Source organism: Bos taurus, chromosome 6 (assembly GCF_002263795.3).
Source record: "Bos taurus isolate L1 Dominette 01449 registration number 42190680 breed Hereford chromosome 6, ARS-UCD2.0, whole genome shotgun sequence".
Classification (NCBI taxonomy): domain Eukaryota; kingdom Metazoa; phylum Chordata; class Mammalia; order Artiodactyla; family Bovidae; genus Bos; species Bos taurus.
In genome coordinates, this window is record NC_037333.1 from 85,185,734 (window position 1) to 85,255,497 (window position 69,764).

The 69,764-nt window shown below is 36.7% G+C and overlaps 1 protein-coding gene across 5 annotated transcripts; it reads right to left on the bottom strand.

Moving 5' to 3' along the window:
* Positions 1-4,274: 4,274 nt before the first annotated feature.
* On the bottom strand, positions 4,275-47,592 carry SULT1B1 (sulfotransferase family 1B member 1). Of its 5 annotated transcripts, none has more exons than XM_010806164.4 (9): positions 47,520-47,592; positions 47,295-47,420; positions 30,040-30,211; positions 29,635-29,763; positions 23,187-23,284; positions 14,297-14,423; positions 13,574-13,668; positions 9,373-9,553; positions 4,275-5,539 (listed from the first exon to the last, which is right to left on the bottom strand). In XM_010806164.4, exons 3-9 carry the CDS (start codon positions 30,185-30,187, stop codon positions 5,427-5,429), a joined length of 891 nt encoding a protein of 296 aa, XP_010804466.1. In that variant the 5' UTR covers positions 30,188-30,211; positions 47,295-47,420; positions 47,520-47,592; the 3' UTR covers positions 4,275-5,426. The 5 variants fall into 5 exon arrangements, with proteins under 5 accessions (XP_010804466.1, XP_059743501.1, XP_005208096.1 ...); XM_059887518.1 differs by lacking the exon at positions 47,520-47,592 and adding an exon at positions 44,960-45,119 and having other exon boundaries at positions 47,295-47,505; XM_005208039.4 differs by lacking the exon at positions 47,520-47,592 and having other exon boundaries at positions 47,295-47,505.
* Positions 47,593-69,764: the final 22,172 nt, after the last annotated feature.

The window sequence follows — 69,764 nt, forward strand, 5'->3', positions numbered from 1 at the left end:
CATTCACAAATCTAACCTTATAGGTTTGCAGTCAGTGTCCCTTCAACAGCTGGATTCTGAGACTGGGTGAAGCGTGGAGCCTTTATATTGTCAGCTTGGGCATCATTATCTAATTATATTTATGAGAATATTTTGAGAGATAGTGAAGTATGTAATATCTGAAGATTATTTTTAAATTTTATGTAGTATCATATAGTGATTAAGAATGACATTTAAGAGTCAAGCAAACATAGCTTTGAATTTTAGTGCAAAGTTTCAGTTTCTTCACCTCAAAATGAGTACATTAATACTTCTGCAAGATTGTCTGACACTTAATAAGTGTACACGCTGCTAAACTTAAAATAGATAACGAACAAGGATCTACTGTATAGTATAAGGAATTCTACTCAGTTTTCTATAATAACCTAAATGGAATAAGAATTTTTAAAAGGAAACATATATATGTATAACTGATTCAATTTGCTGCACACCTGAAACTAATACAACTTTGTGAATCAACTATGTTATTGCTGCTGTTTAGTCACTCAGTCATGTCCAACTCTTTTGTGACTCCCATGGACTGTAGCCTGCTAGATTGCTCTGTTAATGAGATTTCCCAGGCAAGAATACTGGAGTGGGTTGCCATTTCCTTCTCCATAATCAACTATACTTCAATATAAATTTTTTAAAATAAATGATCAATAAAAATTGGAATAAAATATAATTTATGATCCCTAAAAGATTACTAAAGGATTACTGTTGGAGACATCAGTGTGAACTCTGTTTTACTTAATAATGGTACAGATAGCCACCTATAGAAATTTTTATAAATATATGCACATACACAGTATACACACATCAAACTCTTTGTTCTGTTAGCTGAGAGGGCTTAGGATCAATGACAACAGAGAAATGATAAACACATCTAGAACCAAAATCTTGATTTTTATTAATTCTCCAAAAAAGGGAACTAGAATTTCTTAGAGAAATGGCTGATTCTACAACTAAGACACAGAATATACAAGATGAGCCTGGAGCATTTCTCAGTGCCAGACAGTAATAAAAATGCTCAAAATAAGTAAGTAAATAAAAACAACTCTGCAATAATGGGAATATATCAAAAGTATTCAGAAGCCAACTAAAAGAGCTCCCAACAGACAAACTGGAACAATTTGAGCAAGGAAATATAGTATTAGCAACATAACCTAAAGTATAATAGGAGCTCATAATGATTTGAATAAATCATTAAGTAAATAAGTGGTTGAGAATTTAAAAACCCTTCACATAGATTGACTTTAATTTCTGTAGATACTTCACTTTTTAGTAGATAAAGTGTTACTTCCTGCTTATTAAGTGTGAGCTACAGACTGTGATTTATTCCAAAGTGTACAATATAGAAAGGGAGGAAAAAAAAAAAAAAGAGTAACTTTGCAGTGGAAAGTACTGATAAACATTACTTCAGTCAGGTGACCAACATTGATAAGTTGTATAGTTACTATACATTCTTGATGTGATGTGGTATGAATGGTAACATTAATAAATCTATGGTCTTTTCCCCAAAAATATTATCTCAGTATAATCATGGGGAAAATATTATATAAATCCCAATAGAGGAACATTCTACAAAATAGCTAATCAGTATTTCTCAAAACTATTAAGGTCATCAAATACAGAGAAACTCTAAGAAGCTTTTCATATCTAAGAGGAATCTAAGAAGACACAACAATTAAATGCAATGTGATGCCCTGAATAGTAGCCTGATAAAGAAAACTAATATTAGAGAATAATCAAGTAAATCTAAGCAATATTTGGATTTTAGTTAATAATATCAATATGTGTTCATTTATTGTGATAAGTATGTCATATTAATGTAAGATATTAATTATAGAGGAAACAATGTGAGGTGTCCAGGTGTGAGGCTGTCTGTACTATTTTAGCAGAAATTCTGTAAATCGAAAAGTGTTTTAAATGAAAAGTTTAAAAAAAGCACAGTTGTTATATTCGGAAAAAAAGAAGAGAGATATAGCTTGTGTTCTTGGATTGGAAGAATTAATATTACAAAGTCCATACTACCGAAAGCAATCTAGAGTTTTAATGCAATCCCTAACAAAATACTCAAAACATTTTTCATAGAAATAGAAGAAATAATCCTAAAATATGTATGGACCCACAAAAAACTGTGAATTGCCAAAGTAACCTTGAGAGAAAAAAAGAACAAACTGAAAATATCATGCTCCCTGATTTCAGGCTACCCTACAAAGTTACAGTGAAAGTCGCTCAGTTGTGTCCCACTCTTCGTGACCCCATGGACTAGTCCATGGAATTCTCCAGGCCAGAATACTGGAATGGGTAGCCTTTCCCTCCTCCAGGGGATCTTCCCAACCCAGGGATGGAACCCAGATCTCCTGCATTGCAGGCAGATTCTTTACCAGTTGAGCCACAAGGAAAGCCCAAGTGTACTGGAGTGAGTAGCCTATTCTTTCTCCAGGGGATCTTCCCGTAGACTCCAGTTCAATCCCTGGGTCAGGAAGATCGCCTGGAGAAGGAACTAGCAACCCACTCCAGTATCCTTGCCTGAAAAATTCCGTGGACAGAGGAGCCTGGTGGGCTGCAGTCCATGGGGTAGCGAAGAGTCTGACATGACTGAGTGACTAACACTTAACTTCACAAAGTTACGTAATTTAAACAGCATGGTACTCACACGGAATCAGGCACATGGTCCAATGAAACAGAATAAAGAGCTCATGAATAAATCCAGGCACTTATGGTCAATTAATATGTGTCAAAGGAAGCAAGAATATACAAGAGAAAAAGTAGTGTCTTCAATAACATATTCTGGGGAAACTGGACAATTATATGTAAAAGAGAAAAAATAGAACATTTTGCAACACCTTATACAAAAATAAAATTAAAATGGATTAAAGACTTAAATGTAAGATCTGAAACCATAAAACTCCTAGAAGAAAATACAGGCAGAACCCTGTTTGACAGAACCCATAGAAGTTTTATATATATACTGATATGTTTGGTTCTGTCTCCTAAGGCAAAAGAAAAAAAAAAAAAAAAAAAGTAAATGGGACCTAATTAAACTTAAAAAAATTTTGTACAGCAAAGGAAAGCATAGATAAAATGAAAAGACAACCTACTAGGAGGGTGGGAGAAAACATTTCCAAATTATATGACCAATAAGTGATTAATATCCAAAATATACACACAGATACAATTCAATATAAAAAAAAAAAAAACTGAATCAAAAATGGCAGAAGACCTGAATAGACATTTTTCCAAAAAAGATATATTTATTTCCAAAAGGAAAAAAAAAAATCTCAACAGGTATGTCCTTGGTAATCCAGGGGCAAAGAATCTGCTTTCTAGTACAAGTTACTCAGGTTTGATCCTTGGTCAGAGAACTAATACCCCACGTGCTGGGAGGAAACAAAGCCCATGTACCACAACATGCACAAACAGACTTTCTAGTCTGCATGCTGTCTGTATGCTGTCACAAAAAGCACAGCCAAGCACAGCAATCAAGATTTAAAACCCAGAGCAGCCAAAATTTAAAAAAATAATGAATAAATAAATAATAAAAAGTTTGTTTTTTAAAGTTCAACATTGCTAATCATCAGAGAGAAACAAAAAACACAAGAAGATATTATCTCACACTTGTCAGAAGGCTATCATTTAAAAGACTAGAAATAATGAGTTTTGATGAGTATGAGGAGAAAAGGGAACCTTAGTACACATTGTTGGTCGGAAAATAATCTGGCACAGACTCTACGGAAAACAGTATAGAGGTTCCTTAAAAAACTAAAGATAGAAGGCCCATGTGATCCAGCAATCCCACTGTTGGGTATAAATCCAAAGAAAACGAAAACGCTAATTTGAAAGATATATGCACCCCAATGGTCGTAGCAGCATTTATAATACATGAGATGTGGATACAACCTGTGTCCTTCCACTGATGAATGTGTAAATAAGATGATGAATGGATAAATATGCACATGGAATAGTACTGAGTCATAGAAAGAATGAAATTCTGACATTTGCAATAATGTAAATACACTTAGAGAGCATTATGCTTAGTGAAATGAGTTAGAGAAAGACACATACTCTATGTTAACCTTCCTGAGTGGAATCTATAAAGTAGAACAAATGACTATAACATAACAGAAACAGATTCAGAGATATACAGAACAAACTAGTGGTTACCAGGAGAGGGAGGTACGGACAGACAAAATAGTGGTATGTGTTTAAGCTATACAAACTACGATGTGTAAAATAAATAGACAACAAGGTTGTATTGTACAGCGCAGAGAGACATAGTCTTTATTTTGTAATAGCTTTAAACAGGGTACAGTCTATTAAAAAATTGACTCACAATGCTATACATCCGAAACTAACATAATATTGTAAATCAACTATGTTCAATTAAAAATAAAAGAATGCTAATATATCTCTTAGATATAAGAGATCTCTTGTAATGAGACATCTCTTATAAAAGTTTACCTTAAAACTTATACATATTTGCTAGAAGATTTATATTCCAAGGGAAAATCCATCAAAGAGACCAACAGATAGACCTAAGAGTAGAAAAATGAGTAGAAAAGACATTGGATTGGAAAGGTGTAGCAGAGATTCAGCCTAGAGAATCTCTTGTAGGCACCAGATTGTATATGAAATATTGAAACTATTATTAAGGGATCCACATCTATTCAGATACAAGATGAAGAATCTAAGATGCTCCCAAACGTAACCATATCATGGCAATAGGAAATTCTCAGGAATCACAGGAAGCTGTTGAATTCTGCAAGGACTCACCATAGGAAGTAAGTTCCTGCCCTCAGCTTAGGTGCTCAGAGCAGAGCTCCTATTCCCAGGGAATAGCCATAGGGAGGTTAATGGTGATCTTTCATCTTTGGAGACTTGAAAATTACATACTCAGAATTTAGGAATTTGGATAAACAGAAATTAGGGTAGAAACAACATTTCCAAAACCTGAACCATACTATCTGAGGCATGAACCGTATAATTCCAAGAGAGGCAAGGCCGGATGAGCTATGACTCAGGGAACAACTTGAAATCCTGAAGACAGACAGTAATGGCACAAAGTGTTCTGGGTCAAATTTTAAGGAAAGGGAAATTGGAGCAGAGGTAGGAAACACAGTATCAGTGTTAAAGCAGCATTTCTTGAGTCATGTTAGTAGGAAGTAGAACTTAATTTTAAACCACAAGGAAAATGCAGGAATAGTCTATTAAAAGGTGACAGTTTGTCCTAGTTTTAGGGACTCTCAGAGTGAGTGATTAACCACATTGAAAAATCAAAGCTTAGAAGCACATTTTTTTTTTCCTTTTTAAAACCATTCAATTGCCTAAATTAAATCCTAACTGTCCTTATTTCACCAAACTGCAGATCAGACTTCTTTCTTCAGATTTTCAGTTTAGGTTCCTCAAATCTCTGTACGGAACTGAAGTTCAGTCTCAGACATTTCCTTCTTATAAATGGCATCAAATTTCTCATTTTGGGCCACTGTGAAATAATTCTTCCAGTCACCTGCAATCCCTAAAAATTACAAATAAGAAAACATATGAAAGAATAAAATATTTTCTTTATGAAGGAAAAGCCATCATATACCAAAAGAAAAGACTGAAAGAGTTTAAAGGAAGCCTTTCTTTGTATTTGGATACTTTAAAATTCATCTCTTTTTTTATTGGTAATTACTGCCATCTGTATATAAATAAACAGCAGGCTTCTCTGGTGACTCAGATGGTAAAGAATCTGCTTGCAATGCAGGAGACCCAGGCTTGATTCCTGGGTCAGGAAGACCCCCTGGAGAAGGGAATGGCTACCCATTCCAGTATTCTTGCCTGGAGAATTCCATGGACAGAGGTGGATTACAGTCCATGGGGTCACAAAGAGTTGGACACAATTGAACAACTAACTCTTTGACATGTTCATAATTAAATAGACCCTGGTTTTAAAGAAACATTATACAAAGGGTTAGTTTTGTTGTCTAAATTTGCAGCTGTACAATAATTTCCTGAAAGAAATTATTTTAGTGTTTCTAATTGTCCCAGATCATGGGGTTACCACTGGTCACTGAATCGATGATCAGGGAATATTTTACAGTCTTTCATGAGTTGCTTTTGGAAACTGTACAAAGAACTGGTCATGAGTATAGTCACACTGTGAAACAGAAAGTTGATAAATATCATTTCCGAGAAATAATAAATGAGGATGTTAGGATATTTGGATGATTCTTGTGTTCCCTGAACTCACTAGATACATCTTATTTTAATTTTAGAAAAGAATAGCATTAAAATCAAACATATAAAATCACTGAACAATTTTTATAGAAGTGAAACTGTTGGGATATAAATTTACATTTAATCTTTTATTCTTGGATGCTTAAAAATATTTATTTGAAAATAAATGTTTAATGTACTGCTGGTGTGTTTGGAGGAAAACATTAATTGTGCAATTTATTTAACATTAAATTGAACTTCCCTGGTGGTCCAGTGGTTAAGAATCTGCCTGCCAATCAAGGGGCCATGGGTTCTGTCCCTGACCCAGGAAGATCCCACACGCCATGGGGCAACTAAGCCCACGCACCACAACTACTGAGCTCATGCTCTAGAGCCCGTGAGCTGCAGCTACTGAGCTTGGATGCCACCACTGCTGAGCCTACATGCCCTAGAGCCTCTCGTCTGCAACAAGAAGCCACCACAAAGAGAAGCCTGTTCTGTGCAACCAGAGAGTAGCCCCCAGTTGCCAAAACTGGAGAAAGCCCATGTGCAGCAATGAGGACTCAGAGCAACCAAAAATAAGTAAAATTTAAAAATAAATAAATACATCATATTGAACTGCAAGTCTTATTAAACCATGATGGTTTCATGAAGATTTTAAATCATTTTAACAAGAGATGTCCCCATAGACAAAATTGTTTCCCTGGTTATTATACTTTATTCTATTTTCACCAGAAGTTGATAGTTCTTTGGAATGTATGTGAGGATAGTTCATAGTTGGGATAGTACACCTCTAAAGATGTCATTGAAAAGAGGAAGTGTAGATTTAAACAATAAAGAGATATATAAAGCATTCTAATAATAAATTCTATTTTGAGTATAAATATTCTATACACAAAAACGTTTGCTTCACAAGAGTGAGGAAGTATAAAAATTTTTTGATAAAATAAATTCTGGCCAAATCCCAGGATTTTCTGTTTTGTTGCAGTTTGGGACATAAGCATTAACATTGGACTTTATCATCTCCCTATCGTCATTAATATTGTGTGACTAAACTATGACCTTGATTATCCAGGGTGGAATCCTTCAAAACTGTTCTTAGCCCTTTGTTCATACTTCACTTTTCAGAATTTTCCAATATCCATTCTCTTGTGTTACAATATGAGCTTCTTGAGCATATATGTGTTATTTACATTCTAGAAAATATGATCTGCATATAGTTATTCATGAAGACCTTTTCTTAAATATTAACTAACAAATAAAAGGTATCTTTTAAGTATTATTGAACGCATGAATAAATAAACAAATAGATGTTATATTAGATAAGAACATACTAAACTGCAAGATAATAGGACTTGCTACTTTTGTGTATATAATTTTTGGTCAGAAAAAAATACAGTGTAAGCTTACATATCTTCTATGAAAGTCCTCCCCCAAAGCTTGTGCTTCAGATGTTATTCTTTTCTCCATTTTATCAGTGATGGAACCAGAACTTTGGCAGATTTATTAGTGTATGCAGTGTCAAAGGTTCAGGGAATGGCACAACCTGGATAAATCCCAGAGCAAACTGACCACAAAAGTTGTGTCCTTCACTACTCCCAGAGGGGTGGAAAGAGTGTCTTTCTTGTGTACTCTCTTCCTTTGAAGTTGTAGAAACCGTGGAATCCAGATACTGAGGTTATTTCTATACCCTAATGAGATATCATCCAATAGCATAAATTTTCATGACTGGGGGAAAGCTCTCTTGGAAGTTACATTCAATGATCTGGTATAATGAAAATTTGCCTTATTTAATTAATAAGGGTTTGGGTGGTTTTATTTTTTATTTTTTTGGTCTCTGTTTCTTCCACGTGTGTGTTGTTGTGTGTTGTGTTGTATCAGTCTTCTTTGTTCAAACTTGTAATGCACCATTTACAACGAAAAATTAGCCTTGACCTCTTATACTAGAGCTTACTTTTTAAGTAGTGTTTTGAAAATTAAAAAAAAACATAATTTGAAAACACTAGGTGTATACTAAGGTACAGAGAAATATGTGTTAGAAAATTCTGTAATCATATAATACTTTCAGAGAAGGAAATGGCAACCCACTCCAGTATTCTTGCCTGGAGAATCCCAGGGACGAGGGAGCCTGGTGGGCTGCCGTCTATGGGGTCTCATAGAGTCGGGCACGACTGAGCGACTTCACTTTCACTTTTCACTTTCATGCATTGGAGAAGGAAATGGCAACCCACTCCAGTGTTCTTGCCTGGAGAATCCCAGGGACTGGGGAGCCTGGTGGGCTGCCATCTATGGGGTCACACAGAGTCGGACACGACTGAAGTGACTTAGCATCGAGGGTCTTAATCCACATGTTCATACATACAATATATTTCCAGGTTATGTTTACTTTCAGGCACACCAACTGAAATTTTATCTTTCTCTCCAGTTCAGTAAAGAATATTGAAAAGATAGGGTGACATGACTAGGTGGATAAATTCTCACATTTAAGATAATAACACATTTTTGACCCAAAACACATATGATAACCCACAATTTATAGTACTTGACAATTGAAATAGAGCTGTATTTTGACAGTGAATGTCGTATTTCTCTATTGTTATCTTAAGTTAAATTTAGATTCCATGTTTACCATTAACATAATTCAGATAGTATTTTTAGGGAACAAAAACTTCCCACATTCCCTTTCTTTTTGTGAATCCTTCTTAACAAAATGACTGCTGCTTTCTAATGATAATGAGTCTATAGAGAAGATGCTACTGCACTGACTGACATTAATTTATTACTGGGAGGAAGGAGGAGGCCTGTGCCAATTTAAATAAAGATTTAAGTTTTAGGAATAAAAAAATACAGAATGACTCACATCAGAAGTGACAAAACCACCCCCTTTTTGCAGGGTTGTAAAGAAAGGGAGAAAGATTATTAGGTACTCAAGGTGTTCAATAACAGGTCTACATGCATTAGTCCCTTTAATAATTTCCAATCTAACTCAGCGACTTTTATGGTAGGTATTTTTAGTGTCCTTATTTTACAGATGAAAAAATTGAGCCCCAAACTGGCTAAATAACTGGGTAGAGATTACAAAGCTCACCCTCATTTCAGAGCAATTCATAAGAAAGCAGAAAGGAAAAATAAACTGAAGAAAATAATTACCTTTGCGCATAAATGAGGACTTGCTGTGGTCCATCACTTCACTTGGTAGATGTGTATAATTCACTAGAGGGTTGTCCTTCATCATTTCAAATGATGTGTGATAGATTATCTTATCCAAGATCTCATCATCCAGGTTTTTCTCTAGAAATCGAACAACCTTCTTGATCTCTTGCTTTGGATTCTATCAATAGGGTAGAGATACACCCAAGAAAATGGTAAACAATAAATCATTAAAATAGTATGAAAAAAATCATGAAAATGAAAAAAGATCAATAATTTATGTTTAGTAAAGGTAGAGTGGAAATATTTTGTTTATTCTGTCTTATTTTTCATTCAAAGTACAATAATAATAAACTTTAACAATTATTAATAGCATTTAGTAAAACAGATTGTAGCAAAAATTTTCAGCTCAGTTTGCAGTTAAATTTGAAAACTGAATGTTTTAGGGACCCAGTATCTTTATTCCTTCTATCTTTATTTTTCTGTTACTCCTCCAAATTGGTTTCTTGTTTATAATAATAATATTTAATAAAAATAATGTAATAAATTCAGGCAAAACTGAAGATATTTTTAAAATTTATTAACACTGATGAAATCTTACTTGGATGTACATTATTAAAAACAAACCAGTGAAGTTGCAAAGATAGCAAATTATTCATTAGTCATTGAGAATAAGAAGAAAAAAATCTCAGAAATGAATAATTTTTTCAAATTCTAATGGCATTAACTTAATATCTGGAACCTTTTAGGAAGCTAAGCAAATATATATATAGATATGTCTAGAAAGATTTTGAAGGGATTAACATCTAAGCTTAATTTAGAAAGATGTGTCAGAGTTTACCAAGATGCAGTCTCCTGAGCAGTTGGAGAGTAAATTTCCAGTAAAGAAAATATCTCTTGGAAGCATCAACTCACTGTGTTCAAGTGAAAAAAAAGAAAAGTGGTTGGAGTTGGGGTTGAGTTGTTCACAGGAGTGAGAGAGGCTACGAGGCAGTAAAGATGAATTGAGATAAAATTTAGAGCATCACTGGATGTCCTGCTGAAGGATTTGGATTGTATCTGTTATGTAGTAGGGACACAACTCTTTAATAATGTGTCTTATTCACTCTGTGTGTGTTGAGTGTGTGTGTGTGTGTGTGTGTGTGTATTGAATGTTTTTGCATGTTTATGTTTTGGTAAAGAGTTTCCTATAATGGAAGTTCTGACAATATTTTATGTATCAGGCCTTGACAAGAGAACACTGAGATGGCTACTAATGTGGTGCCAGGGGTTAGCATGACTTAAATGTCAGAAATGATGATAGTGGAGAAAAGACTAAGAGAAAAGTCAGTAGTGAAAACACAGAAAAAACATATGGACAGGCAAACAAATATAGAGCAATTTCTGTTACATATTTATAGTGTTTGAAGAATAATTTGGCCACGGCCAAAGTATCAATGATGATGCTAATTTACAGACAAGTAGAAGTTAAAGCAGAGAGTGCTAGCTTCTACTTCTTTTTCACCTCATTGATTGAGAGTTTGAGAATTGATGCAGACATTCATAAACCTGATGTAAATTACTAGACTTCTCTCTGAATTTTATTCTTGATCTATAGTTATAATTTTGTCATATTATTGTTTTTATATGAAAACCATTTCTGTAACATTGTCTAAAATATAACCATGATAGGAAAAAATGTTGTCTAAAAAGTTTAATGTATAGTAAGTTTGAGTGGGATTCAAAATATCAGGATATTCTTATAGAACTGACTAGGCCAGACTGTAAATTAATATGCATAAATTGACCTGAAAAAGGCATCTTCAGTGAATAAGGAGAGAAATATTTGACACAAGAGTGTAATGTGGGGAGCAGCATGATGTCTGACTCAGAATTTGGATACCAGCTCAGCCTAGGAAATGTATTACTTTGTTTATCCTATGGAGAAAAAGAACTACATCCAGAAGTTAAATTTGCTCTCTTCATAAAGTGAATAAGTTTCACTTTGGTCTCCAGAAAGTAAAAATAAAATACTTGGCACAGAAAGACAATTTTCTGTCTTATGAAGAACTTATAACTTAATTCTGATTAGTCAAGCACCCAAGGGAGAGCACCACTTTTTAAAAGTGGTTTCATAAAACCACTCTAGTTTTACAGCTGTGTATTGTGTTGCCAGCAAATTGTCATAAAGGGGCAATGGTAATGTTTAGATCACAGATTCTCTATGAGCTACAAGTAAGTGTGATAGAGAGTGGGAGTCTGAGCAGAGTAGAAAAGGACTCTTATTGATAAGATATGAGAAATGCCCTGAGAGTTTCTCAGAAATACATGCAACAAGAGAGATTTTACATAAGGTAAGGTTTCTGTGCTGAGTAGGATAAAAAAATTTAAAAAAAAAGTGAAAGTGTTTCTCACTCAGTCCTGTCCAACTCTTTGCGACCCCATGGACTGTAGCCCACCAGTCTCCTCTGTCCATGAAATTTTCTAGGCAAAAATACTGGGATGGGTTGCCATTCCCTTCTCCAGGAGATCTTCCCAATCCAAGGACTGAACCAGAGTCTCCCGTATTGCAGGCAGGTTCTTTATTGATGTCACTCAAATGTTTGTAAGGAGAAGGAAATGGCAACCCTGTCCAGTACTCTTGCCTGGAAAATTCCATGGATGGAGGAGCCTGGTAGGTTACAGCCATGGTAGGTTACAGTCCACGAAGTGTCAGACACGACTGAGCAACTTCACTTTCTTTCTTTCTATAGATCTTTTTGGAGAAGGAAATGGCAACCTACTCCAGTGTTCTCGCCTGGAGAATCCCATGGACAGAGGGACCTGGTGGCCTACAGGCTATAAGGTTGCAGAGAGCCGGACACAACTAAGCAACTAACACACATACACACACACACACAAATGTTTGCAACCACTACTCATTCATTCATTCAAGCAATCACTTATGCATACAATAAGTGGCCATGAGCACCTATATATATGGTAGGTGTTGTAAGTACTGTGGATGCTGTTACAAGAAAGGTAGATATGCCTTCCATCAAGAATCTGAAATTCCACAAGATATCCTTATTTGCATGTTCAGGCTTTTACAACTAGATAAGCTTGGTTTCCGTGTGTGTGTGTGTGTGTGTGTGTGTGTGTGTGTGTGTGTGTATTACCTAATAAAATAGCCTGAGGATAGGCCTGGAACTTTGCAATAGTATTTAGGTTAATACTAGTTCATATGGGAGACTAGAAAAATCTTTATGAATCCCTGAACTAACAGTTAAGAAGAATGTAAAAGAGAGGAGCACACTTAAGATATAATATGTAGGGCATGTGAACCAATGGGATGTTCAGGAGAAAATGAAACCATATTCACTACATGAAAGTCAGTGAGGACAATTTACTTTCAAACTTTCAATACTGAATGAACAACCAAACATCATTAACCAAAAGACAGAATAAAAGAAAAGGATTACTTTTTGGAGAGAGAGAGAAGCAAGATGAGTTTAATTTTCAACATGTTAAATTTGAGGGTCATTTAAATGGCAACCCACTCCAGTACTCTTGCCTGGAAAAATCCCATGGACGGAGGAGCCTGGAAGGCTGCAGTCCATGGGGTCGCTGAGGATTGGACACGACTGAGCAACTTCACTTTCACTTTCATGCATTGGAGAAGGAAATGGCAACCCACTCCAGTGTTCTTGCCTGGAGAACCCCAGGGATGGGGGAGCCTGGTGGGCTGCCATCTATGGGGTCGCACAGAGTAGGACACGACTGAAGTGACTTAGCAGTAGCAGTTAAGAAAAACAAGGATCTGAAGTCAGGTTAGAAGTTAAAATGGAGTTTTTGGTGGGTAATTAGCACATAGTTTTGGCAACAGTGGGAATAGATATGATCATCAATCTGTAACAAAGAGTTTAAAAAAAATGAGGACCAAATGATAGAGATTCACAGGAAACCCATGACAGAATGATAACCCATTAAACGAAGGAGACAAATTTGAAAAGAAAGGTGCTCAAGAGAAACACAATGATTGAAAAGGATAAGAGGATTAAAACATCACTGATTTCACAATTAGATTCATTAAAGATCTTAGCAAGATCTGGGTAAACAGACATGGAAAATAGGCAAAGCAATTATATCATTTGAACTCCATAGATTAATTGAAAAAACTATTAATCCTTTTGCTCCAGGATGTAGTTGAGGAATTTTCTATAATGTATTTCTACTACTTTACCTCTTTCATATCTTCATAGAATAAGAAAAGTATCGGGTGTCCTTCCTTTTTCTTCCACCAACTTTTAACATGATTAAACCAGGAACCATAGGCCACTAAAACCAGAGAAATAACTTATTTCCATAAACATTTATCAAATTGAAGATTTGTTTGTGAAAAATAAGTCAAATTATACAAATATTTTGTCGAATTTAGTAATCAAGGACCTGAAACTATAAAGTCTATGTAAACAAGTATATATAATCAGCTACTTATGGATGCACAAATTTCAGATTTTTAAATATATTAATTGCAAAAGAAACATTTCAAATGGAAATACATTGTCCTCCAATAGGTTACACTTGGCCACATGCAGAAGAAAACTATTCTTTTATGAAATACTCATATCACTTATGTATCTAACTACTGTAAATGTATGTATAAAAGATTTAACTAATGATTTGGGCAAATAAATTTTTGTTGTGAGTAGGAACTGAGAATGGGTTTTTATCAACTGAAAAGAGATTTGAGAATATTTTCATTAAGCTGATGTTTAATAGCAGGATTATATATTGAATGTCAGCAAATATTAAATGTATTTGATTTAATTTGAAATGATTTTTGAATGTACTTGTTACTGATTTGGAAAAAGAAGTGTTTTGAAAGGGAAATTCATACTTGTAATGGTTAATATTATTAAAAATAATTTTTAGTGACATTAATTTTTAGCTAAGACCATCCTACCATTTCCAGTCAAGAATTTCTCTAGATATTCTCCCCAGGTTCCAGGAAGAGGCTGCAAATTATTCATTAAGTCAAAGTGGTAAAATGAGACAGCAACATCCTTGGCATTTCGAGCCAGATAAATGATCTATAGGGGGAAGATGAAGAAAATCAAATGCATGATATTTTATTTAAGAAAAAAAGTAACATACAGTAGGCATGTAAAACAACAGATCTGAAATCCATGAAATTAAAAACAGTGAAATATTAAGAAAATTAATAGAAATGAAAAAGTTGGTTCTTTTTTTAAAAAACCAACAAAATTGATAAATATCTAACAAGTGTGACAAAATAGAGAGGACATAAGTTACTGATAATGAAAAGTCTTTGGATGTGCAGGCACAAGAGATATGTGAAAAATCTCTAACTTCCTTTCAATTTTGCTATCAATCTAAAATTCTTTAAAAATAAAATCACTGTAGAAAATAAAATTTGTTAAAGAATAAGAAGGGAGTATTTTTAACAACTTTTCTTTTTTTTTAATTTACTTTTTATTGAAGGATAATTTCTTTACAGAATTTTGCTGTTTTCTGTCAAACCTTAACATGAGATAGCCATAGGTAAGTGTTAGTCGCTCAGTCATACCCAACTCTTTGAAACCCCATGGACTGCAGCCCACCAGGCTCATCTATCCATGAGATTTTCCAGGCAAGGATACTGGACTGGGTTGCCATTTCCTTGTCCAGAATCAGCCATCAGTTCAGTTCAGTTCAGTCGCTCAGTTGTGTCTGACTCTTTGCGATCCCATGAATTGCAGCACCCCAGGCCTCCCTGTCTGTCACCAGTTCCTAGAGTTCACTCAAACTCACATCCATCGAGTTGGTGATGCCATCCAGCCATCTCATCCTCTGTTGTCCGCTTCTCCTTCTGCCCCCAATCTCTCCCAGCATCAGTCTTTTCCAATGAGTCAACTCTTCACATGAGGTGGCCAAAGTACTGGAGTTTGAGCTTTAGCATCATTCCTTCCAAAGAACACCCAGGATTGATCTCCTTTAGAATGGACTGGTTGGATCTCCTTGCAGTCCAAGGGACTCTCAAGAGTCTTCTCCAACACCACAGTTCAAAAGCATCAATTCTTTGGCGCTCAGCTTTCTTCACAGTCCAACTCTCACATCCATACAGGACTACTGGAAAAACCATAGCCTTGACTAGACAGACCTTTGTGGCAAAGTAATGTCTCTGCTTTTCAATATGCTATCTAGGTTGGTCATAACTTTCCTTCAAAGGAGTAAGCATCTTTTAATTTCATGGCTGCAGTCACCATCTGCAGTGATTTTGGAGCCCCCCAAAGTAAAGCATGACACTGTTTCGACTGTTTCCCCATCTATTTCCCATGAAGTGATGGGACCAGATGCCATGATCTTAGTTTTTTGAATGCTGAGCTTGAAGTCAACTTTTTCACTCTTCTCTTTCACTTTCTTCAAGAGGCTCTTTAGTTCCTCTTCACTTTCTGCCATAAGGGTGGTGTCATCTGCATATCTGAGGTTATTGATATTTCTCCTGGCAATCTTGATTGCAGCTTGTGCTTCTTCCAGCCCAGTGTTTCTCATGATGTACTCTGCATAGAAGTTAAATATACAGCATTGACGTACTCCTTTTCCTATTTGGAACCAGTCTGTTATTCCATGTCCAGTTCTAACTGTTGCTTTCTGACCTGCATATAGGGTTCTCAAGAGGCAGATCAGGTGGTCTGGTATTCCCGTCTCTTTCAGAATTTTCCACAGTTTATCATGATCAACACAGTCAAAGGCTTTGGCATAGTCAATAAAGCAGAAATAGATGTTTTCCTGGAACTCTCTTCCTTTTTTGATGATCCAGCAGATGTTAGCACTTTGATCTCTGGTTCCTCTACCTTTTCGAAAACCAGCTTGAACATCTGGAGGTTCATGGTTTATGTATTGCTGAAGCCTGGCTTGGAGAATTTTGAGCATTTCTTTACTAGTGTGTGAGATGAGTGCAATTGTGTGGTAGTTTGAGCATTCTTTGGCATTGCCTTTCTTTGGGATTGGGATGAAAACTGACCTTTTCCAGTCCTGTGGCCACTGCTAAGTTTTCCAAATTTTGGTATATTGAGTGCAACACTTTCACAGCATCATCTTTCAGGATTTGAAATAGCTCAAGTGGAATTTCATCACCTCCACCAGCTTTGTTCGTAGTGATGCTTCCTAAGGCCTACTTGACCTCACATTCCAAGATGTCTGGCTCTAGGTGAGTGATCACACCATCGTGATTATCTTGGTGGTGAAGATCTTTTTAGTACAGCCATAGATATACATATATCCCCTCCCTTTTGAACCTCCCTCCATCTCCCTGCCTATCCCACCCCTCCAGGTTGATACATAGCCCCTTTTTGAGTTTCCTGAGCCATACAGCAAATTCCCATTGGCTATCTATTTTATATATGATAATGTAAGTTTCCATGTTACTCTTCCATACATCTCACTGTCTTCTCCCCTCTCCCCACGTCCATAAGTCTATTCTCTGTGTTTGTTTCTCCATTGTTGCCCTGTAAATAAATTCTTCAGTACCATTTTTTTAGATTCAGTATATATGTGTTAAAATATGTTATTTATGTTTCTCTTTCTGGCTTACTTCACTCTGTATAATAGGTTCTAGGTTCATCCAACTCATTAGAACTGACTTTTTATAGCTGAGTAATAATATTCCATCATGTATATGTACCACAATTTCTTTATCCATTCATCTGTCGATGGACATCTAGGTTGCTTCCATGTTCTAACTATTGTAAATAGTGCTGGGATACATGGGTCTCTTTCAGTTTTGGTTTGCTGAGGGTATATGCCTAGAAGTGGGACTGCTGGGTCATATGGTGGTTTTATTCCCAGTTTTTTAAGGAATCTTCATACCATCTTCCATAGTGGTTGTATCAATTTACATTCTCACCAACAGTGCAAGAGTGCTCCCTTTTCTCCACACTCTCTCCAGCATTTATTGTTTGTAGACTTCTTGATGATGGCTTTTCTGACCAGTGTGAATTGATATCTCATTATAGTTTTGATTTGTATGTCTCTAATAATGAGTGATGTTGAGCATCTTCTCATGTGTTTGTTAGCCATCTGTATGTCTTCTTTGGAGAAATTTCTGTTTAGGTCTGTTTCCCACTTTTTGATTGGGTTGTGTGTTTTTCTGGTATTGAGATGTATGAGCTGCTTACATATTTTGGAAATTAATCCTTTGTCAGTTGTTTCATTTGCTATTATTTTCTCCAGCTCTGAGGGTTATCTTTCACCTTGTTTATAGTTTCCTTTGCTGTGCAAAAGCTTTTAAGTTTAATCATGTCCCATTTGTTTACTTTTATGTTTATTTCCATTACTCTAGGAGGTGGGTCATAGAGGATCTGCTTTGATTTACATCATAGAGTGTTCTGCCTATGATTTCCTCTAAGAGTTTTACAGTTTCTGGTCTTACATTTAGGTCTTTAATCCATTTTGAGTTTATCTTTGTGTATGGTGTTAGGAAGTATTCTAATTTCATTCTTTTACATGTAGCTGTCTAGTTTTCCCAGCATGATTTATTGGAGATCCTGTCTTTGCCCCATGGTATGTTCCTGCCTCCTTTGTCAAAAATAAGGTACCCATAGGTGCATGGTTTTATTGCTGGGCTTTCGATCTTATTCCGTTGGTCTATACTTCTGTTTTTGTGCCAGTACCATACTGTCTTGATGAATGTATCTTTGTAATATAATCTGAAGTCAGAAAGGTTGATTCCTCCAACTCCATTTTTCTTTCTCAAGACTGCTTTGGCTATTCAGGGTCTTTTGTGTTTGCATATGAATTGTGAAATTTTTTATTCTTGTTCTGTGAAAATTTTCATTGGTAATTTGATAGGGATTGTAGATTGCATTTGGTACTATAGTCATTTTCACAATCTTGATTCTTCCAACCCAGGAACAGGGAATATTCTTTCATCTGTTTATGTCATCTTTGATTTCTTTCATTAGTGTCTTATAATTTTCTGTGTACAGTTCTTTTGTCTCCTTAGGTTAGTTTATTCCAAGATATTTAATTCTTTTTGTTGCAATGGTGAATGGGATTGATTCCTTAATTTTTCTTTCTGGTTTTTCATTGTTAGTATATAGAAATGCAAGTGATTTTTGTATCCTGAAACATTGCTAAATTCACTGATTAGCTCTAGTAATTTTCTGATACTATCTTTAGTGTTGTCTATGTACAGTATTGTGTCATCTGCAAAGAGTGAGAGCTTTACTTCTTCTTTTCTGATCTGGATTCCTTTTATTTCTTTTTCTTCTCTGATTGCTGTAGCTAGGACTTCCAGAACTATGTTGAATAATAGTGGCAAAGGCGAACACCCTTGTCTTATTTCTGGTCTTAGGGGGAATGCTTTCAGTTTTTCACCATTGAGAATAATGTTTGCCATAGGCTTATCATATATGGCCTTTATTTGTTGAGATGGGTTCCTTCTATGCCCATTTTCTGAAGAGTTTTAATCATAAATAGGTGCTGAATTTTGTCAAAGGCTTTTTCTGCATCAATTGAGATTATATTATGATTTTTATCTTTCAACTTGTTAATATGGTGTATCACATTGATTGATTTCATATATAGAAGAATCCTTGCATCCCTGGAATAAACACAATTTTATCATGGTGTATGAGCTTTCTGATGTGTTGCTGAGTTCTGTTTGCTAAAATTTTGTTGAGGATTTTTACATCTATGTTCATTAGTGATATTGGCCTGTAATTTTCTTTTTTTGTGTTGTCTTTGTCTTGATTTGGTATCAGGGTGACAGTGGCCTTGTAGGATGAGTTTGGAAGTGTTCCTTTCTCTGAAATTTTCTGAAAGAATTTTAAAAGGATAGATTTTAAAAGGATAGATTAGCTCTGCTCTAAATGTTTGATAGAATTTTCCTGTGATGCCATCTGGTCCTGACCTTTTGTTTTTAGGGAAATTTTTTTTTTAATCACAGCTTCAAATTCAGTGCTTATAATTGGGTTGTTAATAATTTCTGTTTCTTCCTGGTTCAGTCTTGGAAGATTTAACTTTTCTAATAAACTTTCCATTTCTTCCAGGTTATCTATTTTATTGTCATATTGTTGTTCATAATAGTCTCATAATCCTTTGTATTTCTGCATTGTCTGTTGAAATCTCTCCTTTTTAATTTCTAATTTTGTTGATTTGATTCTTCTCTCTTTTTGTCTTGATGAGTCTGGCTAAAAGGTTTGTCAATTTTGTTTATCTTCTCAAAGAACCAGCTTTTAGTTTTATTAATCTTTACTATTGTTTCATGTTTTGTTTTTTTTTTTTCACTTACATCTGCTCTAATCTTTATGATTTCTTTCCCTCTACTAATTTTTGTTGTTGTTGTTCTTCTTCTTCCAGTTGTTTTAGGTGTAAAGTTAGATTGTCTATTTGGTGTTTTTCTTGTTTCTTGAGGTACAATTGTATTGCTATAAACTTCCCTCTTAGAATTGCTTTTGCTGCATCCCATAGGTTTTGAGTTGTCATACTTTGTCATTTGTTTCTAGAAATTTTTTGATTTCTTTAGTAACCTGTTGTTTATTTAGAAACATGTTGTTTAATCTCCAGGTATTTGTGCTTCTTATAGTTTTTTTCTTGTAATTGATATCTAGTCTGATAGCACTGTGGTCAGAGAAGATGCTTGACACAATTTCAATTTTCTTAAATTTACTGAGGTTTGATTTGTGACCCAAGATGTGGTCTATCCTGGAGAATGCTCCATGTGCACTTGAGAAGAAGGTGTATTCTTCTGCATTTGGATGTAATGTCCTGAAGGTATCAATGAGATCCATCTCATCTAATGTGTTATTTAAGACTTGTGTTTCCTTATTAATTTTCTATTTTGATGATCTATTGATGTGAGTGGCATGTTAATGTCTCCTACTTTTATTGTATTACTGTCAATTTCTCCTTTTTTGTCTGCTAGTGTTTGTCTTATGTATTGAGGTGCTCCTTTTTTGGCTGTATAGATATTTACAATCATTATATCTTCCTCTTGAATCGACCCCTTGATCACTTGTCCTTCCTTATCTCTTTCAATCTTCTTTATTTTAAGGTCTATTTCATCTGATATGAGGATTGCTACTCCAGCTGTCTTTTGCTTCCCATTTGCATGGAATATATTTTTCCATCCTTTTACTTTCAGTCTATATGTGTCTCAAAGTCTGAACTGTGTTTCTTATAGACAGCATATATATGGGTCTTGTTTTTGTATGTATTCAGCCAGTCTGTGTCTTTTGTTTAGAGCATTTAATCCATTTACACTTAAAGCAATTATTGATATATATGTTCCTATCGCCATTTTCTTAATTGTTTAGGGTTGATTTTGTAGATCTTTTTTCTTCTCTTGTTTTTCTTGACTGCATAAGTCCCTTTAACATTTGTTATAAAGCTGGTTTGGTGGTACTGAATTCTCTTAACTTTTCCTTGTCTGAAAAGCTTTTTATTTCTCCATCAATTTTGAATGAGATCCTTGCTGGGTACAAGGTTCTCTTGCTGGTTGTAGACTTTTCCCTTTCAGTTCTTTAAATATATCCTGCCATTCCCTTCTGGCCTGAAGAGTTTCTGCTGAAAGATCAGCTGTTAAGTCTTTGGGGTTTCCTTTGTATGTTACCTGTTGCTTTTCCCTTGCTGCTTTTAATATTCTTTTTGTGTGTGTGTATTTGAAACTTCCCTCATAGCTTAGTTGGTAAAACATCTGCCTGCAATGTGGGAGACTTGAGTTCAATTCCTGGGTCAGAAAGTTCCCCTGGGGAAGGAAATGGAAACCCACTCCAGTATTCTTGCCTGGAGAATTACATGGACAGAGGAGCCTGGCAGGCTACAGTTCATGGGATCGTAAGAGTCAGACACAACTTAGCACTATCTTTTTCTTTCTTTGTGTTTAGTCTTTGTTAGTTTGATTAGTATGTGTCTTGGCATGTTTCACCTTGGGTTTATCCTGTTTGAGACTCTTTGTGCCTCTTGAAATTGCTTGACTATTTCCTTTTCCATGTTGGGGAAATTTTCAGCTATAATCTCTTCAAACATTTTCTCATATCCTTTCTTTTACTCTTCTTCTTCTGGGATCCCTATAATTCGAATGTTGGTGTGTTTGATATTGTCCCAGAGGTCTCTGAGACTATCCTCAGTTCTTTTTATTCTTTTTAATTTATTCTGCTCTTCAGAAGTTATTTCTACCATTTTATCTCCAGCTCACTGATTCCTTTTCCACTTCAGATATTCTGCTATTGACTCCTTCTAGAGTATTTTTAATTTCAGTAATTGTGTTGTTTGTATCTTTATTCTTTAATTCCTCTAGCTCTTTGTTAATTGATTCTTGCATTTTCTCCATTTTGTTTTCAAGGTTTTTGATCATCTTTACTATCATTATTCTGAATTCTCTTTCAGATAGTTTGCCTATTTCCTCTTCTTTTTTTTTTTTTTTTTTTGACTTCTGTGTTTCTAGTTTGTTCCTTCATTTGTGTAGTATTTCTCTGCCTTTTCATTTTTTGTTTTAACTTATTGTGTTTGAGGTCTCCTTTTCCCAGGTGTCAAGGTTTAATTCTTTCTTCCTTTTGGTTTCTACCCTCCTAAGGTTGGTCCAGTGGTTTGTGTAAGCTTCGTATAGGGTGAGATTTGTGCTGAGTTTTTGTTTGTTCGTTTTTCCTCTAATGGGCAAGGCTGCTGATGACTGGGTTTGTAATGTTGTTTTGTTTGTTGTTTAGATGAGGTGTCCTGCACAGGGTGCTACTGGTGGATGGGTGATGCTGGGTCTTGTTTTCAAGTGGTTTCCTTTGTTTGAGTTTTCACTATTTGATACTCCCTAGTGTTATTTTTCTGGTAGTCTAGGGTCTTGGAGTCAGTGTTCCCACTCTAAAGGCTCAGAACTTGGTCTTTTCTGTTCACTTAGCTTCATTTGAAAATGATCTACTTTAATTAACTTCTCACCACTGTGGCATCAGAGACCAAGCTTGTCCTTCTTCATAGAGGAGACACCAAGTCAGCCTTTCATGAGGTGCTCATTCTAAGCCCTGTGGCCCTGGTGTCAAACCATTTCTCCCAAGTTTAACAACATGGTCGAAAATCTCCATGAAATCAAGAATGCATGGCCAGGAGAGTGGTCAACTGTCAGAAATACTTGAGCTCTGAGCCAAGCACTGCGTTTTACTTGCTGTGCCACCTTGAGCAATCCGCTTGATATTTCTGAGCCTCTTTCCTCCTCCAAGGCAGAACCTGAGAGTGCGGCAGTCAAGGAGCAAGCAGATGCCTTTGTGCGGGTCTCCACGCCTGTGTGCTCTGCCCAGACAGTCCCAGCCTCGGTGCACTGTGAGCTCCCATGGGCGCCTGGACAGCCAGGAATGCGGCTCCTGCTCCCAACAACTTTTCATTACAAAGTTCAACAACTTAGAATTTAACAACTTAGATTCCAACATGTGACAAACTAGTAAATGCCAGATAGATAATCTGAATAGCTTCAAAATATTGGGGTGGGGGTGGGAAGTTTACAATTTAAAAGTTTCCCAAAAGCAAATACCCAGGCTCAGATGTCTCACTGAAGAATTTTACCAAACAAATAAGAATTGACAACTTTATGTTGAGTTTTCAGAGAAGATTAGACTATTGAGGACAGCTGGGAAAGAGTAGTAGCAATATTGTGCTGAGATAAGGATTCTGTTCCTACATAATTTTGGAAATTTTGAATATGCATGTTTAGGCTAAAACATACTGTGTTTTTACAAATTTAAACACTTTCTTACATAGCTCACTTCTTATGGTAACAGGTGAACAAAGCCTTTGAGCAATCACTTTACTATGTGAGTGAGAAAGAGTTAAAAGACATGTTAAAAACTGGCTTGTTGTTTAGAGTATACCTTGCAGTTGTTTTCCCAGAAAGATTTAGGAATGAGATCAATTGGCAGATGTGTTTTCACAACCCGGGGTGATGGATTCTTCTCCAGTTGTTCTAAACCTGAGGAAATTTAGTTTGGTTATATAGGTACTACAGTCTCCAAGGAACCTGCATTTCCTGAATTTCTCAAACAACCTTTTGAAATACTTTTGAGCAGTATATAATGTTGCTAAATTTTGAACAAATCACAAGCCTCATAAATGTGGATTCTAAGAGCCAGTATTTTCTAATGAATAAGGACTTGGGTTCTCTGTTAACCTCTTCGGGCTCAAATCCTAACTTTCTCACTTATTCATCATCAAGCATTTGAAAGTATCCTGGAGTTTCAAGGATTCACTTTCTTCACTTCCAAAATGAGGAGTAATAATACCAACCTTAGCAATTTGGAGTTTCATCATACCTCACACTGACTTATGCTTTGCAACAGCTATTATATTGATAGTATACATGATATATTTGTAGAGCATCAGCTGTTATATCTGCATTTTCATTATCTCCTTTATGAGTCATATATATATATATACACACACACCATGTATATACAAAATGAACCTGTTGCTTCATTCTGTCTCCTAACTTCACCAAAAGATTTCTCAGCCTTTTCTGTCTTGTGATTATTTTGCCATGCAGGGTCCTTTAAAGAATCCTCCTACACACATAAATATGAATGTTGGGAATATGTAATGACATCTCAAGTATGCACATTCAGGTTCCAGAATAAATCTGAGTGCCAGTTTACTCTCCTTCACCTGCTATATCTCACCTACTCCCTCTCTGGTGAGGCTTCACAGACTTGTTCTCCACCCTACCCTCATCTCTCATCAGTTATCTGATTCCCTTGTCCCTTATTACTTTGATTCTATCACTTTTTCATTTAATATTTTTCTATGGTTCTGGAATCTCAACTCATTCTGCACTCATTTTGGTTACTTGTCCCAGAATGATCCTTTAGTTGCAAGCCTTATCATTTCCTTTCTGACTTCGGACAACCACACAGAAAGAACAACACCTTTTCAGTTGATCCTTGTCTAACTGTAGAAGTAATGAGTTCTAGTAGAGGAGAGAATATGAATTCTTCTCTTTACACTGATAGACACATTCACCACCATAAAAGTGTCTTCTTATCCCATGTTTCCAGCAGCATTCGAGAGCCAACCCTTGCTTTCGAACCCTTCTCACTTGCCTACAGGACACCCTAGTCTGCTGATTCTCTCTTAGTTCACTGAATATTCCTAAGAATTATAAGCCCTGTCTAGTCTTCAATTGTTTTAAATCTCACCTTTCCAATCTTTCATTGTTGTTGATTTTTGGTGGTGGTGATTTTTTTTTAATCCCCAGAGACTACCACCCAGCTCTTTTCTGCATCTAGGCCACCATATCTACTCCTTCATCTTCCTGAAATATGCCTTCTCTAGCTGTGTACAAAGCTTTAGGTCTCCATTCAGAGCTAAGATCCCTAAATATATAGTCTAAAGTCAAATCTCACGTTCCCTTTTATAGAGCCCTACCTCTGGATATGTTAAACTAACAGTATTCATATATCATTAGTTTATTACTTATTTAATGTCACAATATTATTGTAAGCTCATTGGGGACAGGAAATCCAGTTTACTTATTATTTTATATCTAGTCCATAGATCAGTGCAAAATTCTTTAGAAATACTCAATAAATATTTGTGCAATGAAAAAATGAATCATTAAAAATAAATTTTGTATTTTAAGAATTGGTACTTCTTTACTTAATTACAGCAAGGATCTAAGAAATTAATCTACCAATTTTTTTTTTTTTAAATACGGTTTTGTTACTTACAGGACCTGGAAATTATATAGCACACCTGGTGCCACACAACAAGGTCATTGGTGGAGAAAGAGTGAGTGGGCCCGGAGTTCTGCTTTTATTTTATTCTGGAGTGGGAGGCTTAGGGTTTTAAGTGCTCACTCTTTAATGGTGAATTTAAAACATAAAAGCATTCAGCTGTGAAGCCCTCTGGACCTGGGCTTTCGTTTGCTGAAAGATTTTTGATTACCATTTCAATTTCCTTGCTTGTGATGGGTCTGTTAAGATTTTCTATTTCTTCCTGGTCCAGTTTTGGAAAGTTGTACTTTTCTAAGAATTTGTCCATTTCTTCCACGTTGTCCATTTTATTGGCATATAATTGTTGATAGTAGTCTCTTATGATCCTTTGTATTTCTGTGTTGTCTGTTGTGATCTCTCCATTTTCATTTCTAATTTTATTGATTTGTTTTTTCTCCCTTTGTTTCTTGATGAGTCTGGCTAATGGTTTGTCGATTTTATTTATCCTTTCAAAGAACCGGCTTTTGGCTTTGTTGATTTTTGCTATGGTCTCTTTTGTTTCTTTTGCATTTATTTCTGCCCTAATTTTTAAGATTTCTTTCCTTCTACTAACCCTGGGGTTCTTCATTTCTTCCTTTTCTAGTTGCTTTAGGTGCAGGGTTAGGTTATTTATTTGAGTTTTTTCTTGTTTCTTTAGGTATGCCTGTATTGCTATGAACTTTCCCCTTAGGACTACCAAAAATTTAGAGAAGAGCTAACACCTATCCTGCTCAAACTCTTCCAGAAAATTGCAGAGGAAGGTAAACTTCCAAACTCATTCTATGAGGTCACCATCACCCTAATACCAAAACCTGACAAAGATCCCACAAAAAAAGAAAACTACAGGCCAATATCACTGATGAACATAGATGCAAAAATTCTTAACAAAATTCTAGCAATCAGAATCCAACAACACATTAAAAAGATCATACACCATGACCAAATGGGCTTTATCCCAGGGATGCAAGGATTCTTCAATATCCGCAAATCAATCAATGTTATACACCACATTAACAAATTGAAAAACAAAAACCATATGATTATCTCAATAGATGCAGAGAAAGCCTTTGACAAAATTCAACATCCATTTATGATAAGAACTCTCCAGAAAGCAGGAATAGAAGGAACATACCTCAACATAATAAAAGCTATCTATGACAAACCCACAGCAAACATTATCCTCAATGGTGAAAAATTGAAAGCATTTCCTCTAAAGTCAGGAACAAGACAAGGGTGCCCACTTTCACCGTTACTATTCAACATAGTTTTGGAAGTTTTGTCCACAGCAATCAGAGCAGAAAAAGAAATAAAAGGAATCCAAATTGGAAAAGAAGAAGTAAAACTCTCACTGTTTGCAGATGACATGATCCTTTACATAGAAAACCCTAAAGACTCCACCAGAAAATTACTAGAACTAATCAATGAATATAGTAAAGTTGCAGGATATAAAATCAACACACAGAAATCCTTTGCATTCCTATACACTAATAATGAGAAAACTGAAAGAGAAATTAAGGAAACAATTCCATTCACCATTGCAATGGAAAGAATAAAATACTTAGGAATATATCTACCTAAAGAAACTAAAGACCTGTATATAGAAAACTATAAAACACTGGTGAAAGAGATCAAAGAGGACACTAATAGATGGAGAAATATACCATGTTCATGGATTGGAAGAATCAATATAGTGAAAATGAGTATACTACCCAAAGCAATTTATAGATTCAATGCAATCCCTATCAAGCTACCAATGGTATTCTTCACAGAGCTAGAATAAATGATTTCACAATTTGTATGGAAATACAAAAAACCTCGAATAGCCAAAGCGATCTTGAGAAAGAAGAATGGAACTGGAGGAATCAACCTGCCTGACTTCGGGCTCTATTACAAAGCCACAGTTATCAAGACAGTATGGTACTGGCACAAAGACAGAAATATTGATAAATGGAACAAAATAGAAAGCCCAGAGATAAATCCACACACATATGGACACCTTATCTTTGACAAAGGAGGCAAGAATATACAATGGATTAAAGACAACTTCTTTAACAAGTGGTGCTGGGAAATCTGGTCAACCACTTGTAAAAGAATGAAACTAGAACACTTTCTAACACCATACACAAAAATAAACTCAAAATGGATTAAAGATCTAAACGTAAGACCAGAAACTATAAAACTCCTAGAGGAGAACATAGGCAAAACATTCTCTGACATACATCACAGCAGGATCCTCTATGACCCACCTCCCAGAATATTGGAAATAAAAGCAAAAATAAACAAATGGGACCTAATTAACCTTAAAAGCTTCTGCACAACAAAGGAAACTATTAGCAAGGTGAAAAGACAGCCTTCAGAATGGGAGAAAATAATAGCAAATGAAGCAACTGACAAACAACTAATCTCAAAAATATACAAGCAACTCCTACAGCTCAACTCCAGAAAAATAAATGACCCAATCAAAAAATGGGCCAAAGAACTAAATAGACATTTCTCCAAAGAAGACATACAGATGGCTAACAAACACATGAAAAGATGCTCAACATCACTCATTATCAGAGAAATGCAAATCTAAACCACTATGAGGTACCATTTCACACCAGTCAGAATGGCTGCAATCCAAAAGTCTACAAATAATAAATGCTGGAGAGGGTGTGGAGAAAAGGGAACCCTCTTACACTGTTGGTGGGAATGCAAACTAGTGCAGCCACTATGGAGAACAGTGTGGAGAGTCCTTAAAAAACTGGAAATAGAACTGCCTTATGATCCAGCAATCCCACTGCTGAGCATACACACTGAGGAAACCAGAAGGGAAAGAGACACGTGTACCCCAATGTTCATCGCAGCACTGTTTATAATAGCCAGGACATGGAAGCAACCTAGATGTCCATCAGCAGATGAATGGGTAAGAAAGCTGTGGTACATATACACAATGGACTATTACTCAGCCATTAAAAAGAATACATTTGAATCAGTTCTAATGAGGTGGATGAAACTGGAGTCTATTATACAGAGTGAAGTAAGCCAGAAGGAAAAACATAAATACACTATACTAACGCATATATATGGAATTTAGAAAGATGGTAACAATAACCCGGTGTACGAGACAGCAAAAGAGACACTGATGTATAGAACAGTCTTATGGACTCTGTGGGAGAGGGAGAGGGTGGGAAGATTTGGGAGAATGACATTGAAACATGTAAAATATCATGTAAGAAACAAGATGCCAGTCCAGGTTTGATGCACAATACTGGATGCTTGGGGCTAGTGCACTGGGACGACCCAGAGGGATGGTATGGGGAGGGAGGAGGGAGGAGGGTTCAGGATGGGGAACACATGTATACCTGTGGTGGATTCATTTTGATATTTGGCAAAACTAATACAATTATGTAAAGTTTAAAAATAAAATTAAATTAAATTAAAAAAATAAATAAAACATAAAAGCAGAAATTTAAACCACAGGAAGAAAAAAAAACAAGATTTATTAGCAATCACCTTTTTAAAATAATTGCCTCTTTGAATTTGATGCTTCATTGGCAATCAAAGCATATGTCAGGCACTTGGATTATGAAAAAGAAAAATACAAAACCAAACTATTAGGTTTTACACTACAATTGGCCACCAAGAAATTCAGTGATTAAGAAAAAAGAACTTAAGCTGCTTTAGGCAATGCCAGCCTAAATAGGAGAAATTATAAACAGCCTTATAGGGCTGCCAATAAAATATGGAAATGGAGTTGCTCAGTCGTGTCCAACTCTTTGCAACCCCATGGACCAGTCTCTTCTGTCCGTGGGATTTTCCAGGCAAGAATACTGGAGTGGGCTGCCATTTCCTTCTCCAGGTGATCTTCCCAACCAAGGGATAGAACCCAGGTCTCCTGCATTGCAGACAGGGGCTTAACCATCTCAGCCAACAGTGTTTAAACAATAAAATATAAAATATAGGATACTCATATACTGCCAAATTTATTAATAATGAATTTTTTATTTTAAAAGGCATTGGTACTTATTTAGTTGAAGCTTCCTCAGTGGTTCAGCACTAAAAGAATCCACGTGCAATGCAGGAGATGCAAGAAATGTGGGTTTGACCCCTGGGTCAGGGAGAACCCCCGGAGGAGGTCATGGTAACCCACTCCAATATTCTTTCCTGGAGAATCCCCTGGACAGAGGAGCTAGTGGGCTACAGTCCATGGGGTCACAAAGAGTCGGACATGCCTGAAGAGACTGAGCATACACACACGTTTATTTAATTACAATAATATTCTAAATTGAAAAATTAGTCGAATAAATTTTATACAACAGAACTCAGTAAAAGGTAAGAAACTTTTTTATCAGTGAGATTTCTAGTCATTTTCCATAACAGAATTCTTTTATCTTTGGTTATTATACCTGGATGTGCATGCGATGGACTAAACTACAGTTTCTCTGTATGCCTTGGTTACCGTTCTACTTGCATGCTTCTATTTCATGTTACCAAATACACTCCATTCTTCTTGAATGGAAATCACAGATACAGTAATTAATGTGATACTAATATGTTGCTATAAAATTATAATTCCTGGGTCATTTAAAATTACCTGAAGTCCTTAGTCCAGGAAGAGCCAGTTCCAACATTGGAACTTTAGCAGTTATAACATCTCGCTTACATTTTTCAACATCCCCATCATGTAGAACCATGTCCACAATTTCACTGATCCAAGTGGTACCTGTGGCAAAAGAACATTTTCTTAACCTTCACCCGAATGTGGGGGAAGGTCCCTGTTGGAAGCCTGCCATCTTAATATACTCTCTTAGAAAATTAATTCTGTAGAATTTCCCCTTCTATGCCCCAAATGTCTATTTTCATATAATCAAAGTAGGGGGATAGACTGACTGTTAGGAATACTAATTTTATTTAGTATATTAACAATTTTGTACAGAAGCTAATTTTCAGGAAACAAAAGTTGAAGTTAGACCTGCATTTGTCAGGTCACAGAACTCACCTGATTTGGGGTAAGTGACTATCATGATGTCATCTGGTCTGCTTTGGAACTGTTCAATCTTTTCCCAGTTGTTTGCGAAAGCGTAAGTGATGGGACAGCCATGGATTAGCTTCAGATTTTTTCTCAGGACATCTTTTGGAGAAGTCATCTTTGTTCCAGATTATACAAATACCTAATGCACAATCAAATCACGGAGAAAAGAGAGAATGAAACTAGAAAGCTGAATAACTAAAGTTATTAAGACACGGCAATTTGACAGAGTAAAACTGGCCTTTAACACAGAGAGAACAAGAAGTCTAAATACAAAGGGCATTTTTATGGGTGTTCAGCAGTAGATTGCAAGAGCAGCAGCTGGCTTAGTGACAAGCAGATCAAAGGTCTTTAGTGGAATGGAAGCCTGGGAAAGAAATAGGAGTAAACACTTAAAAATCCCATTTTCCAGAAATACGCTAAAAAAATCTGGACCTATCATTCTTCATCATACTTCTGTTGAATCTCATTTTTAAAATTTATTTATTTTTAATTGTAGGATAATTGCTTTACAATATTGTGTTGGTTTCTGCCACATATCAGTATGAATCAGCCATAGGTAAACTTAAGTCCTTTCCCTCTTGGACCTCTCTCCCAACTCCCGCCCCACCCCACCCTTCTAGTTGTCATAGAGCCCCAGTCTGAGTTCCCTGAGTCATACAGGAAAGTCTCATTGGCTATCTATTTCACATATGGTAATGTATATGTTTCTATGCTACTCTTTCCATTCTTCCCACTCTCTCCTTCCCTTCCCTCCCCCCAGTGTTCATAAATCTGTTCTCTATGTCTGCATCTCCATTGCAGCCCTGAAAATTAGTTCATCAGTATCATCTTTCTAGATTCCATATATGCATTCATTAATATGCAGTATTTGTTTTTCTCTTTCTAACTTACTTCATGCTGTATAATAGGCTCTAGGTCCATCCACATCTTTAGCACTGACTCAAATGTGTTCCTCTTTGTGGCTGAGTAATATTCCATTGTATATATGTACCACAGCTTTTTTTTTCTATTAATCCATCAGTGGATATGTAGAGTACTTCCAGGTCCTAGTTACTGTAAATAATGCTGCAATGAACACTGGGGTATACGTTTTTTTCAATTAAAGTTTTCTCAGGATACATGCCCAGTGGTTGGATTGTTGGATCATATGTTAGTTTTAGTCCTAGTTTTTTAAGGAATCTCCATACTGTTCTTTCATAGTGGTTGTATTAATTTACATTCCCACAAATAGTTCAAGAAGGTTCTCTTTTCTCCACAACCTCACTAGCATTTACTGTTTGCAGATTTTTTTTGATGATGTCCATTCTGACCAGTGTGAGGTGATGTTTCACTGTAGTTTTGATTTGCATTTATGAAGCAAGGTCCAATGCTATAAAGAGCAGTATTGCATAGGAACCTGGAATGTCAGGTCCACGAATCAAGGCAAATTGGAAGTGGTCAAACAGGAGATGGCAAGAGTGAACAACAACATTGTAAAAATCAGCGAACTAAAATGGACTGGAATGGATGAATTTAACTCAGATGACCATTATATCTACTATTGCGGGCAGGAATGCCTTAGAAGAAATGGAGTAGCCATCATGGTCAACAAAAGAGTCTGAAATACAGTACTTGGATGCAATCTCAAAAATGACAGAATGATCTCTGTTTGTTTACAAGGCAAACCATTCAATATCACAGTAATCTAAGTCTATGCCCCAACCAAAAAGGCTGAAGAAGCTGCAGTTGAACAGTTCTATGAAGACCTACAAGACCTTTTAGAGCTAACACCCAAAAAAAGTGTCCTTTTCATTATAGAGGATTGGAATGCAAAAGTAGGAAGTCAAGAAACACCTGGAGTAACAGGCAAATTTGGCCTTAGAATACAGAATGAAGCAGGGCAAAGGCTACATAGAGTTTTGCCAAGAGAACACACTGGTCACAGCAAACACCCTCTTCCAACAACACAAGAGAAGATTCTACACATGGACATCAGCAGATGGTCAACATCGAAAACATCTTTGCAGCCAAAGATGGAGAAGCTCTATACCGTTAGCAAAAACAAGCCCAGGAGCTGACTGTGGCTCAGATCATGAACTCCTTATTGCCAAATTCAGACTTAAATTGAAGAAAGTAGGGAAAACCACTAGATCATTCAGGTATGACCTAAATCAAATCCCTTATGATTATACAGTGGAAGTGAGAAATAGATTTAAGGGACTAGATCTGATAGATAGAATGCCGATGAACTATGGTTGGAGGTTCATGACATTGCACAGGAGACAGGGATCAAGACCATCCCCATGGAAAAGAAATACAAAAAAGCAAAATAGCTGTCTGGGGAGGCCTTACAAATAGCTGTGAAAAGAAAAGAAGCAAAAAGCAAAGGAGAAAAGGAAAGATATAAGCATCTGAATGCAGAGTTCCAAAGAATAGCAAGAAGAGATAAGAAAGCCTTCCTCAGCAATCAATGCAACGAAATAGAGGAAAACAACAGAATGGGAAAGACTAGAGATCTCTTCAAGAAAATTAGAGATACCAAGGGAACATTTCATGCAAAGATGGGCTCGATAAAGGACAGAAATGGTATGGACCTAACAGAAGCAGAAGATATTAAGAAGAGGTGGCAGGAATACACAGAAGAACTATACAAAAATGATCTTCATGACCAAGATAATCATGATGGTGTGACCACTGACCTAGATCCAGACATCCTGAAATGTGAAGTCAAGTGGGCCTTAGAAAGCATCACTATGAACAAAGCTAGTGGAGGTGGTGGAATTCCAGTGGAGCTATTTCAAATCCTGAAAGATGATAATGTGAAAGTGCTGCACTCAATATGCCAGCAAATTTGGAAAACTCAGCAGTGGCCACAGGACTGGAAAAGGTCAGTTTTCATTCCAGTCCCAAAGAAAGGCAATGCCAAAGAATGCTCAAACTACCACACAATTGCACTCATCTCACACACTAGTAAAGTAATGCTCAAAATTCTCCAAGCCAGGCTTCTGCAATACATGAACCGTGAACTTCCAGATGTTCAAGCTGGTTCTAGAAAAGGCAGAGGAACCAGAGATCAAATTGCCAACATCCGCTGGATCATGGAAAAAGCAAGAGAGTTCCAGAAAGCATCTATTTCTGCTTTATTGACTATGCCAAAGCCTTAGACTATGTGGATCACAATTAACTGTGGAAAATTCTGAAAGAGATGGGAATACCAGACCACCTGACCTATATATTGAGAAACCTATATGCAGGTCAGGAAGCAACAGTTAGAACTGGATATGGAACAACAGACTGGTTCCAAATAGGAAAAGGAGTACATCAAGGCTGTATGTTGTCACCCTGCTTATTTAACTTATAGGCAGAGTACATCATGAGAAACTCTGGGCTGGAAGAAGCCCAAGCTGGAATCAAGATTGCTGGGAGAAATATCAATAACCTCAGATATGCTGATGACACCACCGTTATGGCAGAAAGTGAAAAGGAACTAAAAAGCCTCTTGATGAAAGTGAAAGAGGAGAGTGAGAAAGTTGGCTTAAAGCTCAACATTCAGAAAATGAAGATCATGGCATCTGGTCCCATCACTACATGGGAAATAGATGGGGAAACAGTGGAAAAAGTGTCAGACTTTATTTTTTTGGGCTCCAAAATCACTGCAGCTGATGACTGCAGCCATGAAATTAAAAGACGCTTACTCCTTGGAAGGAAAGTTATGACCAACCTGGATAGCATATTCAAAAGCAGAGACATTACTTTGCCAACAAAGTCCATCTAGTCAAGGCTATGGTTTTACCTGTGGTCATGTATGGATGAGAGTTGAACTGTGATGAAAGCTGAGCACTGAAGAATCGATGCTTTTGATCTTTGGTGTTGGAGAAGACTCTTGCGAGTCCCTTGGACTGCAAGGAGTTCCAACCAGTCCATTCTGAAGGAGATCAGCCATGGGGTTTCTTTGGAAGTAATGATGCTAAAGCTGAAACTCTAGTACTTTGGCCACCTCATGCGAAGAGTTGACTCATTAGAAAAGACTCTGATGCTGGGAGGGATTGGGGGCAGGAGAAGAAGGGGACCACAGAGGATGAGATGGCTGGATGTCACCACCGACTCGATGGACGTGAGTCTGAGTGAACTCCGGGAGTTGGTGATGGACAGGGAGGCCTGGCCTGCTGTGATTCATGGGATCACAAAGAATCGGAAGCGACTGAGTGACTGAACTGAACTGAATAAGTGATGTTGAGCTTATTTTCACGCGTTATTAGCCATCTATATGTCTTCTTTGGAGGAATGTCTGTTCAGGTCTTTTGCTCACTTTTTTATTGGGTTTGTTTGTTTGTTTTGTTTTTTTTTTCTGGTATTGATTTCATGAGCTGCTTTTATATTTTGGAAATTATTCCCTTTTCAGTTGTTTCATTTGCTATTATTTTCTCCCATTTTCCCAAGGTATTATTTTTTCCTTGTTTATAGTTTCCTTTGCCATGAAATCTTTTCAGCTTAATTGTCTTTCTTGTTTATTTTTGTTTTTATTTCCATTACTCTGGGAGGTGGGTCATAGAGGATATTACTGCGATTTATGTTATAGAATGTCTGCCTATGTTTTCTCTAAGAGTTTATAGTTTCTGGTCTTATATTTATGACTTCAATCCATTTTGAGTTTATCTTTGTGTATGATCTTAAAAAGTGTTCTAATTTCATTCTTTCAAGAGTAGCTGTCCAATTTTTCAGGATACTTATTAAAGAGACCATCTTTTCCCCATTGCATATTTTTGCCTCCATTTCTTCCAGGTGTCCATTTTATTGGCATATAGTTGCTCGAAATAGTCTCTTATGATCCTTCTTATTTCTATGTTGTCTGTTGTATCTTAGTCTTTTACATTTCTAATTATGTTGATTTGATTCTTCTTTTTTTCTTGATGATTCTGGTTGATGGTCTGTAAACTTTGCTTATATTCTCAAAGTATCAGATCTTAGTTTTACTAATCTTTACTATTGTTTCCTTCATTTATTTCTGCTCCGATCTTTATCATTTCTTTCCTTCTGCTAATTTTGGGGTTTTCTATTCTTCTTTTTCAAGTTATTTCAGGTGTAAAGTTAGGTTGTCTATTCAATGGTTTTCTTGTTTCTTGAGGCAGGATTGTATTGCTATCAACTCCCTCTTAGAACTGCCTTTGGTGCATCCCATAGGTCTTGGGTCTTCATATTTTCATTGTCATTTGTTTCTGGGAATACTTTTATTTCCCTCTTTAATTTCTTCAGTAGCCTGTTCATTATTTATAAATGTATTGTTTAATCTCCATGTTTTTGTGGGGTTTTTTTACAGTTTTTCCCCTATAATTGATATCTAGTCTCATAGTGTTATGATCAGAAAAATGCTTCATATAATTTCAATTATCTTAAATTTACTGAAGCTTTATGTGTGACCCATGTTGGGGTCTGTCTTGGAGAATGTTCCATGTGAACTTGAGAAGAAAGTGTATTCTGCATTTGGAGGTAATGTCCTGAAGATACCAATTAGCTCCATCTGGCCTAATGTGTCATTTTAGACTTGTGTTTCCTTATTAATTTTATGGCTTGATAATCTGTCCATTGGTGTAAGTAGGGTGTTAAAGTCCCTTACTATTATTGTGTTGCTGTCAATTTCCTCTTTTATGTCTATTAGTATTTGCCTTATGTATTGAGGTTCTCCTATGTTGGCATAAATAGTTACAATTGTTATGCCTTCTTCTTGGATTAATCCCTTGATCATAATGAGCGTCCTTCATCTCTTACAATATTCTTTATTTTAAGGTTTATTTTGTCTGATATGAGAATTGCTACTCCAGCTTTCTTTTGATTTCTTTTTGAATGGAATACCTTTTTCCATCCTCTCACTTTCAGTCTGTATGTGTCTCTAGGTGTGAAGTGGATCTATTGTAAACAGTATCTATATGGGTCTTGCTTTTGTATGCATTCAGCCAGTCTTTTTCTTTCGGTTGAAGCATTTTATCCATTTACATTAAAAATAGGTATTGATACATATGTTCCTACTGGCATTGTCTTAATTGTTGTGAGTTTGATTTTGTAGGTGTTTTCCTACTCTTGTGTTTCCTATCTATAGAAGTCCCTTTAACATTTGTTGTAAAGCTGGCTTGGTGTTGCTAAATTTTCTTAACTTTTACTGTCTGTAAGTTTTTGATTTCTCCATCAATTTTGAATGAGATCCTTGCTGGGTAAAGTAATCTTGGTTGTAGATTTTTTTCTTTTCAGTATTTTGAATATATCCTGCCTTTCTGTTCTGGCTTGCAGAGATTCTACTGAAAGATCAGCTGTTAATTGTATGGGGTTTCCCTTGTATGTTACTTATTGCTTTTCCTTTGCTACAGTTAATATTCTTTCTCTGAATTTAATCTTTATTAGTTTGATTATTATGTGTTTCAGTGTATTTCTCCTTGGGTTTATCCTGTATGGGGCTCTCTGCACTTCTTGGACTTGGTCTATTTCCTTTCCCATGATGTGAAAGTTTTCAATTATCTCTTGAAAAATTGTCTCAGACCCTTTCTTTTTATCTTCTTCTTCTAGGACCTCTATAATTCAAATGTTGATGTGTTTAATATTTTCCCAGAGATCTCTGAGACATCCTCAATTTTTTTCATTCTTATCTCTTTATTCTGCTCTTCAGCTATTATTTCCACCATTCTACCTTCCAGCTTACTTATCCATTCTTTTGTCTCAGTTTTTCTGATATTGATTCCTTCTAGAGTATTTTTAATTTCAGTAGCTGTGTTGTTCATCTCTGTTTGTTTTTCCTTTATTTCTTCTAGGTCCTTGCTAAATGTGTTAATCAAGTCTTTCATTTTCTCCATTCTACTTTTGAGGTTGTGTATCATCTTGTTATAATTACTCTGAATTCTTTTTCAGAATTTTTCTAACTTACTGTGCTTGAGGTCATTTTTTCATAGGCTTTAGGATCATATTCCTTCTTCCATTTGGTTTCTGCCCTCAGTAGGTAAGTTTGGTCCAGTGGTTTGTGTAAGCTTTGTACTGGGAATGAATTGTGCCTGTGTTCTGGTGGGAGGTGGTGAGGTTTTGGTTTTTTTCCCCTCTAATGGGGAGGGCTGTGTGAGGTGGTATATTTTGGAGTGTCTTTGGGAATCCTCTGTACTGATGACTGGGTTTATAATTTTGTCTTGCTGATTTGGGCAAGGTGTCCTTCACTGGGTGTTGTGGGCAACGGGGTGATGCCAGGTCTTGTATATAGTTGGAGGCCTTCATGACAGTTCTCACTAACTAATACTCCCTGGGATTAGAAGTTCTCTGGCAGTCTAGGGTCCTGGACTCAACACTTTCAGTCCAAAGGCTCAGGCTCGATTTCTGGCCAGGGATCTGAGATTACACAATTTGTAAGTTATGCCATTAAAGATGATTAAAATAGACAAGAACAAAAGAAAAAATAAAACAAGAAACAAAAAATGACCCTTAGACAATGGTAAGTACAAAATCAGACTAATAATTTTTAAACAGTAGAATATACACCCATGCACACACAAACACACAAACAAAACCAAAACAGTCCAAAGAAAGTATAAGAGAGTGACCCAGTGAGCAAAGGAAACCAAAAATGATATAGACCAATTAAAATCAAAGCTAAGTAAAACACAAACTGAAAAACAAAACCAAAGCAGAATGCCAACTAGGAAATAAAGCAAAGAAAACAAACAAAAACTAACAAACATGATGAATAAAAGAAAGAAAAAGAAAAAAATAGAAAAGCAAAGTTAAATCCAAGTATATAAAAAAGGGGGGTGGCACTTCTCAGGTATTGCTAGGGGTAAAACACCTGCCTGCTAATGCAACAGACATAATGAGATGGGGGTTTGATCCCTGGGTTGAGAAGATCCTCTGGAGGAGGGCATGGCAACCCACTCCAGTATTCTTGCCTGGAGAACCCCATGGACAGAGGAGCCTGGTGGGCTACAGTCCATAGTGTCACTAAGAGTCAGACATGACTGAAGCTTCTTAGCACACACACAAACATATTATATATATATATATGAAAAATATCAAAAAATAAATTTTAGAAAAAATTTTTAAAAGAAAAAAAAATTCCACAGAACTGCAAAAGGCCAACATAGAGGTAGAAATATATAAAGGAAATGAAAAATTGGATTTAAAAAAAGTTCTCAAAAGCTTAAATAGAGTAATATCAATAATAAAATCAACCACAGGAACAGGGAAGAAAAATCCAGAGCCAATTACAGAACAAATTAAAATATAAGAATAATAATAGACATTTTTCTTGGATAGTCCACCTCTGCCTCCTTAAAATGTCTTCCAAGAACGGGTTGGTTGGTCTCTGGACCTGCTATGGGGACAGCTCAGACTAACTTGACCCTACTCCTGCATGTTCCTGGCTCTAATGCTGCATGTTCTTGCCTCCACTGTCCACAGGTACCAGAGCTACTGCATTTTCTTTTGTGGGAACTCTCATTGCCCTTTTATATATTCCATAGACAGAGTCTGCCTAGTTGATCATGTGGATTTAAACTGCAGCTTGTACAGTTATTGGGAAGGTTTTCAATCCTATTCCTTAGCCACACTGCCCCTGGGGTTCAATTGTGGTTTTATTTCCACCTCTGTATGTGGGTCGTCCACAGGAATTTGCTCCTGAGGCTGCCCTGGAGGTTTTAGGTCTGCTTCAGTGAGGACCAGATGTGGAGGTGTTGCAGCTGCTTGGATCATGGGGACCTTGGCAATGCCGTGTACACAGGGGAGCCAGCAGCCATTGGTGCAGGAAATATGGTGCTATTAGTTTTTTTTCTAGCCTCTGGCACCTGGTTTCAAAGGATCTCTATATCTGATCTTTCTCTGTTGCTCAGGGCATCAGGCACTTAAAGAGATACCCTCTCTTGGGTCTATTGGTCAGCTGCTGGCTCTTGCATGTAGGGAAAGAGAGGCTACAGTGATGGCTCCACCCTCTGTGTGTGACTCAGCAGTTTTGCCTTACCTCCATGGCTGGTCAGCTTTCCTTCCAAGGTATTTCCCCCTCCACCTCCTCCCTCATATCCCCTCTCACTGTCTCCCTGCAGTGAACAGCAGATTTCACCCTGGGATTGCTCTCCAATCCCTACAGTCCAGCTCCAAGTCACTTCACATTCCAGGGGACTCGAATCCTGTCCAGGTAGGTAGGGCTGCGGCAAAGATTGTGTGGTTCTCATTCCTTTCAGACTGTCACAGATGAGCTGCTGCACTCTCCAACAGCCTCAAATGCTTCTCCTGTGTCCCAAACAATTGCCCTGATGTGGGTATCTGATCCCTGCTTCAGGTCCCCCACCCCCCGGGTACATGTCTAGTCCTGATAACTCTCCTTTTTTTCCCCTCCTTCCTTCATCCTACTGTGATTTGTGTGCAACTATATATTCCTTTCCAGTGGTCAAAGGCTCCTGCCCACTCTCAACTGGTGTTCTGCAAGATCTTCGTCTTAAGGTGTATTGCTGATGCATCCATGGAGAGAGAAGTACACCACACCCACCTTCTCCTCCACCATCTTGTTTCTCCTTATTTTTTCTTACAAGAAATGTGTTGTCTTTCTCACCTTGGTTCTTCTGTGTATAATGCATTTGTTTTTTTTGTCTGCTTCTAAGATATTCTATAATATCACTGGTTTTGAGCAATTAAATTATGATGGGCCTTCATGTGGTTATTTTCATGGGTTTGTATGTGTGCCTGTGCTTCCTGTTTATTGAACTTCTGTGAATTTGGGGTTTGCATTCAATATTTCTTCAAATACCTTTTTTGAGGGTCTCTTTCTCTTCCTTCTGATACTAAAAGATACATGAATTTGTTTACAGCTCATTGAAGCTCCTTTAATCTTAAAAAAAAATTTTTTTTCTCTTTGTGTTTCAGTTCAGATAATGTCTATGGCTATATTTCTTTATATTTACTAACTTTTTCTTTTGCAATGTGCAATCTGATTTTAATCCCTTCCAATGTTTTTTTTTTTTTTTTTTTTTTTTCCCCTCAGACATTATAGTTTTCATCTCTAGAAGATCATTTGGGAAATGATTATACTCTTCCTGTCTCAACTTTTCAGTTCAGTTCAGTTCAGTTCAGTCATGTCCAACTCTTTGTGACCCCATGAATCACAGCATGCCAGGCCTCCCTGTCCATCACCAACTCCCAGAATTTACCCAAATTCATGCCCATTGAGTCAATGATGCCATCCAACCATCTCATCCTCTGTCATCCCCTTCTACTCCCACCTTCAATCTTTCCCAGCATCAGGGTCTTTTCAAATGAGTCAGCTCTTCTCATCAGGTGGCCAAAGTATTGGAGTTTCAGCTTCAGCATCAGTCCTTCTAATCAACACCCAGGACTTATTTCCTTTAGGATAGACTGGTTGGATCTCCTTGCAGTCCAAGGGACTCTGAAGAATCTTCTCCAACACCACAGTTCAAAAGCATCAATTCTTCAGTGCTCAGTTTTCTTTATGGTTCAACTCTCACATCTATACATGACCACTGGAAAAACCATAGTCTTGACTAGATGGACCTTTTTTGGCCAAGTAATATCTCTGCTTTTTAATATGCTGCCTAAGTTGGTCATAACTTTTCTTCCAAGGAGTAAGTGTCTTTTAATTTCAGGGCTGCAATCACCATCTGCAGTGATTTTGAAGCCCAAAAGAATAAAGTCTGTCACTGTTTCCACTTTTTCTCCATCTATTTGCTATGAAGTGATGGGACCAGATGCCATGATCTTAGTTTTCTGAATGTTGAGCTTTAAGTCAACTTTTTAACTCTCCACTTTCACTTTCATCAAGAGGCTTTTTAGTTCCTCTTCACTTTCTGCCATAAGGGTGGTGTCATCTGCATATCTGAGGTTATTGATATTTCTCCCGGCAATCTTGATTCCAGCTTGTGCTTCCTCCAGCCCAGCGTTCCTCATGAAGTGCTCTGCATATAAGTTAAATAAGCAAGGTGACAATATACAGCCTTGATGTACTCCTTTTCCTATTTGGAACCAGTCTGTTTTTCCATGTCCAGTTCTAACTGTTGCTTCCTGACCTACATACAGGTTTCTCAAGAGGCAGATCAGGTGGTCTAGTATTCCCACATCTTTCAGAATTTTCCACAGTTTATTGTGATCCACACAGTCAAAGGTTTTGGCATAGTCAATAAAGCAGAAAACTTTTAGAGCATATTGAATATTGTTATAATGATTGTTTTAATACATTTGTTTGCTAACTCTAACATCTGTGTTAGTTCTAGATTATTTTCAATTACCTAATTTTTCCTTTCACTATGATTGCCTTCTGCTAATTTGTTTGCCTGATACTTTCTATTGGATTTCTGATGTTGTACCTGGGTTTTCCTCCCTGAGTTGTAGCCCAGTAATTCTCTCAAAGCAGTAAATAGGGGAAATAATAGGGCCCAAGTTGTTTTCTATCCACATTCCTGTTGGTTGTTTCACACAAAGGGGAACATTTAATTTATGATACTCTATTTTTCCTAGAAGCTATGATGATTAATTTTATGTGTCCACTGGACTGGGCCACCAGATGCCCAGACATTTGGTCAAACATTATTCTGAGTGTTTCTGTAAGGATGTTTTGGGATGAGATTAATGTTTAAATGGGCAATACTAAGTAAAGCAGATTGTCCTCCCTAGTGTGGAATGACCTCGTTCTGTGAATTTAAGGCCTGATTAGAACAATAAATCTGAGTAAGAATGAATGCATCCTACCTGATAGCCTTTGAGGTGTAATACATTTTTTTTCCTGCCTTCCGGTTGGAACTAAAACATCAACTTTTCCTGAGTCTGAAGCCTGGCAGCTTTCGAATTAAACTATACCATTAACTCTCATTGTTCTTAGATTTCAGACTCAATTGGAATTAAATCACCAGCTATTCTGGGTCTCCAGCTTGCAAATCATCTTGCACATCTTGGGATGTGTCCACCTCTAAAATCATCTAAGCCAATTACATACGATAAATCTCTTTATGTATGTATTTATATACAATAAAAATTGTCTTGCATATTTTGAGTGGTAACTATTCTTATCATAACAATCCTGAATAATACTAATCCTGAATTAGAATCTTATTGATCTGCTAACCTATTCAAAACATTTTGAGAGTATATTAGTCAGGATTCTCCAGAGAAATAGAATCAAGTTATCCCAAGCTGGAGACCCAGGACAGTCAATGGTGTAGTTCCCTTCTGAAGGCCTGCAGGCTTGAGACCCAATGAGAACTCATGTTTAAGTGTGAAGATAGGAAAACATGATATCCCAGCTCAAAAACAGTCAGGCAAGAGGAATTCCACCTGACTCCCAGAGCGTCTGCCTTTTTATGTGATTCAGACCTTCAACTGACTGGATAAGGCTTGTCCACACTAAGGAGGGTACTTTGTTTTGTTCCTATAATAATTCAAATGTTAATCTCATCCAGGAAATACACTAACAGGCACACTGATAATAATTTTTGACCAAATATATGGGTTTCCTGTGTGTCAATCATTTTGACACACAAAATTAACCATCACATAGAGCTCATCATTATTTACTTTTTCCACTTCATCTTCACTGAACTTTGGATATGAAACTGTAGCCTGGCTCTTGCTAATGTGTTTCTGATTTTACAACCCTTCTCTCTGCCTTCAAGGAACATAAGCCTCTCAGAAATAGAAGGAAAGGTAGAATGTAGAAATTTTAAGATCCATTATAATCTACTATTCCATTTATTTCTGCTGCTAATGCTAAGTCGTTTCAGTCATGTCCGACTCTGTGCGACCCCGTAAACGGCAGCCCATCAGGCTCCCTCGTCCCTGGGATTCTCCAGGTAAGAATACTGGAGTGGGTTGCCATTTCCTCCTCCAATGCATGAAAGTGAAAAGTGAAAGTGAAGTCACTCAGTCGTGTCCGACTCTTAGCGACCCCATGGACTGCAGCTTACCAGGCTCCTGCATCCATGGGATTTTCCAGGCAAGAGTACTGGAGTGCGGTGCCATTGCCTTCTCCTATTTATTTCTGAGAACTTGTCAATCAATAATAATGATAGATAATGTATACAACAAGATGAATAGAGTTTGAATTAACAACATAAATTATGTATCTCAGATAAACTTGTATTGCCTCTAGCAAATAATTATAACTAGACATCAAAGACTGCTGATTGCTGATTGGCAAATTGATACAAATATTTTATCAGGAAAATATTTTGAAAGTAATTTGGTGATTTGAAAATTGTTGAAACTTGTTAAGCTAACAATCTGTGTAATGGGAACCACACAAAAAAACCACTAACATAAAAGCTAGCTGCTATTTAAACTCACATGCTTTTCTATAGAAAAAGAAATGCTTTAGATTAGGGAAAATATATTGCGTAACAGCCTTGTGTTTTAGAGATAACTTCTCCACACCCTGCTAGACCCCATTCTCCAGGCTCTTAAAAAAAGTCTAGAAGAGGGGCTTCCCTGATGGTCCAGTGGTTAAGAATATACAGGTGACACAGGTTCGATCCCTCGTCTGAAATATCCCACATGCAGTGGAGCAACTAAGTCCGTGTGCCACAACTACTGAGCCCAAGTGCAGCAGCTATGGAAGCTCCAACTTTCTAGAGCCCGTGCTCCACAAGGGAAGCCACTGCAATGAGAAGCCCGCACACCGCAATGAAAAGCAGCTCCCACTCTCTGCCACTAGAGAAAGCCTGCACACAGCAACCAACAACCAGTGCAGCCAAAATAATAAATAATGTTTAAAAAAGTCTAGGAGAGAAAAATCTGCATGTATTTTTCATTTTAAACTATAAGATACGCATTATATATCATATTTTATGTCTGACAATTGGTGGATATGCCCACAATAATGCATTTTTTTAGTTTTCCCAATAAAAGTTATTATTATATAATGCATTTGTCTAAAAATATATGGCATCTTATGCTAGAAATATAGGAAAAATAATTTGAATTTTACATCTTCATTACTGCTCACAGAGTAAAAGATTTGGGGACCTGAGGAGACTAGAAAAGAGTATCTAAATGAAAAAGCAGTCTCAGCACAGGACACAAATAGGTTTAGAGCCAGCAAGACACTAAAACAAGGATGCAGGTGAGAGCTATGTGGTCTGGGCATTTTAGAAAATTAAATATTCCATATTAAATTGCTGTCTTCATGATGCTTCTTAATTATCCTATCTGTTTGCATCTGTAATCCCTTGTTAGGTCCAGAAAAAATTCTGGAACATGTCAGCAGCTTCAAGAATGGAACAAATAATGTGGTTGGTCAAAAATTCAACAGAGCAAGAAGTGAAAGGAAGAGGAACTGAGTAGGTAAACGCCGTACCGAGAATAAAATAGGTGTTAAATGAATTGAATAAATGAATGAATGAATGATACGACATGTATTTCCCATACAGAATCTTCTAAGATCTTAGGGATAGTGTTACTTTGGAGTTTGGATATAAGGAATGAGTGAGAGCAGAAATAAACATAGTATATTCAGATATTAGATTTGAGCTTCACATAGTAAATGAAATAGTTTTCCTTGAAACATTTTATTCTATTAATTACTTAGCAAATTAAAATTTCCAGATTATGTAAAGGTAAATATCAATTCCAGGCCTCATTTGAACACTGGCATATTCTGAATCAGTTGAGAAAAATAAATGAGGCTCTCTTTTCTTTTTTTATTTTTGGCTCTGGAATTTAGCATTTAGTAGAAATGTAACTCCACTTACCAACTCTTATTAAACACACAAATTGTCATCGGAAAAACAAGTAGGTATTGAGGACACAGATTTATTTTCCATATGGTCTGCAACAAATCACACAGACAAATTTGTTTCTCACATAATATGTGCTTAACATTATGTTATACATTTATAACATCATTCCTGGTTCCATTTCATGTCTTAAACTTTTTAGTTTCTTTACTTACTCATTTTAATTTAACTTGTACTGTTGCAAGGAGATACAACCAGTCCATCCTAAAGGAGATCAGTCCTGGGTGTTCATTGGAAGGACTGATGTTGAAGCTCAAACTCCAATACTTTGGCCACTTCATGCGAAGAGCTGACTCATTTGAAAAGACCCTGATGCTGGGAAAGATTGAGGACAGGAGGAGAAGGGGACAACAGAGGATGAGATGGTTGGATGGCATCACCGACTTGATGGACATGGGTTTGGGTGAACTCCAGGAGTTGGTGATGGACAGAGAGGTCTGGCGTGCTGTGGTTCATGGGGTCACAAAGAGTCGGACATGTCTGAGTGACTGAACTGACCTGAACTGATTGTCTTATATTTACATAATTGATTCATAATTGCTATTTAAATATGGTACATATGCAAGCCCCATGCACTATTGTCATCACTTGATAGCTTGTAATACAAATGCAGAATCTGAGGCTCCAATCCAGAACCAGAACTTATATTTTAATAAAATCCCCAAGTAGCTTACATTTAGAAGAAAATTGGGGAAGCATGGTTTTAAACTACTATTAAGGTACTCTCTAACAATATAGATTGCTTATAAATGATTTATAAAAATGAATTGTTTTCCAGAAAATAAATTATATTGAATGTGCTTCATATATATTATCTCCCTGATGATAAATCTTACTTTCATTTTACAGACTGAGATTAGGAAACAGTTGCAGGAAGTCTGCTCAGACTCATAGCAAGTGAGGTGTGTCTCAGAAATAGAGTTCAGTTTTCCCAGCTTTGCTCACTTGGTCATACTGCCTGGGTAGGCCGGACTAGAGTCAAAGGTGTTCCTGATTTATCTCATTTGGTTAAGGGTGTTCACAGTTTGTAGGGGATTTTTTTTGTTTGTTTATTTGACAAAGCAAACTTCCCTCTGACAAAAACTTCAACTCCTCATGTTGCAAAAATGTTGTCAGAGAAGGAGGGCTATGAGTAACAAAAGGATAATGACTACATACTAGTCACATCTGGGAAGTGGGTGTAACCAATTCAAGAACCTTGGAGTAACAGTCTGGGATTAGCATTGCCTCATCATGACCAGTGGATGATGATGAGTTTAGAACTATATGAGAAGATATATTCAGGGGAGAGAGCCCAAAGATATAGGATTGTGCATAGTCTCTTAGTCGTGTCTGATTCTTTGCGATCCCGCAGATCGTAGCCCACCAGACTCCTCTGTCCATGGGATTCTCCAGGCAAGAATTCTGGAATGAGTTGCCAAGCCTTCCTCCAGGGGATCTTCCCAACCCAGGGATTGAACATAGGTCTCCCACATTGCAGGTGGATTCTTTACTATCTGAACCAGCAGGAAGACAAAGAATTCTGGGGTGAGTAGCCTATCCTTTCTCCAGGGGATCTTCCCAACCCAGGAATTGAACTAGAGTCTCCTGTATTGCAGGCAGATCCTTTACCAGCTGAGCTACCACTAACATTATTGAGTAAGATACTTTGGCAGATGGTTGATGAGGGATATTTACTTTAAAAAATCAGTTCCTAGAAGTCTCTTAAATCTTAAAATGACAAAAAATTACAAAAACTTTTAATGTGTTATATAGTACAGTCTACACAATACTACAAATCTACCCAGTTGAGTGATAAGTTAAAAATTAAAACGTCTAAAATTGACTTAAGAAACATTAATAGAAAATCCCATGAACCGAGGAGCCTGGCAGGCTACAGTCTATAGAGTCACAAAGAGTTGGATACGACTGGCACACACAAACACACAATAGAATAAAAGAGGAAAATGGAAACCATTGTCCCTCTTAGGAGAAACAAACTGAATCATATGACACTGAGATTCGTTTAGTGGGAAAAGAATATTTGCTCCATTTGTTTCACTCTAACAAACTGCAGCTCTACTTAGTCTACATCGAACTCCAGCTAATGAAATATATGAATTAAATAACATGTTCGGTATTCTGGAAAGTACCCTAAAGGGTGTGTATGTGCACGTGTGTATATGGGGTGAAGTACAGATGAGAGCAGAAAAATGAGAGCTTGGAGTGGATTCCATTTTCCCTTATGAGCCTACAGTTTGATGAGAAGACCCACAATCCTGGCATGCTTAAGCAGAGTCCCACTGAACCTAGAAAAATGAAAGGGATCACTGAAAGACTAAGAGTCTGTACAATATAAACAACACCGCGTTTCCTGAGGGAAAACTGCAATTAGGCAAAAACGTTCTAACAATAAACATATGTTCAAAACGGAAATTATTCAAGGAGCTCATTGTGCCATGGATGCATGATAAAAACTCAGAGAAAAGAGATTTAAAAAGAAAACTTTACCTCAGGATTTAATCCCTCTTTTCAGTTTTCCTTTTCAGTTGGTGGCGCAGCTGCCAAAAGGAATGCTGGGTCCTGGTGGGAGTCCTGAAGGGAGGGAAAGACCAGCTCGGGGAGGTTCATTCCAGTCTTTGGAATTAAAAAAAAAAAAAAGTTTAAAGATATGGTCTGAATGCTGTAGTCATTGACTTCATGGGCAGTTAAGATATACAAATTTGAACTACATACACAGAGGCAGGGCCGCTGCTTCAACAGCTGGAAAAGGCAGGAAGTCCTGAAAGGAAATGAATCAGGGTGGCAGCCAAGAGTAAGCAAAGTCAGAAATTACCTAGATTTAAAGGTTTACATGGCTTCAAAGAGAGAAAAACAAAGGGAAAGAAGCTGAAGTTTCAGTGGGTGGAATCCTGTTGTTTCTCTACAATTTTTAAAGAATGTCTTGTAATAATTTTGATCATGATAAAAAGTCATTGTGTGTATATTTTCATCTGAAAGAAACATGAGTTTCCAACATTACAGAAAAAACAAAGCTACACAAACATACACTAAAAATACATTTTGGCAGAAGAAATAGAGTGGAGCTGATGGTTTCAGAATACACTTGTTTTCTGTCACTCTAATCATTTCCACAACCTCTTTTTTTTTTTTTGGTAAGTCACATATACACAAAGGAGTTTAGTGGCAGAAAAATGTGCTAATGATGCTGATGCTGGAGAGGCAAGGGTCTACCACATCCTTTTCATGCAGAAAAGAGGGCAGCATTTTTAGAGATCTAGATTCTTTTTGTGATATGTCCAAATATTAAAATTTTAAATATTGGCAACTAACTATTAATACATACATGAAACAATATAAGTATTTCTGTATGGCAGGACATGCCAAGGAATGCAACTGGCAAACTTTGGCAACAAGGTGTTAATTTCGGGCAAACCCTACTTCAGATGTGCATAAGTTGCCTGGCAACCACATTATCAATTAAACTGTTAGGGGAAACACTGACTGAAGGCCCCACCCCGGTCAGACACCATAGTAACCATTTGCCTGAGTTATTTTATGACAAGAGGTCCTGATAAGGAACAAGTAACTAACCAGCCACCATCAACAGGAAAAATTTGGGAAAGCTCAAAAGTAAACATCACATGTCCTATCAACCTCCCAGAATCCTTCTTTCTGGAATCCAGCTTGGCTGGGTAATGTGTGCGACACCAGAAGGGACTCTGAGTCAGAAGATTGACCAGTGACAACTTGGCAAGTAATCCCATTACCATAAGACCCAAGACTATAAACCACAGGGCAGAGCAGTTTTCCTGGGTCCCTTACCCTCCTGCTCTCCAGGATTCCCTTCCCAATAAAGTCTCTTGCTTTGTCAGCACTTGTATCTCTTCAGACAACTCATTTCTGATTGTTAGTCAAGAGCCCATTCTCAGCCCCTGGAAGAGGTCCCCGTTCCTATAACAAAACCATCAAACTTCAATTAATATTAATACTAATTGAAAAACAACATAAATCAGAGCTTCTTGAGTTTTAGCATGTTTCAGAACCATTTTGGAGGCCATGACAAAATACAAATTACTGGATCCCAATACCCAGTGTTACTGATAAATTTGGTCTAAGATGGAGCCTTAAAATGTTCTATTAATATTTCAACAAACTCAGAGATATTACTGATGCTATTAGTTTGAGGATCATATTTTGAGAACCATGAATAAAAATTCTCTCTTTTAAAACTTGTATTAATATTCTATATTTCATTCATTCATTTATCTGTCCATTCATTTGTTTATTCATTCAGTCACCAGACCTAAAATGTCCCAGACACTACACTGGGGAAAAAAAAGAAAGACATTGTGTCTGCCTTCCTGATTTACAAATAATTATTGATTGAAGGCATCCTCAATCTATTGATAGCTCAAATTTTACCTTTAAGATTCAGAAATTCTAAATGATTTATCTAAAATCTTACAAATATTAGGTAAAGTATCAGGTTCAGAAAACAACTTGTGACTTCTAAGTCATGTGGGCTTAACAAACAAAAGAGCTAGATTAAGAAAGAAAAGATTCACAGTGCATGTATTCTTTTTTCCCTAAAATTAACCCTGTGTACACTTTAGTCAATCTAAGCAGAAGTGTTCAAGAAGTTTGAGTTCTTCCAATGTCACTACGTGTCTAATAAAATAAATACATAAATAAATTCTATGAAGAGTTAAATAAAAATTGGGTTTTATTTTATTTCAAGTGGGAAAGATAAAATTTTAGAGGCACACGAAATCTTAAAATATTTTTTAAAGTAATATATTTACATTGCAAGATAATTCTAGAAGATACAGAAAATGTGAATTTAAATTTGTTCTAAGAAACAATGCTATTAATATTTGGGTATTTTAAAATATTCTAAAAATTTTTACACAAAATGCCCTACCCAATGGTATTATGCTATACATGCCAGTTTTGAGCTGAATTTTGCTATTAAGAAAAAAATTTCATACTTTGAAAAAAATGTTAGACAGAATTGCTAAATCAAAGTTATGTACTTCATCCAATTTAAACTTTCATGATTGGATTATCAATGCACATTTTATCAACCCTAATGACCAACATCATGCAACTTTCCTTTACACAATAGCCTGATATTTATTAATAAATTTTAGTTTTTTATTATCTATCTTATAAGAAGATAAGTTCTTTGAAGACAAGGAATGTGTACTATGCTTTAAAAAATGCATATGCAAAGTAAATACAAAGAAATGATAAATATGCATGTAATTTTTATAGATTCATTTGTGAGAAAAAGGGCTTCTAAATTTTAGCCATGCATGCTTATGTCCACAGTGAATTTTACTTTTCACTACATGTTAATAAAAATAATATCCTCAATTTTTGAACCTAGTAATACAGAATAAATGTTCTAATTTTTTTAAAGATCAAGTTTAAAAGTGATAGTGAGGAAATGTTGAAACTGGACATTTTACTTTATGATATTTAACTCCAGGCAAAAGTGATGACAGCTTTTCTCAGTTTGTGATGTTTTCCCTAGCTCTCTATTTATATTTTAAGAGCATTTCTTTTTATTTTCCATATTTGCTGTTGTTGTGGTTCAGTGGCTAAATTGTGTTCAACTCTTTGTAACCCCATAGACTGCAACATGTCCGGTTCCTCTGTCCTCCACTATCTTCTGGAGTTTGCTCAAATTCATGTCCACGAAGTTGGTGATGTACCTAACCATCTCATCCTCTGCTACCACCTTCTCCTCTTGCCCTTGGTTTTCCCAGCATCAAGGTTTTTTCCAATGAGTTGGCTCTTTGTATCAGGTGGCCAAAGTATTGGAGCTCCAGCTTGAGGGACAGTTTTTCCAATGAGTATTCAGGATTGATTTCCTTTAGGATTGATTGATTTGATCTCCTTGCTGTCCAAGGGATGCTCAAAAATCTTCTCCAGTACCACAATTAAAAAGCATCAGTTCTTTGCCACTCTACCCTCTTTATGGTCTAATTCTCATATTTGTACATAGCTACTGCGAAAACCATAGCTTTGACTGCATGGATTTTTGTCAGCAAAGATCTACTTTTTAATATGCTGTCTAGGTTTGTCATAATTTTCCTTCCAAAGGAGTTTGCATCTTTTAATTTCATGACAGCAGTCACCATCTGCAGTGATTTTTAGAGCCCAAGAAATTAAGATCTGTCACTGCTTCTACTTCCCCCCTTCTATTTGCTATGAAGTGATAGGATCAACCGTGAAATTTAATGTTCTAATATTTGTCTACTTTCTCCAAGTTTCATTTTTCTTATACCAGTGATGTCTGCATACATAATAGTTTTCTACTTACCCTTCTTATGGATGCATGAGTCTAAAGGAAAAGGTAACCTTTTTTTTGAAATTGCTTGTTTGCCTTTAATTTCTGAGAATGGGGCTGTCTTCTTCCTCCTGTGGTAGAAATAATGGTAAGAGTCACTTCCTTGAAATTCTTGGTGTCATCATAGCTCATCTACCTAAGAAAGCAGGGATTAGGTGGAAGATCTCTCTTCCTCCCTCTCTGAAGGCAGATTACACTGACAGGCGTTGCCAGAATGGGTTTTTCCTCACTTCCCTATTCAGAACTGGAGAAATCCTTCATCTGAATATTAATACCCTCATAAACCTCAGTCACCTTTGATGAGGAAAAAGGATGGTAACAGTGAAGGAATATTATTGGATAAAGAAATATTAACAAGAAATACAAAAAATTATTGGCATTGGGAAATAAAATATACAAAAGTGAGCTTAAATAGTTTAGACTTCTTTCCTTAGATGTCTTCAAAAGAAAAAAAAAAAAAAAAAACACTCATTTGACATAATTTAAAGTGCCTTTGTGGCAAAACCTGGAGCTTATTCTTCTTCAGAAACCAATTGTCTGTTAAGATCTCAGGGACATTAGGTTTTTTTTTTGTTTTTTTTTTTTTACTTCAATATGAATTGTACCACCTAGAATTGTAGAGTGCACAACACTCAAAACTTTACTTGCTAGTCATATAGACTAGCACTGATCTTGACCCTTCGAATGAACTTGGTAGATGTTCTGGTGAATTAGAGGCTTTTAGATTTATGTCAATACTCATAAAGTTATGTAATATATTAAAGGTTTTTAGTCCTAGATATAGGAACTAGATTAATTTTATTTAATCAATTGTGCTTGGTAAATGCCAGCATGTAATTAATCTCACAATTGCTTTCTTCAATCCTTAATTTGACCCAAAATCTGGTAATTACCCTTAAGTGAGAACATTATTGAGTGATGAGATCATGAAATTCAATGTCTACAAGATAAATTTGAGTTCAAATACAGACTTTCTCACTTGTTGCTTGTTGAGTACAATTATTAAAACCAAAATAAACATTAAATTTTCAACTGACACCAATCAAATATATTCTCTTCTTCCTGAAGAAAGACAGCTTCATTTGTTTAGGCAAGGCAAGGATTTGGGGTTTATGGATATGGACATGCTTTTTTTTTTTTCTTTCTTCTTACTGTTAATAAAAATGAGTTTTCAGAACAATAGATAGTGAATGTCTCAGCACCTAAGTTATAATCTTGAGTGCTACAGGAGTGCTAACTATCTTTGCTGCCAAAGGGAAAAGTCCTGTTTGACACTGTAGTTTTTGTTTATAATCCTGACTTTATCTTGACCCTGGAGAAGGAAATAATAAAGCCTACTACTTGATATCCAGTTTTCTTCTTCCATTTGTACAAACTCACTCCATCCCCAACACACACACCACACATACACATACACACACGAAGGGTAAACATTGTTCACCATAACATTAGAAGGACTTGAGTGGAAGACCTTTCTCCTCTTATTGCAAGATAGGAAAGGAGCAACTGGAGACACCCATTGGTTCTGTCTTTTCTTTAGTATACACTTGGGAAAGGTGAGTGAGCAGCTACCTCTACTGCCCATACTTTTTCCTGAGGTTTGTATTTCTTGAAAAAGAAACAACAAAAACTCTCTTAAGGAAGTGTGTCTTTAGCCCAAGTCCTCATAAGCTGCCTCAGCAAAAAGTAAAAATGATATTTTCTATTAACATATAACTTGTACTTCTATATCCCATCCTTTATCCCATTATTCCTCCCTCCCCGACCTCTGTGGCTTTGGAGATACACACCTCATATCTGAACCTCACCCATTCTCAGCCTGATAAAGTTTGTTGGTTGGGCAGGAGTCCCTATTGGGAATCTTGTTTGGTATAAGTTTTTAAAAATGAATATTTACTTGTTTGTATCTTAGATTAGTTTTGCCTTCTTTTAAATTCTTATTATCTAGATTTTTACTAGAAATTGTTTTTGCATAAATTACTGTTATGTTGTTAATACTTTTGAGAATGTTTACTTTCATAGCTGGATGAGGCAAACATATATCAAAGAGTAACTAGTCTTTTTTTTTTTTGGCTGTGCCATGTGACTTGCAGGATCTTAATTTCTGATCAGAGATTGAAACTGGGCCCCCATCAGTGAAAGCCCAGAATCCTAACCACTGAATTTCCAGGGGAATCCCAACAGAGACTAGTCTAAAATGTTATTTTATGACTATTTGAAATACAAAACAAATTACTGCTTTTACTTTATTTGCATGAAATAAAATGTATTTTTTTCTTTTGCAAGGTATAATAATGATGTTTTCATTTTTCTTTAATAAAATTAAGTTGATATTATACACTGTAGTTCCTGAAATTTCTAAAATTTATATTAACTTGAGATAAGTGACATCTTTAAAGTTATTGCATGTTTTTAAAGAAATAAAAATCTGAGTCTAGGATTAATTTTATGTCATCTGACTATGTGTGCTAGTCACTTAGTTGTGTCAGACTTTTTATGAACCCATGGACTGTAGCCCACCAGACAGTAATTCAGTTGACATTGTTGGCTGAACACACACCCTATGAACATCTCAATGTGCTCATAAAATAATAAAGAACTTTAACCAAAAAATAAATATAAAATGGTGATTCAGACTTCTATAAATATAGGTGGCTCATGCTATTCTTTGCAACATTTTTAACTTTTCCTGAAGAATCGAAAATTTCTGAGACAGGTTGAATATAGTGAGTCTATAGGAGGTGAAAGTATAGAAAGTATAGAATAATGTATTAGAACTCACACCCCTACTCCACACTCTTTGCCCAAGATGTAATTAATTCTGTTTAGTTTTGTTGTGACCTTATTTTTAAATACCCTTCACTTTCTAGTCTCCACCATTTATAGTCAATTAGGTTAGAGATTTAGAGCTGAAGGTCAGACCTAAAGATACTTTCTAACCTGATCTGAGCCACTTTTCTCTCAGTATAGACTAAGAAATATTTTTTAATTTGTCCACTGTTGATTTTTTAATTAATGAAATGCTGAGTTTGGTCAAGGGTGCTGCTGTTGCTGCTCCTAAGTCGATTCAGTCATGTCCGACTCTGTGCGACCCCATAGACGGCAGCCCACCAGGCTCCCCAGTCCCTGGGATTCTCCAGGCAAGAACACTGGAGTGGGTTGCCATTTCCTTCTCCAATGCATGAAAGTGAAGTCGCTCAGTCATGTCCGAATCTTAGCGAACCCATGGACTACAGCCTATCAGACTCCTCCATCCATGGGATTCTCCAGGCAAGAGTACTGGAGTGGGGTGCCATTGCCTTCTCCGTGGTCAAGGGTGAGGTAGAACAGAGCAGAACAGAATTGCCTAGATTCCAGTCCCAGTTCTGTTGGACATTGGGAAAGCCACATTATTGTAATACAAATCTCCCTACTTTCTATATGTAAGATTTTGGGGAAATCATTTAATCTCTTCTTTTTGCAGTGGATTTTTCTCTGTCAGTGCATATATATATCCCACTATCTATTACTGCTATATATAATAGTATTCAATTATATATATAATGGAATAATATTTAGCCATAAACAAGAATGAAATTTTACCATTTGAGGCAGCATCAATGTACCTGGAGAGTATTAAGTGAAATAAGTCAGACAGGGAAAAACAAATGCTATATTATTTTTCATATGTGGATATAAAGAAAAACAGAAAAAATGAACAAAAATAACAGAAGAGAAACAGAGTTACAGATACAAAGGAGACACAGGCGGCTGCCAGAGTGTAGAGATGGAGAGACGATGAGAGATAAGAAATTGGTGAGGGGGTTTAAGAGGCATAAACTTCCAGTTTCACAATAAATGAGTAACAGGTATAAAATGTACAGTGTGGGGAATATAGTCAATAACTATCTAATATCTTCATATGGTGCATATCATAACTAGACCTATCATGGTGATAATTTTACATCTAGAGAAATACTGACACTATGTTGTCTAGCAAGAATAAACACAAGTTTAGGTCAACTCTACTTAGAAAACAAAGTCATAGAAAAAAGAAATCGGTTCTATGGTTACCAGAAGTGGATGGGGGTGAAGGTGGATTTGGATGAGGCATTTAAATATTACAAATTTCTACTTATAAGATAAAGAAGTACTTGAGACATAAGGTACAATGTGCTAAATATAATTAACACTATGTCATATATAAAATGGAGAAGGCAATGGCACCCCACTCCAGTACTCTTGCCTGGAAAGTCTCATGGATGGAGGAACCAGGTAGGCTGCAGTCCATGGGGTCGCTGAGAGTCGGACATGACTGAGCGACTTCCCTTTCACTTTTCACTTTCATGCATTGGAGAAGGAAATGGCAACCCACTCCAGTGTTCTTGCCTGGAGAATCCCAGGGACGGGGGAGCCTGGTGGACTGCCATCTATGGGGTCACACAGAGTTGGACACGACCGAAGCGACTTAGCAGCAGCAGCGGCATATATGAAAACTGTTAAAAGTAAATCCTGAGTTCTCATCACAAGGAAAATATTTTTTTCTATTTTTAAAATTGCATCTACATAAAATGACAGATGTCTACTAAATCTACTGTGATAGTCATTTCATGATGTATGTAAGTCAAATAAGTAAGCTGTATGTTTTATACAGTGATAGTTGTCAATTGTATCTCAATAAAATTTGAAGGTAAAAACTCATTGTTAAATAAAGAAAGGAAGAAAGTGAAGGACATTGATTGAAAATTTGGAATGATCACTGCTTTATTTCAGTGATATGCATTGGAAAAGCAAATGTCAGTTATTAGTATTATAAAGCAAATCTGATTGCTTTCTAAATGTAAGATTTTAGGGAAATCATTTAAATTCTTAGTAATGGATTTTCTTTGTTTGTAAAATGCTTATAATTATCAAGAATACCTGTAATGTGAAGAAATGTGAGGGATACTTCACGAAAGTAAGTCAAAACAGGAAATAAAGACGGATTAAAAATTTTTGAAAACTCAGTTTATAGCATCCACTGTGAATTCCTTTATTATTAACTGTCTCCTATGTGCATGTACCATAGTCAAGAAAAACAAAAACAAAATCTAAAAGTAGTTATTATTTATTCTGACTTGAAGACATAAGATACAGGCAGTTTTTTGTCCTCATTGATTAAAAAGGCATGTGTTCTACAAAGAATACATTTTCTTGGTAACACACTTCTGCAATATAAAGGATAATCCTCCTTACCTTTCAGGGGGAACAAACCTGGGGTTTTGTGCTGGTTTATTACCAGTGATATCTTAAGAACAAAGGCACAAGTTATGGCCCAATAACAAATATACGTCTTTCAGCCAAACAGTATGCTGACATTTTGCATCTTTAAATGCAGATTTTCAATTAATAATTAAATAAATTCTAGATTTTATTAAATCATATACAATAAAGCATATAAATTTGCTCATTAATAGGTTGTGAAATTTCTTTATTTCTCTGAAACACAAGAATAGCTTTTTTATCCCAAAATATTGCTTTCTCTGTATTGGAAGAATACTTTTCCTGTTTGCATATATAATCTAAGTAGATTAAAATAGTTAAACAAATCAAAGACAAGGAAAAATGCAATGGACATAATTATATTATTAAGGTAAATAGGGAACCAGTCTAAATTATTTTTGAAATGTTGTACATAAAATATGTTATTTTAAAATTTGGTGCAAAACAGCACTTTTGAAACGGGTAAGGAATTTGATTCCACAATGGAGAATACCTTGGGAACCTGAGACAAATATGTCTAATGTGTGGAAAGGTGTAGGTAACTGAAAACAACAGACAAATAACTTTCCTTTGCCCAGGAAAGAAGGAAAAGATTTACCACTTCTGGCATAGAAGGCAGTCTCAATTCTATGGTATGAATATATTCCTTTTCTTTTTGGAACAATCTGAGTATAGATTTTACTTTTTTTTTTAACACAATCTCTTTAATCAGCTTACATTCCTGATAAGAGATTAATAGATAGATCATTCAATCATTGCTTCTTATATAATTGAATAATATGGGACCATTATTAAAGGATTGCCAGAATGTTAAAGGATGTTATTTTCCCGTATTTGCTGTTCTACAATCAATAACTGTAAAGGGTTCCCTGATGGCTCATACGTTAAACAGTATGCCCGCAGTGCGGGAGATGCCAGGTTTGATCCCTGGGTCGGGAAAATCCCCTGGAGAAGGATATGGCAACCCACTCCAATATTCTTGCCTGGAAAATCCCATGGATGGAGGAGCCTGACAGGCTACAGTCCACGGGGTCGCAAAGAGTGGGCCACGACTGAGAGACTTCACTTTCTTTCACTTTCTAACTATTGAGGGAAAATATTCCTTCAGTTAAGGTTATAACAGAAGTCTCAGCAAATTTCTATTTTTTTCATACTTGTCTGTATCACAAGATAGCTCAAAGGGTAAAGAATCTGCCTGCAATGAGGGACACCAGGGCTTGATCCCTGGGGTTGGGAAGATCCCCTGGAGAAGACATGGCAACCCACTCCAGTATTCTTGCCTGGAGAATCCCTATGGACAGAGGAGCCTGGCGGTCTACAGTTCACAGGGTCACAAAGAGTCAGACATGACTGAGAAACTAAGCACTTTAATCTTTTAAGAGAAGGGCATATTTTAGCTCTGTATCACCAGAGTACTCTGATGTGGGTCAGAAGGCAGATGAAGAAAAGAGTCCTGATGGAAAGGTGATTCATTATACCTGGGCATCTTGACAGAAGTGATTTAAATCTGACTTAATATTGTGAACAAATTATGAGGAAACAGAAAAATTATAGGAAGGCAAAAGAATTAAGTGGCACTTTCAATTTTTTGAAAATTGAGGTATAATTGACATATAACAATACATTATTTTCAGATGTATAGTATAAGGATTCTATATGTAAATGTTGTGAAATGATAACCTTAATAAATCTAGTCAACGTCCATCACCACATGGTTACATTTCTGTTGTTATAAGAACGTCTAAGATCTCTCTAATCAACTTTCAAATATACAACATAGTGTTTTAAGCTATAGATAACAATTTTTTTGTTTTTTATTCTGTGCACTGCAATGGATTCCAGTTTGCAGACAATAGGGTGCCTTGTACATAATTAATTGTATAAAGACAAGGCCTTTAAATAGGAACAAATTTTACTTTCTAAGGAGACAAAAAAATTCTTTAAGCACACCAAGGTTTTCCCATCATCTCATGGAAAACTACTTAACTGAATGTAGACTTACACTTTCCTTTCTCTTTAAAGATATCTTTTCAAGATTTTTACTTTCTAAGACAAAAAGTTCAGAGAAGGCAATGGCAACCCACTCCAGTACTCTTGCCTGGAGAATCCCAGGGACAGGGGAGCCTGGTGGGCTGCTGTCTCTGGGGTCACACAGAGTCGGACATGACTGAAGCAACTTAGCAGCAGCATGACAAAAAGTTACCATAAGTTGTGATTTCAAAGACATTTGATGTTAACAATGAGTGAGAAAATAAGGGCGTTCTGAAATATAAGTCAAAAGTGAACTAACGAGGGCATTTTGAAAATACTTTATAGTTATGAGATTGTAATAGTGAAAATAATGTAAATGTATCATTTAGGGGAATCATATCAACATTCTTAAAAACCTGGGAAACGTGATTTGTTAACTAATTTAAATTTTTTCCAAAGACTTTTGATGGCTTTTGAACTTCTTTGTTAAGACTCATAAAAATACAACATAGGGGGAGGAGACAAGATGGCGGAGGAGTGGGACGGGGAGAACACTTTCTCCCCCACAAATTCATCAAAAGAGCATTTAAACGTCGAGTAAATTCCACAAAACAGCTTCTGAATGCCGGCAGAGGACATCAGGCACCCAGAAAAGCAACCCAACTCTTCGAAAAGAGGCAGGAATAAATATAAAAGACAAAAAAAGAGACAAAAGAGGGAGGGACAGAGTTCCGTCCCGGGAAGGGAGTCTTAAAAAGAGAGAAGTTTCCAAACACCAGGAAACCTTCTCACTGCCGAATCTGTGCTGAGCTTTGGAAGCACAGAGGGCAACTTAACAGGGAGAAAAAATAAATAAACAATTAAAACTCGCAGATTGCGAGCCCTACAGTAACTCCCCCAGTGGAGAAGCAGTGCAGAGTCCTGCACACGCCATTGGCAAGCCGGGGCTGGGCAGGGAGGCGCGGCGCGGGCTGCATCGCTTAGAGTAAGAATCTGGCCTGAATACCCTGAGCGCTATCTGAGCGAAATAATTTGGGCTAGCAAACCAGACTGTGGGATATCCACCACGTGAAAAGCCAGCCCTAACCTAAGACACCACCAGGGCCGCGCACGGAACAAAGGACTGAACAGAGATAGCCGGCTGCAGACCTTCCCCCTCCGGTGACAGGCAGCCAGAGCCGAAAGGGGGCAATTGCAGCCCCAGAGAGACATTATCTACAAAACTGTAAGCAGGCTTCTTTGCTAACTAAAACTTCTTGGGGGTCTGGATGGTCAACATCTGCCTGAGAAGGTGCACCGGTTTTACACCCAGATAACCGAGTGGCAGGGAGGCGATAAGTCGCAGCATTGGCGCTTGACAAACACCTCATCACCTGAGCTGCTCGGGCCTGGGAAGAGCACAAAACACAGGCCCAACTGAGTCTGCACCTCTGAGGACTACCCGAGTGCCTGAAACTGAGCGGCTTGGACCTGGGAGGTGCATGCAACCCAGGGCCGGCCTCGGATTGTTCCCGGCGGAACAACCTAGAGCCCGAGCAGTGTGGGCAGGGAGGCTACACGCGCCGTGAGCAGGGGCAGACCCACTGTGGCTGAGGCACTGCGAGCGCATGCCAGTGTTGTTTGCAGCATCCCTCCCTCCCTCCCCACAGCGCGACTGAACAAGTGAGCCTAAAAAAAAAAAAAAAGTGTCCTCCACCGTCCCCTTTGTGTCAGGGCGGAAACCAGACACTGAAGAGACCAGCAAACGGAAGAAGTTATAACAGAGGGAAACGCCTAAGAGATTAAAACCCTGTGGTTACTTCGGACTACATAGGAAGGGGCCTATAGATCTTGAGAAATATAAGTCGGACCAAGGAACTAGCCAAAAATGAACTGAACCCACAATACTCACAACAAAACCAGAGAAAGTCCTAGATATATTTTTACGATCATTCTTTCTTTCTTTTTTTTTTATTTTATTTAAAAAAAAATTTAAGTCCTCTATTGTTCCTTTAATTTTCACTTTTATGACCTATTACTTTGCAAAAAAAAAAAGACCCTATTTTTTTCTTCTTCAGCAAACTTCATATATATATATTTTATAATTTTTGACCTTGTTTTTTTTTTTTTTCTTCTTTTCTTTAACATTGTATTTTTGACATTCCAAACTCTACTCTAGATTTTTAATTTTAGCTTTTTGGTATATGTTATCAATTTTGTACCTATAGGTTTTTTTATAATTTCTGTGACTTTTTTTTTCTCTGTTTCTTTCTCTTCTTCTTTTATATAACATTGTATATCTGAAATTCCAAACTCTACTCTAGATTTTTAGTTTATGCTTTTTGGTATTGATATCAATTTTGTACTTGTATTTTCTTTATAATTTTTGCGACATTGTTTGTTTTTGTTTGTTTGTTTGTTTGTTTTCTCTCTTTATTTTTCTTCTTCCTTTTTTTTAATATTGTATTTTTGAAATTCCAAACTCTACTTTAGATTTTTAATTTTTGCTTTTTGGTATTAGTTATCAATTTTGTACCGGTATTTTCTTTATAATTTTTGTGACCTTGTATGTTTTTCTTTGTTCGTTTTTTCTCCCTTTCTTTTCCTTCTTCTTTTCTTTAACATTGTATTCTTGAAATTCCAAATTCTACTCTAAATTTTTAATTTTTGCTTCTATGTATTTGTTACCAATTTTGTACCTTTAAGAACCCGATCTTCAGGACCCATTTTTCACTAGGGAGCGAGATTACTGGCTTGACTGCTCTCTCTCCCTTTGGACTCTCCTTTTTCTCCACCAGGTCGCCTGTGTCTCCTCCCTAACCCCTCTCTACTCTACCCAACTCTGTGAATTTCTGTGTGTTCCAGATGGTGGAGAACACTTAGGGAACTGATTACTGGCTGGATCTGTCTCCCTCCTTTTCATTCCCCCCTTTTATCCTCCTGGCCACCTCTGTCTCCTTCCTCCTTCTTCTCTTCTCTGTATAACTCCGTGAACATCTCTGAGTGGTCCAGTTGTGGAGTGCACATAAGGAAGTGACTACTGGCTAGCCCACTCTCTCCACTATTGATTCCACCTCATCTCATTTGGGTCACCTCTAACTCCCTCCTCCCTCTTCTCTTCTCCATGTAATGCTGTGAACCTCTCTGAGTGACCCTCACAGTAGAGAAACCTTTCATCTTTAATGTAGATGTTTTATCAATGGTGCTGTATAGAAGGAGAAGTTTTGAAACTACTGTAAAAATAAGACGAATAACTGGAAGCAGGAGGCTTAAGTCCAAACCCTGACTCCAGGGAACTCCTGACTCCAAGGAACATTAATTGACAGGAGCTCATCAAACGCCTCCATACCGACACTGAAACCAAGCACCACACAAGGGCCAACAAGTTCCAGGGCAAGACATACCAAGAAAATTCTCCAGCAACAAAGGAACACAGCCCTGAGCTTCAAGATACAGGCTTCCCAAAGTCACCCCAAAACCATAGACATCTCATAACTCATTACTGGACATTTCATTGCACTCCAGAGAGAAGAAATACAGCTCCACCCACCAGAACACCAATACAAGCTTCCCTAACCAGGAAACCTTGACAAGCCACCTGTACAAACCCACACACAGCGAGGAAACGCCACAATAAAGAGAACTCCACAAACTACCAGAATACAGAAAGGACACCCCAAACTCAGCAATTTAAACAAGATGAAGAGACAGAGGAATACCCAGCAGATAAAGGAACAGGATAAATGCCCACCAAACCAAACAAAAGAGGAAGAGATAGGGAATCTACCTGATAAAGAATTCCGAATAATGATAGTGAAATTGATCCAAAATCTTGAAATTAAAATGGAATCACAGATAAACAGCCTGGAGACAAGGATTGAGAAGATGCAAGAAAGGTTTAACAAGGACCTAGAAGAAATAAAAAAGAGTCAATATATAATGAATAATGCAATAAATGAAATTAAAAACACTCTGGAGGCAACAAATAGTAGAATAACAGAGGCAGAAGATAGGATTAGTGAATTAGAAGATAGAAAGGTAGAAATAAATGAATCAGAGAGGATAAAAGAAAAACGAATTAAAAGAAATGAGGATAATCTCAGAGACCTCCAGGACAATATTAAATGCTACAACATTCAAATCATAGGGGTTCCAGAAGAAGAAGACAAAAAGAAAGACCATGAGAAAATACTTGAGGAGATAATAGTGGAAAACTTCCCTAAACTGGGGAAGGAAATAATCGCCCAAGTCCAAGAAACCCAGAGAGTCCCAAACAGGATAAACCCAAGGTGAAACACCCCAAGACACATATTAATCAAATTAACAAAGATCAAACACAAAGAACAAATGTTAAAAGCAGCAAGGGAAAAACAACAAATAACACACAAGGGAATTCCCATAAGGATAACAGCTGATCTTTCAATAGAAACTCTTCAAGCCAGGAGGGAATGGCAAGACATACTTAAAATGATGAAAGAAAATAACCTACAGCCCAGATTATTGTACCCAGCAAGGATCTCATTCAAGTATGAAGGAGAAATCAAAAGCTTTTCAGACAAGCAAAAGCTGAGAGAATTCTGCACCACCAAACCAGCTCTCCAACAAATACTAAAGGATATTCTCTAGACAGGAAACACAAAAACGGTGTATAAATTCGAACTCAAAACAATAAAGTAAATGGCAACGGGATCATACTTATCAGTAATTACCTTAAACGTAAATGGGTTGAATGCCCCAACCAAAAGACAAAGACTGGCTGAATGGATACAAAAACAAGACCCCTACATATGTTGTCTACAAGAGACCCACCTCAAAACAGGGGACACATACAGACTGAAAGTGAAGGGCTGGAAAAAGATTTTCCATGCAAATAGGGACCAAAAGAAAGCAGGAGTAGCAATACTCATATCAGATAAAATAGACTTTAAAACAAAGGCTGTGAAAAGAGACAAAGATTGTCACTGCATAATGATCAAAGGATCAATCCAAGAAGAAGATATAACAATTATAAATATATATGCACCCAACACGGGAGCACCACAGTTTGTAAGACAAATGCTAACAAGTATGAAAGGAGACATTAACAATAACACAATAATAGTGGGAGACCTTAATACCCCACTCACACCTATGGATAGATCAACTAAACAGAAAATTAACAAGGAAACACAAACTTTAAATGATACAATAGACCAGTTAGACCTAATTGATATCTATAGGACATTTCATCCCAAAACAATGAATTTCACCTTTTTCTCAAGCGCACATGGAACCTTCTCCAGGATAGATCACATCCTGGGCCATAAAGCTAGCCTTGGTAAATTCAAAAAAATAGAAAACATTCCAAGCATCTTTTCTGACCACAATGCACTAAGATTAGATCTCAACTACAGGAGAAAAACTATTAAAAATTCCAACATATGGAAGCTGAACAACACACTGCTGAATAACCAACAAATCACAGAAGAAATCAAGAAAGAAATCAAAATTTGCATAGAAACGAATGAAAATGAAACACAACAACCCAAAACCTGTGGGACACGGTAAAAGCAGTCCTAGGGGAAAGTTCATAGCAATACAGGCACACCTCAAGAAACAAGAAAAAAGTCAAATAAATAACCTAACTCTACACCTAAAGCAACTAGAAAAGGAATAAATGAAGAACCCCAGGGTTAGTAGAAGGAAAGAAATCTTAAAAATTAGAGCAGAAATAAATGCAAAAGAAACAAAAGAGACCATAGCAAAAATCAACAAAGCCAAAAGCTGGTTCTTTGAAAGGATAAATAAAATTGACAAACCATTAGCCAGACTCATCAAAAAACAAAGGGAGAAAAATCAAATCAATAAAATTAGAAATGAAAATGGAGAGATCACAACAGACAACACAGAAATACAAAGGATCATAAGAGACTACTATCAACAATTATATGCCAATAAAATGGACAACGTGGAAGAAATGGACAAATTCTTAGAAAAGTACAACTTTCCAAAACTGGACCAGGAAGAAATAGAAAATCTTAACAGACCCATCACAAGCAAGGAAATTGAAACTGTAATCAGAAATCTTCCAGCAAACAAAAGCCCCGGTCCAGACGGCTTCACAATTGAATTCTACCAAAAATTTAGAGAAGAGCTAACACCTATCCTGCTCAAACTCTTCCAGAAAATTGCAGAGGAAGGTAAACTTCCAAACTCATTCTATGAGGCCACCATCACCCTAATACCAAAACCTGACAAAGATCCCACAAAAAAAGGAAACTAAAGGCCAATATCACTGATGAACATAGGTGCAAAAATCCTTAACAAAATTCTAGCAATCAGAATCCAACAACACATTAAAAAGATCATACACCATGACCAAGTGGGCTTTATCCCAGGGATGCAAGGATTCATCAATATCCACAAATCAATCAATGTAAAACACCACATTAACAAATTGAAAAATGAAAACCATATGATTATCTCAATAGATGCAGAGAAAGCCTTTGACAAAATTCAATATCCATTTATGATAAAAACTCTCCAGAAAGCAGGAATAGAAGGAACATACCTCAACATAATAAAAGCTATATATGACAAACCCACAGCAAACATTATCCTCAATGGTGAAAAATTGAAAGCATTTCCTCTAAAATCAGGAACAAGACAAGGGTGCCCACTTTCACCATTACTATTCAACATAGTTTTGGAAGTTTTGGCTACAGCAATCAGAGCAGAAAAAGAAATAAAAGGAATCCAGATTGGAAAAGAAGAAGTAAAACTCTCACTATTTGCAGATGACATGATCCTCTACATAGAAAACCCTAAAGACTCCACTAGAAAATTACTAGAACTAATCAGTGACTATAGTAAAGTTGCAGGATATAAAATCAACACACAGAAATCCCTTGCATTGCTATACACTAATAATGAGAAAACAGAAAGAGAAATTAAGGAAACAATTCCATTCACCATTGCAACAGAAATAATAAAATACTTAGGAATATATCTACCTAAAGAAACTAAAGACCTATATATAGAAAACTATAAAACACTGGTGAAAGAAATCAAAGAGGACACTAATAGATGGAGAAATATACCATGTTCATGGATTGGAAGAATCAATATAGTGAAAATGAGTATACTACCCAAAGCAATTTATAGATTCATTGCAATCCCTATCAAGCTACCAACAGTATTCTTCATAGACCTAGAACAAATAATTTCACAATTTGTATGGAAATACAAAAAACCTCGAATAGCCAAAGCGATCTTGAGAAAGAAGAATGGAACTGGAGGAATCAACCTACCTGACTTCAGGCTCTATTACAAAGCCACAGTTATCAAGACAGTATGGTACTGGCACAAAGACAGAAATATAGATCAATGGAACAAAATAGAAAGCCCAGAGATAAATCCACACACATATGGACATCTTATCTTTGACAAAGGAGGCAAGAATATACAATGGATTAAAGACAATCTCTTTAACAAGTGGTGCTGGGAAATCTGGTCAACCACTTGTAAAAGAATGAAACTAGAACAGTTTCTAACACCATACACAAAAATAAACTCAAAATGGATTAAAGATCTAAATGTAAGACCAGAAACTATAAAGCTCCTAGAGGAGAACATAGGCAAAACACTCTCTGACATACATCACAGCAGGACCCTCTATGACCCACCACCCAGAATATTGGAAATAAAAGCAAAAATAAACAAATGGGACCTAATTAACCTTAAAAGCTTCTGCACATCAAAGGAAACTATTAGCAAGGTGAAAAGACAGCCTTCAGAATGGGAGAAAATAATAGCAAATGAAGCAACTGACAAACAACCAATCTCAAAAATATACAAGCAACTCCTACAGCTCAACTCCAGAAAAATAAATGACCCAATCAAAAAACGGGCCAAAGAACTAAATAGACATTTCTCCAAAGAAGACATACAGATGGCTAACAAACACATTAAAAGATGCTCAACATCACTCATTATCAGAGAAATGCAAATCAAAACCACTATGAGGTACCATTCACACCAGTCAGAATGGCTGTGATCCAAAAGTCTACAAATAATAAATGCTGGAGAGGGTGTGGAGAAAAGGGAACCCTCTTACACTGTTGGTGGGAATGCAAACTAGTACAGCCACTATGGAGAACAGTGTGGAGAGTCCTTAAAAGACTGGAAATAGAACTGCCTTATGATCCAGCGATCCCACTGCTGAGCATACACACTGAGGAAACCAGAAGGGAAAGAGACACGTGTACCCCAGTGTTCATCGCAGCACTGTTTATAATAGCTAGGACATGGAAGCAACCTAGATGTCCATCAGCAGATGAATGGGTAAGAAAGCTGTGGTACATATACACAATGGAGTATTACTCAGCCATTAAAAAGAATACATTTGAATCAGTTCTAATGAGGTGGATGAAACTGGAGCCTATTATACAGAGTGAAGTAAGCCAGAAGGAAAAACACCAATACAGTATAATAACGCATATATATGGAATTTAGAAAGATGGTAACAATAACCCTGTGTATGAGACAGCAAAAGAGACACTGAAGTATAGAACATTCTTATGGACTCTATGGGAGAGGGAGAGGGTGGGGAGATTTGGGAGAATGGCATTGAAACATGTAAAATATCATGTATGAAATGAGAAGCCAGTCCAGGTTCGATGCACAATACTGGATGCTTGGGGCTAGTGCACTGGGACGACCCAGAGGGATGGTATGGGGAGGGAGGATGGAGGAGGTTTCAGGATGGGGAACACATGTATACCTGTGGCGGATTCATTTTGATATTTGGCAAAACTAATACAATATTGTAAAGTTTAAAAATAAAATAAAATTAAAAAAAAATACAACATAAATGACACCTCATACTGCATGAAGATACAAATTTATTACCAAATTCCAGCGTAATGCTTTTCCTAAATGGTCGCTGATGTTCAGTCGCTCAGTCGTGTCCAACTCTGAGATCTCATGGACTGCAGCACACCAGGCTTCTTTGTCCTAAATGTTAGGTAAGATTGAAAGCTGAGTACATGACTTGGTAAGCACAGGAAAAAATTTACATTTTTTTACTTTTCAACGTATGGTTTGAGTAACATATGTTTTTCACCTTTACAGTAACTGAAGCAAAATACTTAAATAATCTAAATTTAGAAGCATATTTTCAAATCAAAATGTTGCATTGACATATATACACTATCATGTGTAAAACTGATAGTTAGTGGGAAGTGTCTATATAACAGAGGGAGCCCAGCCTGGCTCTCTTGAATGACTTAGATGGGTGGGATGGGAGTGGGGAGGAAGGAAGACTTGAGAGGGAGAAAACATATATAATTATATCTGTCTCACATTGTTGTACAGCAGAAACCAATACAACCTTATAAAGCAATTTTCCACGAATTAAAAAATTTGTAAAAAGAAATACAAAAATATTTTTAAAAATCATAAAGCCATTTCAATCACATTGTTCCTCATTCTAAATTATTCTAAAACTATTTTAGTAATAGTAAGTGTACTTTGTATAATAGATAAATAATATATTCTGGATTATTTTATTCTATATTTATCTCTTTTTAATTAATGTATATGTTTATTTCACAGCATACATAATATATTTATACAAAAATATATAATTTACAAAGAAATAGGTTTGTATATATTATTGGAGTATGCCTAAAGTATGTTATTGCAATGGTGATTGTTCAGAAAGATTTGGAGACTGCCAGATTATATATCAAATATTCAGAAAGAACAAAATTTGAGAGCATCTGTTTTTTCCATATCAGAGAAGATTTTCAGTTATGTTTGTAATTGTATTCTCATCTAAATTATCTGAGAATCATGAGGCATGAATAACATGCAACAACAGAATTGGAGAGCATGAAGGAAGGTGAATATAGGATAAGTTCACGAGAGAATATGAGGATAAGAATGAATAACTGAGACTTAAAAGATTAAATAACCAGAAACTAAGCTATCCCCTCTAAATGCTTTTAGGGAATATTTGACATGTATGGTTGGCCACATAATTACTCTCTGAAGATTAGTTTAGTTTAATCGCTCAGTCGTGTCCGATTTTTTGCGACCCCATGGACTGTAGCCCAACAGGCTCCTCCGTCCATGGGATTTTCCAGGCAAGAGTCCTAGAGTGCGTTGCCACTGACTAGCAAAATTGTGAAAAATTAGAATACCTATTTTAAAGAACTGAATGAAGATCAGTTGAAGTGAAGTCATATAGATTGTATAACATAGTACTTGGTACAGAGTAAGTTCTCAATAAACATCAGCTATTAGTGTTGTGGCTGGTTTTTGTTTTCTTACCTTTGCAAGACATTTGGTCTTGTCTAAAACATCTATTAGACATTTGGTCCATGCTAAAAGGTCCTTTAAAAGTGGGCATATTTGGTCCTTTCCAAAACGTCCATGTAGACATTTGAACCATGCCAAAAATTACTTTATATTTGGTAGTGGTGGTTTAATTGCTAAATAATGTCCGACACTTGTGACCCCATGGACTATAGCCCACCAGGGTCCTCTGTTCATTAGATTTCCCAGGCAAGAATATTGGATTGGGTTGTTGTTTCCTTCTCCAGGGGATCTTCCCAACTCAGAGATTGAACCCAGGTCTCCTGCATTACAGATGGATTCTTTACCAACTGAGCCAACTTTATATTTCGTCAAATTCAAAACCATTTGGCATAGATCAAAAGTGCCTGTGGATCTTTTGAACAGGATCAAATGTCTTATGGACATTTTGAGTAGGACCAAATGTTTGTTAATCTTTCTTACAATTAGTTATCTGTATTTTATTTTTATTCCAAGTCTGGATTAAAGTTCTTCGAATTCTTTGTTATATCTAAGTTACTTTATTTATACATATATATGTTATTTATATGTTTAGTCACTCAGTAGAGTCCAACTCTTTGTGACCTTGTGAACTATAGCCCACCAGGCTTCTCTGTCCTTGGGAATTCTCCAGGCAAGAATACTGGAGTGGGTTGCCATGCCCTCCTCCAAGGGATCTTCCCAACCCAGGGATCAAACCCAGGTCTCTCCCGCATTGCAGGTGAATTCTTTATCATCTAAACCACCAGGGAAGGCCTATTTATACATAGGAAGTAGTTAATAAATATTAATGAGCTTTATACTATGATGGGAGAAGGCAATGGCAACCTACTCCAGTACTCTTGCCTGGAAAATCCAATGGACAGAAGAGCCTGGTAGGCTGCAGTCCATGGGGTCACTAAGAGTCAGACACGACTGAGCGACTTCACTTTCACTTTCCACTTCCATGCATTGGAGAAGGAAATGACAACCCAATCCAGTGTTCTTGCCTGGAGAATCCCATGGACGGAGAAGCCTGGTAGGCTGCAGTCCATGGGGTCGCACAGAGTCGGACACGACTGAAGCGATGCAGCAATACTATGATGACTCATTAT

Bases quoted from the DNA above. Each gene is read 5' to 3' on its own strand.
- SULT1B1 (XM_010806164.4), bottom strand. From the start codon at position 30,187: ATGACTTCTCCAAAAGATGTCCTGAGAAAAAATCTGAAGCTAATCCAT. The intron at 9,554-13,573 runs GTAAAGTAGTAG...CCCTATTGATAG, and splicing joins TCTATGAAGATATGAAAGAG to AATCCAAAGCAAGAGATCAA. The intron at 5,540-9,372 runs GTAATTATTTTC...TGTAATTTTTAG, and splicing joins GTCCTCATTTATGCGCAAAG to GGATTGCAGGTGACTGGAAG.